Consider the following 70,283-nt stretch of genomic DNA (forward strand, 5'->3'; position numbering starts at 1 on the left):
CATCTTCAAATGGGGCTGAATTTTCTTAAATACCCATCAAACCTCAAACAAATGATTTAATCTCAAGGCTCCATCTTGTGGCAAAGTAAAGCAAAGTCACTGATTGAGACATTAAGATTTGTTCTTTCTTAAGATTTGTTTTTTTCATTAATATTTGTTCTTCCTTAATTTCCCTTGCTTCTTCTTTAATAACCTCGTGGATGTGTTTGCTCATGTACAGGGAAAGTTAAATTTAATACCCTTGAAAACCTAGGGCAGTACTCAGAGCTGTGGTAATTCTGAAATATTCTGAGATTCCCAAATTTCTGATGTCCATGTCCAATATGATCATGCTTGGGTGTATTTGTATTTAAAAATTCTTGTAAAGCTGTAGGATCTGGCATTAATTTTTGGCTGGAATCTCTCATGGAGCTTCTTTAACTCCTTAATTTTGAATTGTACCAAGAGTGCAAAGCAGAGAAAAAGCTTTATGATTACCAAGAAGAATTTTTCATCAGTTAGAAATTCTGATTAAAAAGATAGTTTACAAGGGGCAAGGGGTTATCTGGTGTTTGATCAGGTAATTAAAAATCATAGAATCATTGAGGTCAGAAAAGACCTCCAAGATCATCAAGTCCAACCTTCAATCAAATCCCACCACTAAACCCATCACCAAGGGCCACATCTGCTTGATTTTCAAACACTTCCAGGGTGGAGACTCCACCACCTCCCTGGGCAGCCCTTCCAGTGCCTGACCACTCTTCCAGGGATGAAATTCTTCCTGATGACCAGCTTGAACCTTCTCTGGTGCAACTTGAGGCCATTCTCTCTCCTCCTGTCCCTGTTCCCTGGGAGCAGAGCCTCCCTCGGGCTTTCCCCTCCTGTCAGGAGCTGTGCAGAGCCACAAGGTCCCCCTTGAGTCTCCTTTTCTCCAGGCTGAGCTCCTTTCCAGCTCCCTCAGCCTCTCCTAGTGCTCCAGCCCCTTCCCCAGCTCCATTCCCTTCTCTGAACGCGCTCCAGCCCCTGAAATCCTGTCCCCAAAGCCGTGTCCCTGGCCCTGGAGGGACGGGCAGCGTGGCCTGGCCAGATAAAGCCCAGGGGGGCCGGGCAGGAAGGGGAGCAGCTGCTCCTTATCTGCCTTCCTGCAGCTCCCCCAGCACGGCGGCTTTTCTGCCTCTTCTTTTTTTTTTTTCTTTTCCTAATAATAAAGCTGGTTTTTAGCAAGCTGGAGCTGTCAGGCTTTCAGGAGGGCGTCCTTGGCAGCAGAGATAGCACCCATGGGTGCTGCCTGCCTGCTCCTCCGCCTCCAGACACGGATCTCCAGGAGCTCCGGGCACAGGGAGCAGCTCCTGGGCTGGGCTGTTCCAGCTGCTACTTTTATCCTGGTACTTTTATCCTGGTACTTTTCTCCTGGTACTTTTCCCCTGCTCTTTTTCACAAGGGCAAGGAATGACAGGTCAGGGGGGATGGCTTCACACTGACAAGGTTCAGGGTTAGATGGGATATTGGGAAGGAATCCTTCCCTGTGAGGGTGAGGAGGCCCTGGCACAGGGTGCCCAGAGAAGCTGTGGCTGCTCCTGGAAGTGTCCAAGGCCAGGTTGGACAGGGCTTGGAGCAACCTGGGACAGTGGAAAGTGTGGAATGAGATGATCTTTGAGGTCCCTTCTAACCCAAACCCTCCTATAACTCCATGACTCTATGAAAATGATTCTTTCTCCTTAGTGTCACCATGAGCAAGGCATCATCTCCCAAGTAATTTCCTGGGTCCCCATGTTGGATGTCTCACTGATAAGAGCTCCCAAGCTGCTTATCAGCAGAGCACCACCAATCCTGCCTTCTGTGCCCACCTGAACTGGTGTCTGTGAGAACTTTTGCCTTTGCTAAACACATGGAGAACAGTTGCCATTTGAGGGGGGATAACTGGAGTGATCCAGAAGCATTTAACAATTGGAATATCACTCTGCTCCGTGGCTTTTTATTTTTTCCTGTTCCAGCTACATTGTCATTCACTAATGAATGCAGCATGGGCTGGGATTAGGTTTAAAGAAGTATTTTCCTGTTGCTGTTCCCTACATGTTGGTCGCACCCTTAATGATCTTCCTAGGAAATATTTACTTTGAGGAGTTTGCTTCTAAGTCCTCAAGTGATCAAAACCAGGCAAAGCCTGGCTTGCTCTCTGATGACTTCAGTTTTTCCTGGAAAGAAATGGGAACAAAGAAAAATTCCTACTTCCAAAATTAATGCAAATCAGCTTGAAAATCATCTTGTCCCAATAAATGGACACTCTGCTCTTTCTCAGACAGGCTAATATTGGCTTTTAAGGGAAGAGAAACTCTGGGAAGAATCAGCACTCATGGCAGGATGGGCCTTCTGTGAGTGGCCCCTGTGAGAAATCCCAGCCAGGATCACTCTGGAGCTGAAGTTTGGGAAGCAGTTTGGGCAAATCAGCATCCCAGTGGCTGCTGACCAGGAGACTGCCATGTCCACTCCTTCCTTGGACACCTCCACCTTTCCCTGGGCAGCCCCTTGCAGTGCCTGGCCATCCTTTCCGTGGAGAAACTCCTGCTGATGTTCCAGAGGATGCTGCACTGAGCCTTCCAAGAGAGCCCTCTGCTCTTTGCAATACATTTGCAGTTTAATTTTGTCCGATTGTCTGATTGTCGATAAACACACAGGACATAATTACACCCCAAAATTCCCCAGACTTGAAAGCCTGACCGTCCCTCCCTTGTTCTCCACGAGCTGTAACTCAATGCAAACCCCTCTGTCTCTCTCCATTTTCCAGTTCTTTCATTCATTCCTGCTGAGTAATTAAAAATGGCTTCTAAATAAACAGCGGGGATGATTTCCAAAATGTTCTGTATTTCCTTGCAGGGCTGGGACTTCTGTCATTGGCCCACTTAAGTGGTTTTGAAAGATTGTATACAGGTTCCTTTTACAATGTATTTGAAGTTTGTAATCCTGCTTAAACACACAAAAATAGGAAGGATTAACAAACTGCCACGCTGAGGCCAAAAGAAGACAGAGCTAAAAGCAATCAAGGAGCAGCCTATCAGATCCATGAAATAAATTGGGGGAAAAGTGGAAAACTGTCAACAAAAATAATGTTATGGATCCTCAAGCCTTTGTGTTTATGCTAGAGGAAGCCTAAAATAATCTGTGGTTTCTGATGCTTGATTTAGTTTTCCACAAGCCTAATTAACACCAGATTAAGTTTGCTGCCACTATAGGTTATTGCTTAGACTGACAAATCCTGGCTGTTTATTTGTTTCCTAAAAAAATGACTGGAGGCAATAACAGCATGACACAGTCAATAAGGGTGAAAACAATGCTGTAATATTCATTTTTAGAAACTTCATCTTTAGGAGAAACCTCCTTGACTTTCTGTATTAAATTCTGGCCCCAGAGTCTTTACAAAGGGAAAAACCCCATTGATTGATTGTCCCATTGATTTAAGACGCAGCCCTGTGAATTTAAGCTAAAAAATATGGATTTGCTGCAGTAGATTGGTTTTCCCAGATGTTTCAAGCAACCCATGGGCTCAGGGGCTTGGCCAGGTGTGGGCCAGGGGCTCATGGAATGGAGCTGAACAGGGCAGAGGCTTACAGGGAGAAATTCCCTCATGTTGGCATTGACCCCTAGTGTGGGTTATTTATAGGGAAAACACCCCAGAGTGGCATCAGCCGTTCTGTGACTCTGTCAGCACAAATGTCACCACATCAGGACTGAGCCTGATGCCCAGAAACAGTGAAAGGATGCAGGGAATGGCTTCCCACTGCCAGAGGGCAGGGTGAGATGGGATCCTGGGGAGGATTTCCTCCCTGGGAGGGCGGGCAGGCCCTGGCACGGGGTGCCCAGAGAAGCTGTGGCTGCCCCAGCCCTGGAAGTGTCCAAGGCCAGGCTGGAGAACTTGGAGCAGCTTGGTCTGGTGGCCCTCTGGTGCTTTTGGGGGCTGCACTGGGCTCCTGGCAGACCATCAGTCCCCAAAGAAATCATCCAGGCAGAGGGAACAGATTCTCCTGGAATGACTGAAATGTGGGCATAGACATGGATGAACAAATCAAATACGGATTTTCCTGCAAGGCAGAGCCAACACAGTCACTGAGTTTTCGTCCTTGAATCTTCATCTCCCTCTGAAGAAAAGCCCCAAATCCTTGTCTTGGTGCTGACCTGAATCCAGATTATTTCTGGGAAGGCTGAACAGAGGATGTGCCTGCTCGATGGCACAGGTGGGAGAGAAACAGAAATTCCAAAGCCAGCCCAAGTGTCTGATGATAAGGGACAAACATCAGCATTTAGTGACTTCCTGCTCTTTTCTGCTCTGTCCTAATTCCCTGACAGCAGCAGCTTATGGAGTGTGACTCTGGCTGAGAGGAGCCCAGCCATGGGACAGCTCCCACCTTTCCTGCTGGCCAGGAGATGTGGAGGTGGCACCTTGGATCATCCAAGGATTGTCAGGGACTCATGGTCCTGCCTGATGCCTGCTGAGAGTATCTCAGAGTTAGTGCTGTGTCTGAATTCACCTTTTAGAGGATTTTTTTTGCAGCAGACCCCCTCTATATTTCTCTGCCAAACTGATTTGTGCCCAGGGCAGCCCCAGTCTCACTCTGGTGCCACCATCCTGCCCCAGCCACCTCAGCAGAGAAGGACAGGACTTACAGGAATTCCACCAAATGGAAGAAAAATGGTGAAAAACATCTCTTTTCTTCTAACATTTATCTAAAAACCTCCCTGAAAAAGCTCTTGCTGTGTTTAAGGTGCACTTGGGGAGCAGTTTTCCAGGGCTGCAGTTCATCATACCCCGAAATATTGTTAATGTTGGTGTTTAGTGAGTCCAGCAGGGCCGGGGCTGTGGAGCATTTGGATTCAATCACTCGCTTCCATCGCTCCTTAGCCCGGATTCCTCAACCAACTGCGCCAGGATTTATCGTTTGCGAGCTGTAAGGGAATTACTCCGGGTAACCCAATCCCGGGAGATGCGGGCAGGAATGATCCAGAGCTGGGACTGGGGCTGGGGCTGTGTCCACAGGTGCCTCCCTTTTCTGGAGTGTTAAATCACGCTCAATGCAACTCGCGTTAAAAGAGCAGGTCGATTATTTAGGAATGGCTTTCCGAGGGAAATGCCCGATGTCCTAAGCAGATGCTGCGGAGCTTTTCCCTCAAAGATATATCCTTGGAAGCTGCGTTTTCCTGCTCTTTGCCCTCCCCCTTGGCTGCCAAGCCGCTCTCCGTGGCCTCGTCACATCAATTCCCCTCCTCTCCAGCTGCTGCATCCCGGCCGGAGCGGGAGCGCGCGGCTCCTCCTGCTTCCCGTGCCAGGAGATGTGAGGCTGGGGCAGCGCTGACACGGCTCGGGGGACACGGCAGGATCCAAATCCCACGAAAATGTGTGTTTTGGAAAGCCCGGCTCCTCCGGCTGCCTCTGCTTGAACATGGAATATTTTGGTTCAGCTGAGCCACGGAGCCGAGTCAGAGGGGGTTCCCTGGATGCAGCCGTGCCTTGTAAATCCCATCCCATCTGCCACGGAGGACGGGGCTGCTCGGGGCAGAGGCAGTCCCCATTTCCCCATTTTCCCATTTTCTTTCATCTTTCCCCACTTCCTTTCCTTTTTCCTCATTTCCCTTTCCCCGTTTTGCTTTTCCCACTTCCTTTCTTTCCCCTTCACTTCCATCTTCATTTTTTTTCTTTCCCCACCCTTCCCTTTCCTCATTTCCTTTCTTTTCCTCTGCTTCCCTTTTCCCCACTTCCTTTTTCCCTGCATCCCTTTCCTCATTTCTTTTTTCCCTGCTTCCCTTTCCTCATTTCCCTTCTTCTCCCGTTGCTTCCCTTTCCCTGATTTCTTCCTTTCTCCCCATTTCCCTTTCCCCAGTTTCTTCTTCTCCACTTTCCTCTGCTCACTTTGTTCTTTTTCCCCTTTTCCCTGTCCCATTCCCTTTCTTTCCCCCTCTGTTTCCTTTTCCTCACTTCCCTTCCTTTTCCCCCACTTCCCTCTCAGGGAGGGAGCAGTGAGGTTGGCTCAGCTGATCCCAGGGGTGTCCCTTCCATGTGGCCGAGGTCGGGATGTGCCCCCGGGCTCGTCCCATCCCCTTGGAGCTCCCCCCTTGTGCCAGGGCTTTGCCACGAGGTGGCTTTAAGGTAAAGGGGATTTGGGGGATATTCGGCTAAATCCTAAATCCAGGTCAAAGTTCCTTCTTCTGCTAATCCCTCTCAGTCTTATCCCCAGATCACGGCGCCTCAGAGCGGGATTCAGGTGCTCGTGAGCATCGGGAGGTCAGCGATGCCTCAGGTAAAAACTGTTCCAGGGTGGAGGATTTTATGGGAAAACATTCCACAGAGACCATTCCTACAGCTCGCCCAACCCAGTGTCACTTGTTCCCTGCCACCCTTCCCACAGAACGATCCTTGTGCTCAGCCTTCCTCCGTTAATTGCCATGGAAATTCGATAATTTCATCCTAAAGCGGAGCTGAGGAAAACGCAGGAAGAGCTCCGATTACTGAAAACTGGAAAAAATTAATCTTGATTAAAGCACTTCCCCCAGGAAAATCGGGACCTCCTGAACTCGGCCGAGGGCTGATTGCCCTCCAAGCTGGGATGTGCCCAGTTTGTCCCAAACACCTTGGAGAAAGGAGGAAAATTTCCCTCCAGAGGTGGAATTTAGTGGGCTCTTGGCTTCATCCCACTCAGGGAAAGTGCCAAAAGAGGGATATTTCCCTCCCAAAGTGTTATTTACCACGGGATGGTCCTGTCAGCACCCACCAGCCCCACATGGGGGTAAAATCGGGATGGGGCAGTGCCAACAGAAGGAGCACAGAGGAAATGGACCCTGTTTGTTTGGCATTGTTGAGACAAGGAGGGAAAAGTCCTTTTCCAAACCCAGCACAGGGGGGATTTGGTGTGTTCTGGCAGGTTGATCATGGTGAGGGAAAGGAGGACTGGGATAGGAAGGACTAAACCTGGAATTAGGATTGAAAATCAAACTGCTTCTTTTCTTTAATTTTCTTCTTATTTTCTCTTATTTCTATCTCTTCTAATTTAATCAAATTTTCATTTTTATTTCAATTCTATTTATTTTCATTTTTATTTCATTTGTTGGCTAATTACTTTTTCTTTGAATTTCTTTTCATTTGATTTTTTTATTCAATCCATTTTGATTTTTAATTTATTCAGTAACCTCTCTGTGTGAATTTTACTACTCCACACCATGTCCTGAACGGGTTTAAAAGAGCAGATAAAGCCCAGCTGCTGCCTATCCCAGGCAGTTCCTGTTTTCCAGCTCACCCAGCACCTCTCCAGCTTGGATCCCTCTGGCTGCTTTTCTCAGGATGATTTGTGGTGGAGCCAGGAGGGATTTAAGGCCGTGCAGAGGTGTCACTTGTAAGTGTGGATTAGTGGTGGCCTTGGCAGTGCTGGGGGACAGCTGGTGACACCACCACTGCCCTGGGAGCCTGTGCCAGGGCAGGACAATCCTTTGAGAGGAGAAATTTTCCCTCATATCCAGCTAAACCTCCCCTGGGGCAACTTGAGACCTGTCTTTAAGGTTACCTGGGAGAAGAGGCCAACACCCAGCTGGATCCCGGAATCCCAGAACCACTGAGGCTGGAAAAGACCTCCAAGACTGAGTCCAACCCCCAACCAGCCCAGAGCCCTGAATGCCACATCCAGAAGATAAAATCCATCCCCTCTTCACGTCCATGACGTGGCTGATGCTCCACACTTGGCCCTCGAGCTGTCCCATCCCTCTGGCACCTTCCCACCCTCATCCCACCGCTCCCAGTCACCCCAAAGCGCTCCAGGGGGGCCACGGCCGCTCCCCTGGACCTCATTATCCCATTGACAGCAGTCCATATCTCCCTGGCCAGGAATGTATTTACTCCTGGGCACATAAGAAATTCATTTCCCAAATTGAATTATCTGCCTCGGGAGATCGGGGGTTTTGATTGTGTCGCTGCACTTCGGAAAGCGACTGAAAATTGATAAAAGCCAGATGGGAAGCGGAAACAGTCATTTCATGACTCCTTAAACGTTTCACTTGGTTAACCCTTGGATTGCACCGGGCTTGGATTCAGGCTGGAGTGTGGAAGCAATTTGTTGGGGAGTTCTCGGGATGTAGAGTGGGCTGGGAGTGCTCACCAGGGAAAGGAGTCCTGCAAGGGAGAGAAAAAGACTTAGGACAGAGATGTTTCCCCATGGGAGTTGTTCAGCCCCAAGGCTTCCAAGAGAACGGGGCAATATCCCAGCTGCAGGGTGTTTGGGTGCAGGGAATGTTCCTGAAGGTGTGGGATGAGCAGTAAATCCCTCAGGCATCTCTGGATGTGGGGAAGGCAAAGCTCAGAGTGAAAATGCCCAGCAGAGGCCAGGAACGGGAGTTTCTTTTCTTTGGGTGTGTTTCAATCAGCAGAAAATCGGGGAAGAGGGGAAACACATGAGGGAGGAATGGTTTTCCAGGCTGCTGGTCCTGGGGAACACAAGTCTGGCACTGTGGATTATGCTGAGAAGGCTCCCCAGCACCTGTGAATGGAGCAAATGCAGAGACTCACTTTATTCCTCTGTTCTGTCCTTTAAATTAACCTTTTATAGGATTTCTATAGGATTATTTTCCACTGGGGTGTATTCCCTGTGCTCCCATGGACCACACATGGCACAAATTCCCAGCTCGGCCCAGCAGGACTCGGCCCTAAACCCAAACCTTTCCAAAATATCTGCCAGGGCAATTAAAACCCTCAAATTCCCTAATAATGAGGGAAGAACACGACACAAGCAGCTCATCTTTGGGATCTGCAGCTGGAGCAGGGAGTGGATTCCGGGGCACATCTGCATCGAATCCCGGCTCCGGCTCTGGGAGCAATAACCTCGCAGGTGCCGGGGCTGGGATGTCTCCCTGCATCCCAAATCCTCGCCAGATCCCTTCCCTCCGTGAGAAGCCTCCGAAATTAAATTGCCTTTAATTGGTTTAGGGTTCTGCTTCTGCCACAGTCGCATCTTGGAAGCTGCAAAAGGCTCCAGCCCGGAATTCTTTACGATCTCGGTTTCCATTTCGTTAATATTTTCCAAGCTGGTTTCCTGTTTTCCTGTTGCCAAAAACACATTTCGGCAAAGAGAAAAATTATTTCACATTCCAAGTGTTGGAAACCTTTGTTTCAGCCCAGAAATTTGGGAAAAGCTGATACTTCTTTGTCGGCAGACCCTGCGGTGATCCTTGTTTTCCCAATTCCCAATTTCATCCCCAATTATTGGCACAAGGAGGGAGAACAATGCTCCTGTTCCTCCCTGGATTTTGGGTCCAGAACTCCAATATCCAGTATTTTTTAGATCCCACAAAAGCGAAGTTTCTATTCTTATCAGCTCCAAAATAATTGGTCATAGAGCAAAACAGGGAAGCTGGAAAAAGGGCTGGGAAAGGGCTCTGGGGTTGGAAAATCTCGCTCTGTCTGGAGCTGCTCCTTCCAGGGCTCAGTTCAGGAGAGAAAAAAAATCAGTGGTGCTGGGAAAAGCCATGAAAGGAAAAACCTTTTTACTGGGGCAGGAAGCCAAGGGAACTCCTCCAGCTCCACATCTCCCATCCTGACCATTTTCCATGTTTTTGTGCTGTTATCCTGCCCGTGCCTGGACCATCCCTGCTCCACAGTCCCAGGGATGAAAATGTGGGAATAAAGAGCTTGAAGTTCCCAAAAGCTGCTGCCTCAAACTCAGAGGGATAGTCTGAGTTGGAATATTGGAATATTGGGATAGTTCCATTTTGGGATTATTTTCCCTGGGGAGATGCTGGTGGAGCATCCCTGACCAGCAGCTCATGGATGTCAGATCCCTGGAAAATAAAAAATAAAAAATGGATTTCCAAATTCCTCCAGGTCAGGCTGGGTCAAATCAGAGATTGGATAAAACCAATATTTTATTTTAGTTGTTTTTTGTTTTTTTTTTTTTTAAATATAGGAATAAAGGGAAATCACTTCAATTTCCTCAGGAGCAGCCAAAAACTATCATTGGAAGGAAAAGCTGGGAAAGAGAAAGGGGGATTTTACAGGAATATTTAACATGGGAATATTTTACAGGAATATTTTACACGGGAATATTCAGCTGGGGCTGTTTGGGAGAGGGCAGAGGGAGATCCCCTTCTCCTGCCCTTTGGAGCAGGGATTTGGATCCATGAGAAAAACAAAAAGGAGGAAATCAGAGATTTCCAAAGCTCCCTTGAATTTCCTGGCTCCGTGCAGCTCCAGGAGGTTAGGAAGTGGCAATTTCTGCCAGGGCAGGGGAGAATCGGCTGCAGAGTAAGGGAAATTAAAATAACATAAAATAACATAAAATAAAATAAAATAAAATAAAATAAAATAAAATAAAATAAAATAAAATAAAATAAAATAAAATAAAATAAAATAAAATAAAATAAAATAAAATAAAATAAAATATAAATATAAAATATAAAATATATATAAAATAAAATAATAAAGTAAAAGGGATAAACAATAAAGTCAAATAAAATACAAGAAAATAAAACAAAACAAAATAAAATAAAATACACAAATGGAAACAAAAGAGAAAACACAAGAAAATACAAGAATGAAAATAAAAGAGTAAAATAATAAATTAAGTGGATTAGACTAGACTAAAATAACATAAAATAAAATAAATGTAATTTATTATTAAATCAAGGAGCAAGAAATAGGTTTTGCTGGTCAGACAGATCCTAAAAATGTAATATTAAGACTTAGGGTTGATTTAGGCCAGGTCTAACCCAAAACTGATGCTCCTTCCCCTCCTCCAGCCTATTGCAATGATCAGCTTCAATTCCAATCAGCAAAACAATAAAATTATCAGAAAAATAGTCAATAAAATAGTCAGAATAATAATAATCAAAATTTAAAGGAAATTTAACGGAGAGGACAGAGGAATCCCAGAGTGTTTCCAGGGTAATTTTTGTCTGAGTGATTATATTTAATGGAGTTAATTCAGATTCACACTGGGAAGCCCAGAGTCAGGAAGAAAAAGACATAAAATAAGGATGGGGACAGGGGGAAAAGTGTAATAAATTTAATTTAAAAGACAAGAATTATCCAAAAAACTCCTATAATGTCAATGCATTTTTAGGAAAAATCCAGGAAGTAACAATGACCATTTTTATCCCAGGATAAAATGGTAATTACATTTTTTAATGTAATTTTTTAATTTTTAAAATGGTAATTACATTTTTATCCCAGGATAAAAATGGTAATTACTGCTAATGGAACTGGATGAAAAAGTCTTTTTATGCAAATATTGTAGCTTAACATAAATCCAATGAAAATTAATGTTAAAAAATTTCCCGTGTGATTTAAAAATAATAATTTTACTGAATTTTGATTGAGAACTGAGCTCTCCCAGCCCCATCCGAGCTCCCTTGGCTGCTGTGGCTTCACTCATCCCCCGGGATCATCATTCCCTCATGCAGCCACACCCCTGTGACTGCAAAACTGCTCAACCACTCACTTGGGAATTAAATCAGAATATTTCCCTTCCCTTTGATTTTCTATTACACGGCTTCAAATATGTAATTAACGAGCGGGATAATATTATTGATGATTTTCTAAAATGTGAATTAAATAATAACCGGAGTTAAATAAACCCTGGGAGTCAGCAGCTCTTCGAGGTGAACTTTTCTCCTTCATTCTCCAGGAAAATTAATTAATTTTCTACATTTTCCAATAAAACACAGCACAGAAACTGGGAAGGAGCCCGAGGTTTGTCCCTGCTTTTTGTCACCGTGAGAGGAGTCAGCAGCTCTGGTCCCATCCCAATCCCACTGCAGCAATGCCATTGGCACTGCTGGGAATAATTTTGTTTAAGATTAGAATTTACAGGTCTATTTTCTATAAAATATTTTCTTTATAGGAAAAGAGAGAGAAAATCTATGCCCTTCACCCTGCTGGAGTTTCAGAGGAAATTCCACGTTCGCACTCGAGAGCATCCACAAGAGAAAACAGGGAGGGAGAAATCCTTGTTTTCGATCATAAAAATAATCCCAAAGTGGTGTTGCCTCCCCTCGGCTGAGCGGGATGGGATGGGATGGGATGGGATGGGATGGGATGGGATGGGCTGCACATGTTCCCTTTGGGATTCACTGGAAAATTGTATTTACTCGAAAACAGTAAACCAGAGGATTTTACATTTCCATCGAGCATCCCGAGAAACCGAGAACGGACCGAGCGCCAGATCCAGGGAAATGTGTGGGATGCTGCAGGGAGTTAAATCGGCTTCTGGCAGGATCGGGAGGCTGAGGAAAAGCGGGAACTCGCCCGCAGATGGCAGAAGGGAGGCTTGGATCAGCTGCGGGCTCCCAAGACGTGCGCGGGGCTGGTACCACCCGGCAGCCTGGGGTCAGCACCCCCAAATCCCAGTGTTAATATCACCCAAATCCCAGGGTTAAAATCCCCCAAATCCCAGGGTTAAAATCCCCCAAATCCCAGGGTTAATGTCCCCCAAATCCCAGGGTTAATGTCCCCCAAATCCCGATGTTAATATCACCCGAATCCCAGTGTTAATATCCCTCAAATCCCAGAGTCAGCACCTCCAAGTTCCAGTGTTAAAACCCCCCAAAACGCAGTGTTAAAATTCCCCAAATTCCAGTGTAATTATCCTCCAAGCCCGTGTTACCACCCCCAAATCCCAGTGTCAGCATCCCCAAATCCCTGTGCTATCACCCTCAAACCCCTGAATCACCATGCCCCAGCCCCCAGTGTTAGCACCTCAAGATCCCAGTGTTAGCACCACAAAGTTCCTGTGTTACCATCCCCAAATCCCAACACCCACAGCTTGGAAAAGCCCCCTGAGATCCCCAGAGTCCAACCACTGCCAGGGCCACCACTGACCCATTCCCCAAGTGCCACATCCACACGGATTTTAAATCCCTCCAGAGATGGGGACTCCACAGCTCTTTTCCTTAAGAAATCTCTTTTAATATCCATTCTAAAGCTCTGTCCCCTTCCAGGGAACCAGGACCTGGATGCTGATGTTGAATATCAAGCTGTGACAGGAAGAGGTTTTTGGAAGTGAATTAATTCACAGGGGGTGAGGGGAAGCCCTTTATTAACCCTTAAAAGCCTCTTTCACCCAGCCCCTGATGCCAAATGAAGGAGGTGAAGCTGCTTTTTGTGGGGTGGCTCATGCAGGAACCTGAACTTGAATTTAAACTGGCAAAGATTGGGTTTAGATGGTATATTGGGATATTGGGATATATTTAGATGAGATATTGAAATATTGGGAAGAATTCCTGCCTGTGAGGGTGGGGAGGCCCTGGCACAAGGTGCCCAGAGAAGCTGTGGCTGCCCCTGGATCCCTGGAATTGTGTAAGGCCGGGTTGGATGGGGCTTGGAGCACTCTGGGATAGTGGAAGCTGTCCAGAATTTGGAACTGGATGGGATTTACAGTAATCCCCAGCCCAAACCATCCTGGGATTCTATCTGGGAGCAGGTTCGGGTGCCCAGGAAAAACTGAGTCACATTTGCACAACCATTTGCCAAGGAAGCAAATTGCACATGACAAGGATTTGGTTCCAGTTTATAACTGAGGGCGGGGGGGAAAAGACAAAATAAAAACCTCCTGCACGGGAAGGGTTCACTTCAAATCTGGGAAACTCCAAACTGAGCACCCTGATGAGCGCTGGCTTCCCAGTGTCCAAAATCCCAAAGCTGAACCCTCCAGGAGTGGATTTGGGCATGAAGGATGGAGGAGTCGCTGGTCCCCACTCATCCCACATCCTCTCCCATTTGAAGGCCCAGCCTGGGAGTGTTGTCTCATTTGTTATTAATAACATCCATGGTGTGCACTGGGGCTGAGCCTCATTCCATGTGTCCGGTGTTTGGGCATCGTGTGCCACGGCCCATCTGGGCCTCGTTTGAAGCCCCTCGCAGTCGCAGGGGTCCATGTGCAACTGATAAAGGCCAATTTGGGGTGGCTGCGAGGGGGGGGCACCTCTCTCCAGGCCAATCCAAGAAGGACGCCCTATATGTTTTGGAAGTGCTAAACCCCAGGGAAATTACTTCATCCAAAGCCGCTCCAGACCCCAGTAATGAAGGCTGTGATGTAGCCAGTGTTCACCCATGTTGACTTTACAGTACTGGAATTAATCCATGTGCATTGCAGCTCGGTGAAATCACTTCCAGCCCGTAGCAGCTCCGGGGCTGACTTCATCCTTGCAGCCCCAGATGCAGATCCTCGGAGCCGGGGAAATCAGGGAGAGGATGGAAGAGCTGCTCCCCGTGCACGCCGACGGCTCCGTGGGGATGGCAGATTGTCCTGGGGACCATCCAGATCTCCCAGCTCCACGGGGCTTCTCGGTGCTCTGCTCATCTGCTCCCGTGGCTCTGCTTCCTGCAGGGCTGGAGACAGGGATTTGCTGCTCCCTCTATGAGATTATTCCATTTTAACCCCTAGAAAAATCCCAGTAATCTCACTGTGACCGTGGCTTGTCCAGGGTGCAAATTCCAGCCGATGCTATGGGCCGTGCCCAGAGCTGCCTTGGGAAGGGGCTGTGCAAGCACGGGGCTTTCCTCACTGCCATAACCCCACTGCCCTCACCCTGGCAATCTTTGTGTCCTTTAAAGTTGGACACTCTGGGTATTTTTGTGCTGTTTCAACCACAGAAATTCAACTGTGGGGTGTCCTGGCTGCAAGCGCCCTCCTGGGAGCTCAGCCCAGCTCCAGGGAGTGGGCTTGGAGGAGCTAAGGCAAACATGGATCCCTCCAGGTCTGCAGGTGCAATCCACTGCCCAGCCCTGCTCCCCTTCCTTCTCCTTCATCCCTAGTTTCCAGTGCCATTTTCTCAGGAAAAATGCAGCTGCCTTTTCCTGGGCAGAGCTCACTCCTTTATCTAAGCGAGAGTAAAGAGCTCCTGCAACGTGAGCACCACCCCAAACCCTCAGTTTGGTGCTGTTCCACCCATCCCATAAAGCTGAAATCCCATGGGGATGGATCCTGCCTGTCCAGGCTCTCCTTTGCTCCGTGCCTGCTGCTGGAGGCTGGAGGGGGATGCTCTGGGGACCCCCAGCAGCTCCCCACATCAGGCAGATCTGATGCTCTGCTCAAGTCTCTGCAGCACGGAGAAATTAACGGGAATTCATGGATACTCAGCTTTCCGAGGAACTTCCTGGGCTGTTTAAAATCTCTGGGGCAGCAGGATTTTCAAACATCTCTGAGGGCAATTCCTCAGGTAAGGGAGAGGGCTCTGGACACGGCTGTGGGCATTCCAGGATGCCCCTTGGAATACTACAGGGTGTAGGGAAAGTGCAAAACATGAGTATCCAAAAGGATTTATCAATCCTTGTATTTTTGCCGGGCTGTTTGCTGTCTTACCTAACCCCTGTCATGTAATTTAATTACGTTTGTTTAATTTCTTTCTTTAAAAAAAAATGCATCTGGGACTGGTAAACTTAATTAAAAAGAAACATTGTTAAGCAGCCTGATACAGCTATAATTTGATTTAAAGTACTGGATGATACCAACATTATAAATGTAAAGTGATACGGCTTTTTTTGAGAAAAAAAAGGGACCTAAATGAACTTAAAATCCTTCTTCATTTGAGCCAGGGTTAATTGTGAAGTCTTTCTTCCTCCTGTTTTGTGGCTGTAGGGCTTTTCTGAGTGGGGGAAGAAATATTCCCTCCTCAAACAAAGGATTGCTGGATCATTTGTGCTCTGCAGCCAAGCCAGGTTTCAGTACTTTTGTTCATGGAATGCAAAATCCTGAGTGCCCCAAAATCAGTGCCAGAGCTCCCATGGATTTCAAAGGTACCAGAACATTGGGGGTCATTTAGATTTGTTTGTGGAAAAATTTCCTGGATTTCAGGGAATCTTCCACCCAGCACGAGTCAGAGGGGTAGAAGTTGCCATCAGAAGCTGTTTATTGTAAATATTTACGTGCCATCCAGAGGGATATAACACAATATTCCATAGGATTGGTGCTTTTCCTGACTGAAATCCAAGCAAGTCCATCTCCTCCGTCCAGCAGGGGCCGGCGCTGGATCCGGGGATGCCTCGCTCGCTCTGGATCCCGCTCCTAAAGCCGGGATATCCCGTGCTGCCCCTACCAAATCCTTCCCAAACCTCCCTGCCGGAGTCGAGCCGGGCTCTGCCCGGGGATTCTCGCCCTGAGAGAGAGAAAATCCTGAGGGAGGCTGGAAACTGTCCCAGCTCCACGGCAGCGCTGCGGGCTCGGGGCTGGGATGCTCCGCTGGCCCCGCGAGGATGGAGCTGGGATTGGGGCTGGAGCTGGGATTGGGATTAGGGCTGGGATTGGGGCTGGGATTGGGGCTGGAGCTGGGATTGGGATTAGGGCTGGAGCTGGGATTGGGATTAGGGCTGGGATTGAGGCTGGAGATGGGTTTGGGATTAGGGCTGGGATTGGGGCTGGGATTGGGGCTGGGATTGGGGCTGGGTTTGGGATTAGGGCTGAGATTGGGACTGGAATTTGGATTGGTGCTGGGATTGGGGCTGGGGCTGGGGCTGGATGGCACCGACCTCCCTCCTACCAGTGCTGTAAAACCATTTCCTAATCCAACACAAAATTAAAAGGTTTTTTCCAGTAGCAAAATGATTTTGTAGGAGCTGCTGGGTTTAAGTGTTCCCAGAATTATTTGCAGGAATATCCCAGACAGGCCAGGAAGTGGCTGGAGGGGCGAACCCCAAATTTCCATCCCTGAGCTCGGGGAATCCCCTCCCACAGTGGTGCAAAATCCCTGGGATGGGTTTTGCCAGCCAGAGTTGAACAAATCCCTGGGTGCTGGGCTTGTGTGTGCAAACTTGGCACAAATCAAAGCCAGAACTGAACCAAAAAAAGACAAATAATCAACAAATTATGAACAATGGGATCTTCACTAAATATATTTTGTAGTTTGGTTTCTTAAACTGTGTGTGGAATTGTTCTGATGACATGAGGAAGTGGGCTCTTGGACAGACTTAATTCCACTTATTTTAGATTTCAAATTAATACATATAAAAATCTTCATTGAAAAACCTTAACTGAAATTCTTGATAATTGAAATCTAAATTTAAAAAATCTGAATTTCACTTTTGCATTACACTTTCCCCTTGATTGTTTTCCCTCGGTTCTTTTGCCTTTAATAAGAATCAACCATCCTGTTTTCCCCTCCTCCAGGGAAGGAGGACCCAGCTGACAGATGAAAAGCTGAGATACACGAAAAGGAAAACACTAAAAATTTTTTAAAAAATCATTTTTCCTTCAACTCCACTCGATTACAGTGATCTGAGCTCCTACTGGAGGCACAGACCCCAAGCTGGAAAGTGTAACAGGTTTGAATTTAACTTTCTCTCTTTAAACTTTAAATTTTATGGAACTTTATGACTTAGAAAGTGCCCGAGAACTCTTGGAGCAGCTCCGGCACAGGCAGGATCCCAGCAGGAGCTTTGCAGGTGTCCCGGTAGGAGAAGGGATTCCATGTTATTTTTTGAGTGGAAACCTTGATAAATTAAAGCTTTTCTTTTTTGTCTTGTAAATTATTCTCAATGTGTTCTTGATTTGGGGAAAGGTAAACAAACTGAGGGAGTTTTCAAACTCGGGGTTGTTCGCACATACAACAACTCCAGGGATCTGGGAGAGGGTTTGTGGGAGCTCGGGAAGGAAAACCCACAGATCCAGGGAACCCCTTTTTCTGTCACCACTATTTGCCACCCGTGGATACAGGAGTTTTTTAATTACTAATTTTTTACTAATTCTCTTGGTTGCATTTTAATCCTGTTATATATTACGGAGAGAAAAAAAAATCCAGGACTGTGTTTTGTGTATTTATTCCCTATTATTTAGAGGAGAGCAGATCCATTCCTTATCTCCCAGAATCCTGGGATCATTAAGGTTGGAAAAGAGCTCTAAAATCAACAAGTCCAACTGTCAACCCAGCACCACCACCCTGCTCGAAGCTGAATTGTAACAATTTGAGGAAAACCCGTTTTTCAGTGCTCTTACCTCCACTCTGAGCTGCCCAGACACGGGAACATAAAACACCTCAGGCCAGGGAGTGCCGTGGCAGGGAGGGGTGCTCCTTCAGGTGGAGAAAGGATCACCCTGAGCCAGCTGGGATCCATCAGCCACTGCCCACTGAGCCCTGCTGGGAGCTGCTCCTTGTTGGGTTTCTGCAGCAGGCAAAGAGCTGTGGCAGCAGCTCCTGAGCCATCTCTGGGTGGGAAGCTGCAGCTCTGAGCAGCGCTGATCCCCGAGATGCCGGAGAACAGCCCTGGTCCTGCTGCTTCCCGACCTCTCCCCACCGTGTGGCCCTGCTCTGCCCCAGCACGGGGTGTGAGCCATGCCAACAAAATCCCTCAGGAGAGCACACCCAGGAAAAGCCTGGAGCTCTTCCCTGCCCTCCAGCAGCAAGGCAGAGCTGCAGCTGGAGCTTTCAGGACTCCTCAGTGATTCCCTGAGTTTGCTGTTGCTGGGATTGGGAATTGGAGGATGTGCGGAGCAGGAACCTTTGGCATCCTCGGGGCTGAGTTTTGTTTTGCAGTGAACTGGAGGATCTGTTCAGTATGGAAGTGCTTTAAGTTTGTGGAACGTGGGACAATAACTCTGAGCAGATGCACAAATGCAGGCAGAAATCCAGGGAAAAGTAGAGCTCCTCTCACTACAGTTTATGGGAACTCCCCTTGCCCTGCTTGGGCTCTGGGCTCTGCTGTCCCAGGAGAAAGGGGAAGGAGAGGGAAGAGTGAAGTCCAAGTGGGATTTTTTAAATCCAGACAACTTCTGGCATCATTGGAGTCATCCAGCTCCTGCCTTTGGTGGCACTGCTGGGGGAGAAGCCAAACCTGCCCTGGTGCTTGGTTTAATGCTGAGCTCATCCTAAACTTTCACCCACAGGAACACAAATGAATTACTAATTCTATTCCAAACTATGTCCACCGGGTTTCCATAGGGAAGGGAGAATTTACCCAGGAACTGAAGGGGCACAGCCAGACTTGAGACATCCCCCTGAATGCAACCAGATGTGCAAGGAATACACGACTTTCCATGGGTAAAACCTGCTGCAGAGCCCAAATTAGACTCAGCTGCTACTTCCAGGTCTTGAAGGTTAGGAAAAAGCAATTTTTTTGTGGGTGAGCTATAACCATGGCTCAGCCTTCCAGCCATGGCTGGCAGGACAGGGTATTTATTGGCGAGGGCAGATGCTCCCGACTGGAGATATTAAATCCATATTCCTGATCTTTAATTGCAGCTTAGCTAAAAACCCACACAAGGCAAGGAACTAAGATCAGTGTATTCCACACAGCAAGGAAAATGATTTTGTCCTCTTTGAGCCTTCCCACTGTGCAGCGTGGGCTCCAACCAAGGGTGGGAAAACCCTGCATTTCCCAGTGGAGGATTTCACGTTTCACACAGGAGGATCTCTCCTGGAACACCCACACACTGTGGTCCTGGAGACCCTGGATGGGAAACCACAGCTGGCAGCACTGCTCCATGTCCACAGTGGCTCTGTGACCCCCAAAACAGCACACAGAGTCGTGGAGCTGGGACAGAGCATCCTGATGGATGGAGAAACACTGAGGGAACAGAGCCGGGTGAGCTGGTGGATCCCAGGGAAGGGCCCAGGGAGCTCAGCCATGGATGGGACACCAGGAGTCAAAGAGGAGATGCTGCTGCAGAGCCCCTTTCCCTGCTGAAAGCCAAGGGATGCTTGCCTGGAGCTGGCTCCCTCCTGCAACCAAGGCCTTCCCAGCTCACCTTGTTTTTCCATTACTCGAGGACTCAGCTCGTTTCTCTGAGCAAATCCCCTGCTAAGGTTGCTGGGATTTGAATTTATGGCCACGGGAGGTGTTGAGCCACCAGGCCAGATGGTTATGTGCTAATTTCCATGGGTTGGAGTGGTCTGGGGATCTCAGCACAACTGTCCACATTCCCAAACTAGAGAAAGCCGTAGCTTGAGCTGTTTCCTACATTAAATCATTGCATGGTTTTCTTCTCCCCATATCACAGAAAAGGGTTTGATTTGGGCTGTATAATTTACACTCCATAGCCTGTGACCCAGGGCAGCCAGAAGGAAACTTTGGAAGGGGAGATAATACCATGGAGGCAGATTTCCCTCTTCCCTGAGCTGAAATTCCACATGAAGCTGAATTTTGTTGACCAGTTCAGCTAATTCTGATTTTCTTCTGCCCCAGCAACACCAGCCACTGACAGACTTAATTGACAGACTTTATCCTTATTTTGCACAACTCAGTGCTATTGGGTGGCAAGTCAATCACATTTATTTATGAATTTAAAATTAAAACCAGAAAATAATACTCATCCTCCCTAAGGGGGAGGCTGAAAAAGCAGAGTCTCACCCAGCTTTGCGCAGGGAGTTCATGCGGCTTTAATTTCCAACACAAAGAATATCTCGCTGGGCTGGGGGGTGACATCACCCTGCTCCCAAAACTTCATGTGGTTCTCTTCCTTGCTTTTAAAGCTATTATTTTACATCTCTGCCGACAGATATTTGTGTTGGCACATCTCATGGAATATTAAGATTGTATCTTTTCTGTTTCATTTCAAAAGGCGCTTCCTAACCCGAGTGCAAGCTCACAACTCCAAACCATGAAGATGAGTGAAAGCTTCCTTGCAAACCTCTTAATTTATTGTCCTCCTCCCCAGTGCCTCAGCCCTTCCAAGCTTTCATTCTCATCCCTCTGTATTTGCATTTAGGGCCATAATTAGCTGCATTAACTGAGGATAGAGTAGCAAAACAAAGAGGAGCTTTCTGTCGGTCTCACCCAGGTGTTGGTTTAAGGACAGAGTTTATCTCTGCACACAGGGAAAGATGGAAAAGCCTTCAGCACATCCTGGGGCCAGAAGAGATCTGGTGGGGTAGAGACAGCAGCAATGGAGAGAAATGAGTGGAAACAAAGCCCTTGGAAAAGCACTTTTCACTGGAACTAGTGGGACTGGGATAAATCACCATGTTTGGACTCAAACCCCAGGGAAGGGGGAGCAAAGCTTCGTGCAGGCATGGGGATTTGGTGTGGTGGAAGAACAAGCCCCAGAAACCTGCAATTCCAGCAGGAGTAAACCTGCCCATCCCTGGCTTTTTCTGCACTCAAAGAGTGGTTAAGCTTTGGAAGAGGGACCCCAGGGAAGTGGAGGTGTTCAAAAACCACGTGAACGTGGCAATTTATGATGTGGTGTAGTGGGCATGGGAGTGATCAGTCGAAACTTGGACTTGATGATCTTGGAGATCTTCTCCCGCCTTGATGATTCTGTGATTTTTTAAGCCAAACTCCAAAACAGGCTCTAGTCCACCCTGTGGAAGTCACCAACCAAGACCACAGGACACCCCAGTGCCCCTGTCCTGCCGCACCTCCTGGCCGTGGAGCTGCCTCCTCTGGCTCTTCTCTTCCTGCTGGAGTGAGGACACAGCCCCACAGGGGGTTTGGCAGCTGGAACCTGGGCACCAGGGCTGGAATGGCTGCGATGTTGCCATCGCAGGGCTGGTGAGGGAGAGACCCCAGGAGAAGGACCTGCAGCACGGACCCCAGCGCTGGTGACCATTTGTCCAGGTGGGCTTGGCAAGCTGGCTCTGTCTGGGACATTTGGGATGGGTGTTGGTGCTGTGAATCCTCATCCTCCTCACCCCAAATCTTGGTGATCATGAGAGAATTGACCCATTTTTTTCCTCTCTGAGCAGATGATGCCACTTAGGCCATCGAATCACCAAGGGGGTGTCTCGAGGTATCCAGTAACTGTTTAAAGATCCCAGGCTGCATTTGGTAAAAATAACATCCCTCCTCTCTAAAAAGGCTTTTTGCCCTCAGATTTCTTCCTCCAAGAGGGCTCCTGAGGCTCAGGTCCCAGTTGGGGTTTCCAGACTTTGGGATGCTGAGCAAGGAGCACGGGAAGGTGGCTCCATGGGAAGGTGGCCCCAGCTGTGCCCAGCTCTTGCCCAGGAATATGGAATAACTCAGTATCAGCTTCCCCGTAAGTATTTTAATTTCCCTTCTCCTGTGTGCTTTTCCTGGCAGCTAAACTGAGAACTTCAGCTTTTTCTTCCCCATATTCCAGCAGTGAGGAGAGCAGGGGTGGCTCTGGGGACAGGGGGGCCTGGGGCTCACGTGGGGTCACCCCATCTCCCTCCCTGGAGCCCTTCCCTGAGGTAAAGGCAGACAGGATTTGTTTTGGTGCAATTCTAAAGGTTTTCTTCCTCATCCATGTGCTGAGTTTTGCCCTCTCTAAATCCCCCCTTATTATACATTCTTTAAGTATTTTCTTTAAGTGTTATGAGGAAAGTTCAACACATCAGGAATTTTCCCTGTTACTTACAGGGGGAAGGGGGCAGGTCTTGAGTTTATCTCTCAGCTCCGGAGAAGCCGTGATGAAGGAAAAGTGGTGGGAGAGCAGCTTGGAGGGATGGAAGGCTGGTGGCTGGAGAGGAGATGGAGCAGCTTCTCATTCTCCCACACAAACACGAGCCAAAAACCAGGAGCTGGGCTGGGAAAAGCCACATTAAAAACGTTCCTCACAGCACAGAGATGAGAAATTCTGCTTTTCCAGAAAATATTCAGAGGTTGCAGTGAGATCTCTCACAGAAGGTCCCGTTACATCACGCTGGAGGTCCTGGAGAAACTCAGCAGGGCACCAGCCACAGCTGGAGGAAGGTTCTTGTGGGGACAGGTCCTGTTGCAGTCTCATCCTTAGCCCACCCCACAAGGGCATTATTGACCCTTCCCTGACTTCCCTGCAGGTGGGGGTGAACACCGCCCACCCCTCTCTCCTCCTGAAGAGATCCGAGTGCCCTAATTTGATTTAACTCTCCCCAAATGCTGTCTGTATTGTTTTTACTTCACTGAATCATTTCCTTAAGGTTTAATCCTATTCCCTGTGCACTCTCTGGGGGGGTTATGTATAAAATAACATAACAGAGATTTATTTTAATTTATCTTTAACTAATGCAGCGCACACGGAGGTGAAGGACCTCTTTAGGAGGTCAACCAAGAAACTTCAGCACTGGTTGGCCACCACCATAAACTGCTCATTTCTTGCTCAGATCTGTCATTTTTGCCATGGAATAAATCCAGGATTGCCCTGTGGAGAAGGATACCTTGCCATCACCTCCTGGTTTGGATGGAGTCAGCCCAGAGTGCCACAGCCCAGCAGGGATGGAGAGAAGAGACAGTCACAGAAGAGGAGAGGTTCTTCAAAGTTCATGAGGGGTAAAATAATCATGGAATGAAATGAAAGCTGTGCTGGGGAACGGGATATTTGAGAATGTCAGGGAAAACAATCTCCTGAGCACTGTTTTACACTACCACAGGTGTTTTCTGCCAAGAATCCTTCAGTCTTCAGCAGTTTCTGTTTGAAAGCTTTTTAGGAAAAAGAAATATTTGTTAATCTGTTAATGACTAATTAGTTAATGACTCCTGCGAAATGGCGTTCGTTTACAAAAATTCAAGTTGAATATTGGCACTTGCAGCTCCTGTAGAGCCCAACCCAGTGTTATTCCAGTCCCCAGAAGGGTCATTCCTCACATCCTCTCCATTGCAGCCTCTCCAGGGCCTTTAAAAACTGTTTCATTCCAGCTCTTACATCCTCCCATTCCTTTCCCTGGGTGGGTCATGGCAGTTCTTTGTGGCACAGTCTCATCCATAAGTTTATTTTTTTTCCTCCAAGGAAAGGCTATTATTTGCACAATGGAACACTGGGTATTCACTTGCATTTCTCAGCGCAGGTGTGCCCCTGGCAGATGTGAGGCAGCACGTTCAATTCTATTTATTACATATTTATACGTTAGATTTTGGTTGCCCAGAGCAGCTGTGACTGCCCCTGGATCCTTGGAAGTGTCCAAGGCCAGGTTGGATGGGACTTGGAGCACCCTGGGCTAGTGGAAGGTGTCCCTGCCCATGGCAGGGGGTGGCACCGGATGGGCTTTAAAGTCCCTTCCAAACTGTTTTGGGATTCTTCGATTTACAAACAAATAGATTTGGATCTAAAAATCCCATGTTTATTTACTGGTAGCAGTACGGTTGGGAATCCAGGAAAAAGAGGAAACTTCAAGGTGAGCCCTGGAGTGACAAGTTAGCAGCATGTGCAAAAAGGGTTAAATCAATCCTAAAATAATGTTTTACAGCAGAGGAAAGAGCTTTAGAGGGTGGATGGAGTTGGTGCCACCAAGGCTGGGGTGGGAAGAGCACTCAGGGACATGGGATCAGCCCAGGATTCTCTGCTTTGCTCCCTGCAAGAGAAGAGGAGCTACACCACCCAAAATATTGCTCAGAGTGTGTCCCACCTCACATACACCCAGCGGGAAGGGAGATGCACGCACACCCAGTTGTAAACTTGAGTACTCATCATTTAATTAACACTGGAGAAGCAATGGCTGAGGCTCTCCTGGGAGCCAGGGTTTGAGTGATGGTGCTGCACCTCTCTGATCAGAGACTGCAGGGCTGGAAACCAGGATTTCCCCAAATATTAAATGGATAAATATTATCTTGCTAATGATTTGTGGAGCAGAGAATGAACGACCCTTGAGTTTAGCCCGAACAATCCTTGAATTTATCCATTAGAACCAAATATATGCAATACCAAATTTATAATTGCAGCTCTATATGAATCCATGATGGAGTGGAAATATAAAAGAGGTAAGTATTAGATGCATAATTGAGTTCAGGTGATATTAAAATATTACCCCCCCCCAAGCCAAAAGGCAGGTTTGGTTTGCTTTGTTTTTGGTGTGGGTTTTTTTGTTTTGTTTTGTTTTGTTTTCCCTTCTTTTGTTTTGGTGAATGCAAAGCAAATCTTGGCAAAATCAAGCTTGAAAAGAACTCCATCTCCTAAAATCTACCCCAAAAGTGGCTGGGCAAGGCTGTGGCTGGAGGTTACCTGAGTGCTTTCACACATAAAGGGACAGTATTAAAAGATCATTTCCAAGTTAAGCAAATATTTCTGGCATATTGTGCAACACTTGCTTTAAAATTAACTTAGTTATTCTGAACTTTATGCCAACTGATTATTTGCTAGACTCTCTGATGATGGTAATTCAGGACATTCCATCCCATAATTCCATAAAGACAATAAGATTACGCAGCCCAAGCAGGCTCTGAGTCAGCCTTTGACAGATTAAAGCTCCCAAAGTCCCCTGAAAACCCTTCTCTGACACATTAATTTGACCTAAACTCTCAAAATGTTCCTGATTATATCATCTCAATCGGGCTTGATTTTTGTTTTATTTTTCAGTGTAGGAAATTAAAAAGGCTCAGTTGATCCCCAGCCAAGTTCTTGAAATGTGTTGCAATGCTGAGGAAATCAAAGATTACTCGAAATACTTTTTAATAATATGTCATGTCAGCAGAGATAAAGGTTCACACTCCATGCCCTCAGCTGGCTTCCATCAGCTCTGGCCAGGACCCGCCGGTCACCTTAAAATCATGAGCTTATCCTTTTCTAATTATGAACATGTTCATAAAATTTGATTAATTTCTCTTTGTAAGAAGAATTAAATCTGCATAGGTGGGGCTGATCCTGCCCAGGAGCAAGAGGTAACCCCAAATTTCTTTCCCCTGCCCAGTTCTCCATCCATTTCTTGCCACAAGGGATCATAGAATGCTTTGGGTTCGAAGGGACCTGACAGAACATCTAATTCCAGCCCTCCTGCCATGGACAGTGAACCATTATCCTGTGGAATGACATTCCAGAGGATGGGCAGCAGGCTGGACATTGTCCCACAGAGGCATCAGGCAGGAGCACCTGGACATTCTGTAGGAAACAAAACCACATCAGAGGCCACTGCTGATGGAGATCCATGGCAGGATGGAGTGACACAAGGCCAAATCCACCTGTAATTCAGATGACAGCTATCAGACTTTGGGAAATTGGGATACCAATTTCCCACTCCCCAGTCAGGCTGCAGGTATTGCCTCCACCAGAGCTGGCACTGGAGTCAGGCCAGCAGCTGGAGAAGGAGGCGGCTTCCAACCAGGTGTCCAGGCTGGATGTTGAGCTTGGGCTTTTGGCAGCTGTATCTGCACCCCTTCACTTCCTCTGAGATCTTTTCCCTGCTCAAATCCCTGTCCTAGTGAGATATGCCAGGAATCTGGTGCATAAATGTGTGCTAAGAAAGGGATAAATAGATATAAATGTGTATTAACATCAGTGGGCAATGCCCACCCTGAGCTGAGTAAGGAGCGTCCTTCGGATGGGGATTTGAGGACAAGAATGTGAGTCTGGGACAATTTAAATACACATTTGGGAACAAATACACAGAAAAGCTGTGGCTGCCCCTGGATCCCTGGAAGTGTCCAAGGCCAGGTTGGATGGGGCTTGGAGCAGTTTGGAACAGGGGAAGGTGTCCGTGCCCATGGCATGGGGTGGGTTGAGATGAGATTTAAAGTCCCTTCCCACCCAAACCATTCCATGTTCTTCACAAAGACGACCTGCTGCCAGCCCAAACCTTGGGAATGCGTGCACCAGGACAGTGACTCTAACAAATAGAGCAAGAAATCCTGAGAAGTGAAACATTTGGAACATACCAGGGCTTCCCTGCCACTCTGGGAGCACCTGGAAGCAGAGCATGGAATGCTGCACCCCATCCCCTGCCTGTCCCAAAGCCACAGGGCCCTGTGGCAGCTCCCCTCTCCTCAACCTGCTTTCTCAGCTGGCCTGTGAATTTTATCCCTTTCCACATTTTTTTCCCGTTAAGGCTCATTTATCCCTGCTGACCTCCCCAGTGCAGGCAAAGGCTGCGGGGCCAGGGGGGTTGGACACCCCCCTGCTCAGCGGGGACACCACTCTCCCCTCCCCAAAACCCACCTGAACCCCAGAATCCCCTTTGCCGCCGGCTCTGGGGACGGTTCCCGGATGGAAAATAAATCAGCGCGGGGCTTCCAGCCTGGGCAGGGCGGGGAGGTGCCCGGAGCGGGGGTGAAAATGCCGCGCAGATCCCGCGGAGCGCTTTCCCTGCGCACCTGAGGGTCCCGGCCGGAGGCCCCCGGCTTCGACCTTGCCCTGCCCGGCCGCGCAGGAGTTTCCCGGGACTCTCCGCGTGGAAAACGGGGATTTCTGCCCCTAATTCAGCGCAGCTGCCGCGGGCGGCGGGGCCGCGCTTTGAAGCGGAGCTGGAGAGGTGGGGGGGTGGCGGAGCGGGCGGGGCTGCCTTAAAAAACACCCCAAAAACAAGCAAACAAACAAAAAGCAAAGGCAAAACGGGAAACAAAGCCGGAATCTCTGCCCGGCGCTGTCACAGCCCAGGGGTGGCACCGGGTTTGTCGTGCCGGGGACACCGGAGGGGCCACGCGTGACCGGCCCGCGGGGGCAGCTCGGCGGGGCCAGAGGAGGGGCACGGCTCCCTTCTCTTGTATCCTTTCCCCTCTTTTACTTTTCCCCCCTTTTATTGATATTTTCCTGCCTTTTTCTTTCTTTTTCTACCCTTTTCTCTTTTTCCTCCTTTTCTCCTTCTTTTCTGATAATCTTTCTCCTTTCTCCTTTTCCCCCTTTCTTTTCCTTTTTTTTCTTTTTCCCTTTTGCGCTGGTTCTGGTTAAACGTTATTTGCACTTTTGTTGGAAAAGTGGCCCCTAGTGTGCAATTATGTCAAATTTCTTTGAGTTTTACAATTTAATGGAGAACAGTAACTCTTTTATTGATCCTAGACGGGGCCGGCTCCTCTTCCCCCTCTCCCCCCCCACCCCTGTGGCTCTCCCCTCCCTCCCCCTCCAACCCCCCCCGTTACTCCCATGAAATGTCACTCAATGTTTCTTATGCTCCCACCAGTTTCCAAAACAAACAGAGGAGGCTGCAGCCGTCTATTGACTCAGTTGGATGCAAGAGGATCTCGCCGTGGCCGCTGCCCCCCGACGGGAGCCGTGCGGCGGCCGGGCGAGGGGCGCCGGGTGCCGGCCGGGATGGAGCCGCCGCCGCCCGCCTGAGCCCCGCTGCCGCCCGGGGGGACCCCTGGCAGCCCGGGGGGGATGGCGCTCAGCTCCCGGGCTCACGCCTTCTCGGTGGAAGCCCTGGTGGGACGCTCGGCCAAGAGGAAGGTGCCGGAGGGCCGCGATGAGGAGCCCGGCCCCGGCTGCCGGCCGGGTCGCAGAGCCCCGGAGGCGGGTGGGTACCGGAGGGAGCCCGACGCGGCGGGGAGCGAGGGCTGCCCCCGGCCCCGGCACCTCCCGAGCCGCCCCCTGCCCTTTGTGTTCCCCGCAGAGAAGCGGCCCAAGGCCGGTGCCGAGAGCCGGGCGGGCGGGGTGCAGGTGGAGCTGCAGGGCTCCGAGCTCTGGAGGAGGTTCCACGACATCGGCACCGAGATGATCATCACCAAGGCCGGCAGGTACCGGCCGGCCCCCGTCGCCTCGCACGGGCTTTGCTTTCCGTTTGGGTTTTCTCTTTTTTTTTTTTTTTAATTTTTTTTCTTTCTCTTTTTTTTTTTTTTTTTTTTTTTTGTGGGGGACGGTGTTGTTTCTTGGGCTTTTTGTTTTGTTTTGTTTCGTTGTCTCGGGTTTCTCTAGTCTGTTGAGCTATTTCACTTAGTTCGCCCCTTTTCCCGCTATTTTCGTTGAGTTCGATTTTCCTTGCTCCCGACGCCGGTTCCCAGTTTCGCAGCCCCTTTTGGCCCCGTGAGCGGCAGCTCTCGCTCAGCCGCTGTCCCTGTGCCCGCAGGAGGATGTTCCCGTCGGTCCGGGTGAAGGTGAAGGGGCTGGAGCCGCTGCAGCAATATTACATCGCCATCGACGTCGTGCCCGTGGACTCCAAACGATACAGGTACGGGGGGACGGGCGGGGACCCCCACACCCCCGCGGGACCCGTCCTGCGCTGATGGCCGCGATCTGCGACCCGAGCGGGACACGGGGGGTCACACAGGGGTGCTGGGGGTCCGCACGCACCTATGGAATCTATAGGTGTCCGTGGGTGTGGGAGGCAGGTGGGGATGGGCTCCCGGCGGCTGACGCGGCCCGGCCCGGGCCAGGTACGTCTATCACAGCTCGCAGTGGATGGTGGCGGGGAACACGGACCACTCCTGCATCACCCCGCGCCTCTACATCCACCCCGACTCCCCCTGCTCGGGCGAGACCTGGATGAGGCAAATCATCAGCTTCGACCGCGTGAAGCTCACCAACAACGAGATGGACGACAAGGGGCACGTAGGTGTGGGGCAGCCCCGCCGGGGGGGCCGGGGAGGGGCAGAGCATCGCCCCGGGGTGCGGAGCACCATCCGGGGGGCAGCGCCGGGAAGGCGGGGGCCGGTCCCTCCTGCCCCGGGGCTCAGGGCTGGGTCCTTCCTGAGCCTCGCCTGGGGTGTTCTTCCTGCCCTTCTCCCTCCGGGGGGCTCAGCCGCCTGTCCCCCCGCACAGATCATCCTGCAGTCCATGCACAAGTACAAGCCCCGCGTCCACGTTATCGCCCAGGATTCTCGCTTCGACCTAGCGCAGATCCAGTCGCTGCCGGCCGAGGGGGTGCAGACCTTCTCCTTCCAGGAGACCGAGTTCACCACCGTCACGGCCTACCAGAACCAGCAGGTACCGGGAGCCGGGGGGATGGAGAGCCCCGATGGCCGCGGCCGCCGCTCCCAGCCCGCCCCGCTCCCCAACGACCCCTTGATTTCACCCTGCAGATCACGAAGCTGAAGATCGACAGGAATCCCTTCGCCAAAGGTTTTCGGGACCCCGGCAGGAACAGGTAAGGGCCGGGGCCGCCCCGCCGCCGCCCCCGCGCCCGCCGGCCCCGCGGCTGCGTTCAACGCGCTCTCGCCCCGCAGGGGGGTCCTGGACGGGCTCCTGGAGACCTACCCGTGGAGACCCCCCCTCGCCCTGGACTTCAAGGCTTTCGGCGCAGACAGCCAGGGTAAGTGATTCCCGCTCGCTGCCACTCCCGGCCGCACGCCCGGAGCTCCCCGCGGGGCTCCTCGGGCGGCTCGAACCATCAAAGATAACGAGGTGCGCCCAGAAAACGAATCCCTGCTTTTTGAGGGAGTTAATTCCGCGTTGGTTTGGATAAAAATCCTGTGAAAATGGATGCGAGAAGATGGGAACGACAGGATGAGGGCGCGGGCTGCTCCAGCCCCCGGCTGAAATCAGAGTTAGATGGGCAGAAAAAAATATCTGAGTGTGCAGGAGGCTAATTTGGAGTCGGGCTGTTCTGGCTTTGATCCTGTTACACTAATTGCTTCCAACCGGGTTGGGAATATCAACTACAAACGTGTAGTGGTGACCGCCCGTGCTTTCTGCAGCAGCAGCTTCTGCGCCGACAAATGCGTTATGCAACAGGAAAAAAAAAAAATCTGCATTTCGCACAGAAATGCAGAGAAGAGGAGGAAAATTTTCGGGGAAAATGCTCTCCTTCATCCTGACACAAGCAACCGGTCCTTTACATCCCTTTCCCAGAAAAACAGCTTCAGAAAGTGGTATTTGAAATCAGATTATCCATAGCGCCGAAGGGAAAAAACCAACAGGTCGTTTGCACATTGGAGCCCTCCAAGTTGGGTTTGAAGTCGCGAGTTAAATTCTCTTTTATGTCAGGAACTCTTCAAAGTTTTGGGACACACCAAGTCACCCCTGTGTCTGCCGGGAAATGCTGCAAAAATCACAGCAAACACTCATGTTCTGCAGGCGTAGAAATGAGGGCACAAAGAAATCAGATTCGGGAGAAATTTAGAGGTTTATCAGCTGTAAAGAGAACTAAAATTATTATCATTAATTGGTGGTAGTAGTAGCAGCTTTATTTGTATTATTAATAGGTTTTTTATTAATTTTATTTTTAGAAAATATCTTATGTAAAAAGCTCCTTTTGAACCCGTTTTTCGGGGGAGAGGAGGTGGTGAATGAGCTGCATGAGGAATGAAACAACCGCAACTGCAATGTTAAAGACACTAAAGTATTACTGTACATATAATATTAGAGCTGCCTGGGATTTTTGGATTTTTTTTCTTGTTTAATGTATTTGGTATTTTTCTTCAGGGTAGAAATCCTAGACTGATATAAATATAACAAAATCTGCAGTTCTACTACGAATATAATATATTTATGAAGAAAAGCCATACAACTGAAATCCCAAAGCTCTAAAACCAGGAGGAAAATTAAAAGAAATTATGATCAACATGCCGAAGAAAAAAAATTGCTGTAGGATTTTTATTTTTAAGCCTAAGAGGACGGTTGGAAAACACCTGCTCATTGATCTGCTCCATCTGCAATCCCCATTCCTAAACTTGCTGTAGAATTTGGGTGAGATTATTGCTCGGGATACCGTGCAGCAGATACTGACCCTGCTTTGCTGTGCTGTATCCAGCCACATAGAGGTTCACTCACTGCCTCACACACAAATATCAGCTCAATCCCTATTTTACATGACCCAAAGTTCCTGAGCCCTGGAGGACATCAGGATATGTCCATGGAGAGAGGACTGGATCCTGCCCTGCTGATGTCAGGAATGAAGCAGCCACTGACATCAAGCAGGGAAGGGTGAGATCTTCACACCACAAAACCTTCCCGGATTATTGTGATCAAAGGCTGACCTGTGAGAGGTTCTGCTTGTTGGGAGTTTGGAAATTAATTTGCATCACATTCAAAATCTTTGTGTTTCTAAGGTTTTTTTTTTTTTAAGATTTGCTATACCAGCAGCTGTGGTTCAGTTTTACAGTTGATTTCGGGTCGCTGGTTGTGTGTCAAGTCGGATCAGATCCCAGCCAGGCATTGTATTGGTAGGAATTGAATGTAAATTGTAGCACAAATGGATCCACATTCCCTTACATCCTTTCCCAGTGATTTTGTTAAGAAATTAAAATAAGGGCGGGGGGAGGGGGAAACCCTCTGGAAGAATTTGGTAGTAAGTGTGCAGCAGACATTTGGCTCTCCACAGGCGGGAGATGAAACCAGCATCTGTGTAGCACTAGGGCCGGCTGCTCCTGAGCACCATTTCCACCTCGGAGCAGCCATCCCATCCCTGCTAAATTTTTACTTCTTGGAGTTGCTTTTCTCCCGAATTCTGAAAGTGTTCATTCATCCCTTCTAGAAAGGAGGACGTTCACAGGACTTGTGAGTTTGAATTTCTGGAGACACCGATAGCATTCAGGGGAATGTTTCAAATTGCTTGGGAAGCCAAGTGAAATGAGTCAATTCCTGTGAGCAGGAAGGTACAAAAAAAATTCTCCATCAGGCTGAATATGCTTTTTTGTTCTTATATCCAAGGGGAAAAAGCTGTCTGGAATTTGCATGAAAAAAAGGGAACCTGAAATGGCAATGGTGTGGGTGTAGCAGGGGAGGGTCGTGCAGCCAGGTATGGATCCAGGTGTGTGTGGAGCTGCATTTACCATGATTGCAGTCCAAGGAATGGGATTAGACACGTGTAAATATTGTTCTTAGACAAATAGCAGCTAGCAATAACCATTTATGGATAGATCTTCCCATTTTCCCGGAGCTGGTCTTTGGAGCGGGTTCATGCTCAGATGGACACCAGCAGCAGGGAGACCTGGAGCGGGAGCAGGAGTCCTCCGATTGCTTGGCTGTGGGCACTAGTTAACCCAGCCTGAATGATTTCTGTTTTCCTTTCCAGGTGGGAGCTCCAGCTCTTCTCCAGTGGCCTCCAGCAGTGGGACCCCCTCTCCTCTGAATTCCCTGCTCTCTCCATCGTGCTCCCCTCCCACGCTTCACTTGCCCGCGAGCAACCTGGGCATGTCGTGCCCCGAGAGCTTCCTGCACCCCCTCAACGTTCCCCTCTACTACAAGATCTGCCCTACGAGCTTCTTGAGACAACAGGCACTCCTCCTTCCAAGCCATGAAAAACTGGGAGCCACCAACCCACACCTTTTACCCCATTTCATGGTGGATGTGCCCAAACTGTCTTCCCTGAAAAACGCCAAAGCCGAAGACTTAAACGCTCAGTGCCTACAAGCCCCCGGTTCTGCTGGTCAAATGCTGTATGGATTACATGCATCTGGAAACATTTTCCCATCAAGTCCCATTGCTCGGGAAGCACTTAATTGTTCTTTACATCCTCCATATGGCTTGTATGGTTACAACTTCTCTGTGCCATCCAGACTGATGAATGCAGCAGGGCATTTCAAAGTGAGTGACAGCATTCCGGCTGCTTTGAGGGACGGCAGATGCAATCACTCCAACTGGCACCCCACAATTAACCACTGCCTTTAGTGGGATCAGAGAATATTTCTGAGCTGTGTAAAACAAGTCCTTCCTTCCTTCATAGCCAGGGGCTCTTTAGTTATTGACTCTGAAACACTGCATGGTACAGGAGCAGGATGGGCAGGCATGTAATCCTTTTATTTTGTGGACAGAAATGTTGTGTTGTTGGGAGGGTGGAGGATCTGGGAGGGTCCGAGATGACCCTGAGGTGATACCTTTTGGCCGCATTTATGTCACAGTTGTAGGTTAAGAGCAAACTGTCAGTCACCTTTTTACTATTTGCACTCTCAAGTAGGGACATTGATGTCTGTATTTCTACAACTCTGTTTTCTCTCTCTTGCTTGCCTTTAGTTAGCTCAGAGCCCTGGGGAGCTGCTGCTCACCCACTCAACCTTGACCCCTAATTTCAAAGGGACCATCCAGGACCTGGACTTGGCAAAGGAGCCACTTCTGGCCAAGCACTCGAGCTTGTTCTTAAGTTCTCTGGGTTCTAATGGGTCCTAATTAATGACATAAAAGTCCCTCATTCTCCAAGACCCAGATACATCAGTTATCAGGGTGGGACATAAATCCAAATACCTTAAATCCAAGTATCTGCTGCCAGGGTAAAGAAAAGCAGGATGAAAGATGGATGGGGTGAGAAGCTGGAGGGGTGGCCCAGAGCCCTCTTTTCCATGCCCCACCTTCCAGTAGCACCAGCATTGATGGTGTGGTGAGAAGGACAGGACGAGGTCACACATCTCTCCTGTGGTGAGATGGATCCATGCTCAGGACATGGAGAACACATCTTGGAGAGCTGTGTGGGATAAAACATCCCCAGGAGCCCTGCAGGACAATCCTTTGACCCAGAGCTCTCAGCCCCAAGGGACACAGAAGATCCACGTGGAATCTCATCCAGCCTTGCCCGAGGGAAAGGGCAGGGATGTTCCTGGCTCCGTCCCACAGAGAACACGGATCCTTTATGGAGAATTACAACTCTACAAGCCCTGGAACATGGGATTTCCAATTCCTTCCAAAATTCCTGTTTGTTTTCTTGTAACATGTGGATATTCTTGTTATCCCTGTAAATAATCTCCAGCTCCCAAGGGTGCCATGTAACTCACAATAAATCAGGACACAGGTTTTATTCTTTATTTGATTGATGTTCAGTCTCTACCTAAAGTCAAATTTATCACTTGGTAGATGGCAGAGATTGGAAAATAAGGCTTGGTTGGGACCAGCCCTATTTTGGGATTAATCCTATATTTTCAAGCACAACACACAATATAGAGGGATTAGACACAGGCTTAAGAATCAAAACCAGAGTTTTGATTTTATTTTCATTCTTAACAGATAACAAAGTCAGACCAGAACAAGCAATAGCAAAAACCGCTAAATTAACAAAAATTACACTTTTCGTTTCATGAGACTGATAAAATTCAGACAACATTGGTTTCCTTAATTTTCCTGATGTTGGGGTTCACAGAGCCCCCAGTGATGCCAGTATGAAATGGGGGATTGTGATAAATGGTCTGTACAACTGTAAAAATGAACAAACCTGCTTTCTTGGGCTGTTTCTTAGCAGTTTATCTCATTATTTTTATTAAAAAAGAAAAAGCTTTTTTTTTTCCTTGGGCGTCCTTATTTCCAGCATTGGTGGTGACTGAATTCCCACGGCAAGTCCACTGCTGGCCCTGGCCAGGCTCTGTCCAGCTGAGTGACCACGACCCAGCCCCCACATGTGGTTGTACTCCTGGGGAGCTGGAAGGCTCTTCCTGATCAGTCACGGATTTGTGCAACGGGGAACTTCCAATTTTCCAAATATTTGCGGTTGCATAAGATATTCCAGAGTTGCTGGCCATGAGCTGTAATCCAGTAAATCAGTGTCTGGTTAAAAATGTGACTGATAATGACTGGGAGAGATATTTTTGGTGCAGTGATTTGCTCTACCAGGAATGATGCTCGGCACATTCCAATGGAGTTGAGCTGGATCTCAAAGCGCCTCCGTGGGTCCCGTAGGATCCCAGGTTTCTCCACCCTTCCTCATCGCAGCCACACGGAAAACACGCCCAGAGCCTGGTCCCTGCAAGGTCTGAGCGTGTCCCAGGGGTGCCACACTTTGGGAGGGTGCTCATCAGGCAGATCCAGAAATAGCAATTTTTCTGTATGAGAGGTCGGCACGGTGTGAGAGGAGCAGCTTTATCTGCGTTATCTGAGGGTTATTTCCATTTTCTTTGCCTTTACCTCCTGCTTTTATCCTTTCAAAAATCAGTCTAAGAAATAAAAAGGATTTGGGTGGTGTTTTCAAGCAGTCATAGCTCTCTGTCACGTGCCACCAAGGCCACCTCAGAGCAGCCTGAGCTCCCTGGCCCTTCTGGCATAGGAATATTTTCCATATCAACATTGGTGACTCAAGCTGATTCACTCACACTATAAAATAGATGGGTTTGCCTAGATATTAAAATAAATGTGCCCCAAAAAGTAGCTAACCTGCACTCTACACTCTCAGGGTCCTTTGTAAAACAGCTGCTAGCAGGAGGTGAGTGGCAGAACTCAAGAGAATAAATCAGATTAATCAGTATGATTTATTACATGTAAAACTGGGCAAACTGAGGTCGATATTTCAAGCAAGCCCATGTGACTCTCAATACAATTCCATCACGTACTGCTTTGTATTTCTTGCCACAAATATTATAGGAAAACTCATGGCCATTTCAAAGTTCACAATTCTTTGGACTTAGTGGGCAAATACAAACAGCACCTCAGTATTACGGTGCTATTTTTAACTGGGAACAGGGAGAAAAACAAAGGGTTTTTTTAGAAGACGAAACTTGCTGAACAATCTCAGCTATTAGTCATTTGACCTTTCACAAGAGGAGTTTGAAGTTATTTGGGAATATCTGAGCCTGTTTATAGCGCTCATCATGTAAAATTCGCCACTCCAGAGGTGCCGCGTCCGTACCCAGCGCCGGGACGTGGGTGGATTTAAAATCCAAGGAGACAAAATATCCGGCAATAATATTTTTAATCAAAGTGCAGTTTACTCTCTGGTTTCACCCAAATTTAATCCATCTATTGGAGAAGCCAAAGGCATAGAGGGAGCATCGGATGTCGCTTTTTGCGATGGAAGTGCCTCAGTTTACATTTGATCTGCTGAGGTTGGGGCTGTAATTAGATGATAATTTGTATCACAATTATGCAAAGCAAACGAGGATTGGATAGCAAGATAGAGCAGAACAAATAAGCACCCAGACCATTTGAAATGCATCCAGTATGGAAACCATGTCCATGTGTGGCTGGGGCCAGGGACATGTTGTTCCAATAAAGCTGCAGAAAGGGAAAAGGCCGGGATCGGTTCCTCCAAAAGTTTCAAATGCTCATGTTTACAAATTTGTATTGCACATTAATATGTAAACACAGCCTATTGGAAACAGATGAGGACTCAATATTTCTGTGCCCTTTCCTCTTAGTTTTGGGTGTCTGGTTGTCCCCCAGAACACACAACATCTGTGGTGACTCATAAAACTCAGCTCAGGAAGCTAAAGGAGAGGTTCAGATAATTATAAAATTGCTGGTGCCATGGTGAGTCTCCCATCCCAGATGGATTTTGGGTTCCGGGTGCAGGGGGATGCATTTGCAACTCCGGTGGGGTTGTGCTACGAGCACTCGGTGACTGGAGCTGCACTTTGCAGTGTCACAAGCGAAGCCTCGTTCTTTGGCATTTTCTGGATGAAATTTATAATTTTCTTTACTGCTGTGTCACTTGGAGCTATGACAGGAACCATGGCATTGCTTGGAACATGCAGGAACTCCATCCATGCCTGCTCCGTGCTCCACCAGCGCTGCACCCACTGGGAAAAGCAGCTTTTAAAACATCAATAATGATTTTTTATAAATTAATTTCCAAAAAGAAAAGGAAAAGCACCTTCCTTACAATGTAAATAAAAGCTTTGACTTGTTAATCACCTTTTCTTTCACTGGTTTATTTGCATTTTGGGATGCAAAATCCAGGCATCCCTTTCCATGGCATCCCAGACCGCCTGCCCCGGGGAGTGAATGCTGGTGGATGCAGCAGCCGAGGCTGTTGGGAATTACAGGGGCTGAGAGGATTTTTGCAGATGTTGGGAAATGCCCTGCAAGCTGTTTGTGCTTAATAGAGCTCTGGTCTCCCCAGGCTCGTGGACTTTCTGAATTTTGCAGTTATTTATAAAGCCATTTCTCTGCTGTGTCCTTTTGGTGACATTCCCAAGAAGGACCTATCGTCTACTTCCATCCATCAAACCATTTCCTCCCAGACTGCTGCTCCTAAAGCACCAACTTTTCAGTTTATTGTAGCAATTAAGTACAAGAAGGAGCCCAGGTTTTGGAAGGACCCCTTGAGCTTATAAATCAAACAACACGAAACAGCAAGTAAAAGTCAAGACCTTTCTGGAGAAGGAAACACCAGCAATAGGGAGAAAACTTTGGAAAAATAATTTTTGCTGCCTAAGGAAGCAGATCCTGAACAAAACCAGAGATGGGGGAAGGAGCTGAGGATGGCTTCTGGCCCTCTGAAGTCTGAAGATATATTGGATACATTTTGCAGATATTTTCAGCTATTTTCTCTTATTTCAAAAGCCTTGCTTTTTCAGGTTTTCAGAGAATGGTGTTTTGGAGAAATTCACTTTTTCCTTCTTGGCGCTGGCTCCAGATCTCACCTCGGAGCCGGGTCCCAGCTCCAACAATATCCTCGGGGCCCTGCCCAGCAGCTGGGAACACTTAGCAGCTCATCCGCCTGCTCTGCTCACCTGCCTGAGGAGCCCTGACAGGTCCATCTGCTTCCAGTCAGGCCTCAAATAAAACCTCCGGCTCCAAGGGGAAGGAACGAGTCAGGGACTTGTGTGGTGACTTGGAGTTACTGCTGAAATTACTCGGCTGATGCTCCAGGGGTGGATTCTGCCCTCAGCTCCTGGTCCATCAGAGTGAGCTGCTGCATCCCTTCCCCCTGGATCTGCAGCCTGAAACCAGCAGAAATTTCCTTTTTTTTAGGCAGGTCTGGGTGGATATTAAACACTGAACCACAATCCTGCTGTGCCCACGTCACCTCAAGAACTCGGTGGTTTAAACCATCACACATTGCTTTAACCACCCTGTAGGTTTAAGACAGTTTGATACATTTTGGGGCTGGGGCTGCATTTCATGTGAGTTTTCAATCCCAGGACAAAATGGCGTGATCCAGGAGGCTGGACTGGTTTTTTCTCAATAGCACCACAATACCCTCTGTGCTGAGTGCGTTTTAAACTTAGAAAAGAGCATAAATCCAGATACAAAGCAATGTTTCAAGTGCTAAGTGGTTCATACCCATATAATAGTGAATTATTATTATTATTATTATTATTATTATTATTATTATTATTATTATTATTATTATTATTATATGAGGCAATGAAATGCAAGGAGTGGAGGCTCCTGTGCCCTCCAAAGCTGTGGGGACAATTAAAGGCACCTTCAAGCGAGTCCAATAAGGTCCCATCTTCTCAAAGGACTGGAGATTTGGGGCTGGAATTAGGGATTTTTCTTCCTGCAATGGAAGCATTTCACATGTCTATCCCTAGAAATATTCAACTAGGGTTTTAGCACCACTGCCTGTGCAAAATAAACAAGTTTAATTTTACACCAATATCTTCATTTCTTGCAGCAAACCATTATGTCCAGAAGTGTTAATAAACTTAAAGATGAGAATTCAGTCTTAAAAAAATTTGATTATCAACAGTGTTTCTTCCATGGAGGTCAATCCATGTTGAATATCCAGCTGCCCCACTCAGGACATGCAGGTACCACATGTCTCCCTTCACCAGCAACACTTTTAGCTTCAGCCCTTTGCTGAATTCTTCCTTTATGTTCGTTAAAGGTCGTACTGTAAAATTAATCAAAGTCGATATGCTATTTCCTGTATCGTATTTCTTCTAACGTTATCAATATTGCTAATAAAAATAGAGATTGGAACAGTATGTTGTAATGTCCAGGATATAAGCCAGATCCTGCTGCAGCTCAAATAAATATGAATTTGGCCTTTGGCTTTCATAAAAGCAGGATAATGTCTCTATCTGGGCTCTTCTAACGGATAACATCAGCCCCCTTTGCTTCACTTCTCAGAATTCCCAGAATTTGAGAATTTAGGCTGGTAGAAGAAATAAAACTCTGTGTCCTGGAGATTTTCAAGATTAAACCAAACCAAAGTAAAGCAGAGCCCCAAACTTCATTCCCAGCTGAAACAAAATCTGACATTTTCAAAGACTTTGTGCTTTGAAAGTGATGACACTTCCCACCTTGGCCCTTGGAATTGCAAATGAGGAGCTCTTGAGGGAAAGAATGGGAAGGAGAGAACAGGGAAGAGCTCATATGGATCTGGTCAGGTCCAGGTACTTCATCCCTGCTGCTGTTTCTCCTTCCCAAGACAATATCCCCTCTTTCTGAGGAGCTTTTCAGTCAAATTTTTGGTCAAGGAATTAGGAAAGAATTCTTCCCTGTGAGGGTGGGGAGGCCCTGGCACAGAGCACCCAGGGAAGCTGTGGCTGCACCATCCCTGGAGGTGTCCAGGGCCAGGTTAGACAGGGCTTGGAGCAACCTGGGCTAGTGGAAGGTGTCCCTGCCCATGGCAGGGGTGGGTCTGCATGGGCTTTAAGGTCCCTCCACCTTAAACCATTCCACGATTCCATGAAATGGGTTTGGGTGGTGTTTGAGCTGTGTGTGCCAGTGAGGATTTTTCCCCTATGTCCAGCTCCTCTCGCCACCTTGAGGATCCCATGGAGAGTCAGGATTTCCTCAATCACACATGCATGAAGGATCCATCTGGGAGTGCATGCTCTCAGCTGCTGACCCTGGGAGTCTGTCTCCAGGTTCTGCTGGCGAGACAGCCAGAGCATCCCGCTCCAAACCAGAGCCTCCCAAATGACCAAATATCACTTATTTTTTAACTGGTTTTGAATATCGCTCATGCATCTGGAGCCATGAGCCTTAATGAGCCATAAAAAGGAGGAATTTTGCTGGGTAGGTCTCCTGGACACAGAACAGAGCAGAGGATGGAAATGAGATCCAGCTCTGCCCAAGCCAAAACTTTCTGGAGGCAATGGCGAGTGTCTCTCTTGGCCATCCTGCATTGGGCTCGTGGGGCAGGGATGCTCCTGCATCCACTGACTTCTTCCATGACCCCGCATCAGATCCAGACCATGCTCAGGCTCCTGGGAAAACTCTCTCAAAAATTTGGAAGCTTCAGTGTCTCCTTGGGGTTGCATCCCTTACCAGAGCCATGGCTTGGGGATTGGTCCACGCTCTCCCTGTGCATTTGCTCCTCAGCAGGTGAAAACAGGGATTTGCTCCTCAGCTTAAAAAACAAAACAAAACAAAACAAAACAAAACAAAACAAAACAAAAAAAAAAAAACAAAAAAAAAAAAAAAAAAAAAAAGAAAACATCTCTGGGGTGGAGAAAAGTGTTTTATTTGCAGAAATTGGGCTTGGTCAGTTTGGATCCTGGCATTCCTGCCCCAGCAGCCACGTGGCCCCAGCGCCAGCCCCCACATTTTAATTCTTCCCCTTTTTTTCCTTAAAATAGGACACACCTGTAAGGAAGGCAAATTTCTTCAAGACATTCCTGATCTGGAGCATATTAAACTGATATTTTTGTTTTGTATTTTGGATGATTTGCTCCAGTGATAACATAATAGCATGATATTTAGCCTGGGACTGATTAAAACATTTCTTTTGATCAGCGCAGCAGATTGGAACAGTTGTTTATTACTGGACAAAGCTTGGAGAAAAGGAATTAAGAAAAAAGGGCTGAAAAAAGAAACGGCTCTGGGTGGCTGTGGGGTTTGGTTTGCGCTGGGATATTTCCTTTGCTTTGGGAAAATTCTCTGTTCCAGCCGGGGTTTGGGAAGTGAGAGAAGGGAAGGATGATCCATCACACTGATGGACAACGGCTGAAAAGCTGGGCGCTGGCTGTTAAAACCACACGTGTGGGGAATAAAAGTCATTTCTCCCTCTCAGGACACACCAGTGGCCCAGATCATCACCGATTAATTCCTACATCCAAATTTAGCGTTTCCTAGTAGGAAACTTCTCAGTTACCTCAATCACTGCACACTTCAAATCTGCCTATGTTTTAAAATATAAGATTTAACTTTAAAAGCCATTTATTTTGCTTTCTTGACCAACTGCAGAGTTGTTTTGTTACAAACCTACAACATCTGAATGTAAACACGTTACTCTGGTTTAGCTCCAGTTCCTCTAAAGGCTTTTACGGCTATAGATTTTAATTACATTAATATTTTTAATAAAATCCTCTTTTTAACCGCTGGCAAGACTGTAAGGGGAAAAACAATAATATTTGGCTCTGTCTCTCTGACAGAATAATTCTTCAAGTTGCATTTGCCACATCCTCGCAGCTGCGACCAATAATCCTCTGTCTTTATGATTCTCCTCCGATATGAAATTAAAATGAACTGGAAATGTTTATGCTGCAAATGGTGTGCAACACATTAAACAGATAATGCCAGTGAAGGGTTTGCTTCAAACAGGGGCTCCTCCTCCAGCAGAGCCCCTCTGTAACTTAATCCCCCCTTTTCCCAGGCAGCAGAAATTGCTGCTCCGCAGAAAGCCTCGGACACATCGCCATATCTTCATTAAAGAGGAATTACTTCCATCTCACCATCCCCAGGTGCCACTGAAAGCAGGGCTTTGTTTCATGTGGCCCATTGCAATTCCAGTGTTTATAGCAGTGGATTCCTTGGCTTCATGGGACATTTGGAGATAAATCTATTTTGAGTCCTGTTTGCTTCCCCTGGCCTTTTCCCTGCAGCATGTTTATAGCTGCATATTAATTCCTCGGTCATGCCTTTGGAATTTTTCACTGCTTACAATAAAAAAAAAAAGAGGCCTCATGCTATTTAATCATCTCAGCCCAATATGTTTTTTGCCTGCTTGCACCAATCGATACATTGGGCTAAATCAAATTCTTTCAGGTTGTTAATGCTGAGGGGCTCCATTCCCAAGGCCTGCACCTGCCCCATGTTTTCCTTGCAAGGGGACACCTCTCCCCAGCTCCCAGGGTGACTCCCTGACGTGTGTGCAAAGGGATCCTGGGGATGTGGAGAGCCTGGGGCTGGGGAGGTGAGAGCTGTGCTCTGGTCATTTGTGTCCCTCAGTGTCCCACAGCCAGACACTGTGTCAGTGACCCGGGAGGAGAAGGAGCTTGTCCTTAATTGGGGAATTTTCCCAGCACAACCAACGGGATGCTGCTGCTTCTTGGACTCCACCACCACCGGATGGTTTGGGTTAAACCATAAAGCCCATCCAGTTCCATCCCCTGCCACGGGCAGGGACAGCTTCCACTATCCCAGGGTGCTCCAAGCCCTGTCCAGTCTGGGCTTGGACACTTCCAGGGATCCAGTGGTAGCCATAGCTTCTCTGGGCCAGGGCCTCCCCACCCTCACCTCTGCTCAGAAACATGGTTTCTGCTACATGGCTCTGACTTGAAGACTGGGAAGTCCCATCAACTTTGCTTTAATATTTCAAAGTGTTGGGAATCATCGCTATTTGTTCCTCCAGAGAAACCCAACCCCTCTAGACAGCACTGGCAGAACAAAAAAAATTAGATTTATAGGAGCACATTGTCATTTTGGGTTGGGCAGAGTTTATCCCACACTCTCTGTACAGCAGCATAAATCTGGCCGGGGAGGGAAGGAAAGGAATGGCAGCACGAGCTGTCAGCAACTCCCTGGGATCTGACAGAGTCCAGCAAACACTCCCCCCATGCTGACCCTGCCTGTCAATCAGCTTTTGGGGAGAAGCCCCTTCCCACCCTCCCCTCGGCCCTTCGGCGAGGAGCAGCAGCCAGCTCCAATTTGGAATAGCTGTCATTTATCATTATTTCAGGGGGGAAGGGGCCAAGAAGGTTCTCCTCACCCCGAAGGTGCAGGCAGAGCAGAATTTGAGATGATGGGTGGGGATTTCCACTGGCACAAATGGGAATAAGACTCGGAGCTTTCCAGGCTGCACCAAAAATAGCGGCCCAATTTCAATCTCAATTAGAGCTCGGTAACCCCGGAGTATAATTCAGGAGTCAGCTTCTAATATTTCAATTCAGGATGAAGAATAATATTCCACTTCCCCCTCTGCAGCCCGAGCGATTTTCATTTCATAGGGGCTAATCTTGACTCGAACATGTGTTTCAGTGAGATGCTCAAGGATATGAGTGTGCTAAAGAAAATATGGGAAAAAGTTGTGCAGAAATGGCTGTGTAAAGGTCTATGGAGGAGTCAGCTCCTTGGAATCATGGAATCATGCAACGGTTTGGGTTGGAAGGGATGGTAAAGCCCATCTCATTCCACTAGCCCAGGTTGCTCCAAGCCCTGTCCAACCTGGCCTTGGACAATTCCAGGGATCCAGGGGCAACCACAGCTTCTCTGGGCACCCTGGTGCCACGGCCTGGCCACCCTCACAGGAAGGAATTTACTCTCAAAATCTCATCTAACACTCCCCTTTTTCAGTTTAAAGCCTTTCATTTATTTTTCACATGTCCCTATTACTATAGAGCCCCACCAACAAGCCTGATGGAAAAGAAAAATATGCAAAAAACCTCCCAGATTTATTCTTTATTTTGGAAAACATTCTTTTTCCAAGGCTTCCAATCAGTATTATTCTAATAATAAATTTGTCTAAGAATTAACATTTTAAAACTACTGCCTGAAGAATATCTTGCATTTTAGAATGCGAGTCACAATCTGATTTCATTCTGATGACAAAGGAAATTATCTTTAATATTCAAATTAAGATTATTATTTAGGAAACATAATATTTTTCACTTACATGCTTCACCCATGAGCACTTTTTTAGGATTTAAAAGTAAAGAGTTATATGAAGGGATTGATCCCTTGGGTAGGAAGAGGGAGGAAAAACATACGTATTTTTGCAACAGCCCTTTTTATTTTCAGCCCTTTTGCATTCTGTCACTGGAAACTGCTGGGGTAGAAAAGCTCCTTCAGAGTTTTTGCTCCCCTGTGGACTTTGCTGCAGCTTTGGCTCATCCCTCCAAACGACAAGGCCGACACGTTGGCGAGTGCCCCTTCCCTGTGCCGCCGGCGTTCACCCTTTGCCGTAGGAATTATTTCTTTGTTACTTAATCATCTGTAATTATCTCCTGGAGTAAATTCTGTTGGTGCATCAATTTTCAAACACAACAGTCATTTTTATCAGTCATGTTTATTTAATTTTAGCTGATTAGCACAGAACCTAACAAGTGGCTTAGACTAACAGTGTGTCACTGCCCAAGTATTTTGTAGGTAACAAGAAGACATGGAATAGTGCACATGTTGCTTTGTCTGCATTAATCTATTTACATTGTAATTCTTCAACTGTTTTTAATGGCTGGTTCAGCTGGAAGCAATTAGTTGTCTAAATTAAAGCCACATTTCTCACTTAGTGCACTGGGAAGGCTTTTTGCCGTTGTCTTTTCTTTGCTTTTTGTTTTCCAAATCAAGACAGATACCGTTTGAAAATGCATGAAATCTTATTGAGGGGATTGATCTGGGTGTTTGGAGCTGTGTTCCCGTGTGTTTGTCTGGAAGCCAAAGTTTTGGATGGGCCAGGGAATGGTGTGTTTGGAGGTGCGCCCTGGAGCAGGGCTGTCAGCACAGCAGCAGCAGCCGGGCCTTGGAGCCAGACCTCGGGGCAGCTCCGAGAGCAGGAGTGGAGCAAAGCCACGAGAAGAGAAAGCACTGGATACTCTGGGCTGTCCTGCAGGGGCAGGAGCCCGTGGTTTATATATTAATTAAATTTAAAAATGGGCTTGTGTTAAGTAGAATGTAATTTATGCAGCGCTTCAGAGCACGGTGTCAGTGCGTGTTGGATCCCACCCTCTTTTTTATTTTACAGGTTAAAATGTCACATTTTTAAAGCAGGCATGGAACGCTTGGTGTTAGGCTGGTGTTGGTCCACCCCATCTCTGCTCATCTCATTCTATAACTCAATGATATTACAACCTAATGTCTCCCATGAGGTTTGGACTTTCTGTGCAAGGTGAGAATTTTTCCTTAAAAAGTACTATTTTATGCTGTTTGTTTAAAAATAAAACAAAACAAAAAATAAAATAAAATAAAATAAAATAAAATAAAATAAAATAAAATAAAATAAAATAAAATAAAATAAAATATTCTCCATGCATTGACTCTTAAAATCAATGTGTAAAGTCAATGACTTATGAAGGCAAGGAAAGAAAGCCCCACTGTGCCTTCCCTGGACTTCAGAACACCCTATAAAGTGGTACCCAGTGCAGCAGCCTGGGAAGGAGGATACCCCCACAGAAAAGAAGGATTTAAGTCGTTGTGTCCCAATGCACCTCCAGGGCCCATTGGACAGGTTTCAGTTTGAGCATCATTGAAATTGACACATTTTATTTTCATTTTGGTAAAAAAATTAATTTTAAAAAATTAATAAAATTCACATGTGGCCTAGTCCAGACTGAATCTTCGCTTAAGTCGATATTCCAGTAAATTAGGTTTGGTCCAGATTTCCTCCTGAGGAAGGTTTAGCTGGTGATCCAGCAAAACAGTGAAGGGAGGGAAGGCTATCAACCTGTTTGCTGCTCTTCTCCTCACCTCCAAACCCTAAAGCCCCAGTGAAGAGTCCTCTGTCTTCTCTTCAGTGCAAAGCCAGGAACCCCTCAGGTGTGTGTGTGTGTGTGTGTGTGTGTGTGTGTGTGCTCCTTCTCCCTCAGACATTGTGTGTGCTCCTTCTCCCTCAGACATGGCATGTGTGTGCTCCTTCTCCCTCAGACATGTTGTGTGTGCCCCTTCTCCCTCAGACATGGTGTGTGCTCATTGTCCCCTCAGACATGATGCACGTGCTCCTTTTTCCCCTCAGACACTGTGTGTGTGCTCCTTCTCCCTCAAACATGGTGTGTGTGAGCTCCTTCTCCCTCAGACATGGTGTGTGTGAGCTCCTCCTCCCCTCAGACATGGTGTGTGTGAGCTCCTCCTCCCCTCAGACATGGTGTGCGTGTGCCCCTTCTCCCTCAGACATGGCATGTGTGTGCTCCTTCTCCCTCAGACACTGTGTGTGTGCTCCTTCTCCCCTCAGACATGGCGTGTGCTCCCTTCTCCCTCAGACATGTGTGTGCCCCCTTTCCCAGCCCATCCCAGCTGTCCCTCATTACATGCTCCGCCTGAGCCCCACGCAGGGTCGGGTTGCGCCGAGGCAAAGGTCAGAGGAACCTCCAGCCTGCATTTTGCCATCACTTGATTATTCAGATAACAAACAACCCAAAGACTGATGGGGCTTCTCTGTGACCACAGACAGGGCCCGATCACTGTAGCAAAAGAAAAAGGCCATTTCTAATTCCTCCTGGCTTCCTTCTATCCTGAATCTCCCAAAAATAATTCAGCAAGCAGATGGTGTTTGTGGAGCTGGTGCTTGGCTGCAGACTCCTTGCTCTGCCACGTCCTGCTTTTAATATACTGCCCAGCATTAATCAAGCAGTTTAGAAGCATCCTGTATCAGTTGTGCAAAACAGGGCTTAAATGATTTACTGTCGGATTCTTTCAGCTCCTGTTAGGCTCCTGTTTTTCTTTCATGTGGGGAGCAGGGGTCAGTGGCGGCAGGAGATCCGTGCTTTCACTTGGCCAACATTTGCTGCTGTCATTCCGAGCCCGCTCCGGTCCCCGCCGAGCGACGGATGTGTTCATGCTCCCAGCCCTGGATGCTAATTGATTTTAGGGAGCCCATTCATCAGTTAAATTTAGTAGATCACCCACCAGGTTTGCTGTTCACTGTCAAAGGTAATTCAATTAAAACTCCACAAGTGTGACTAACCAGTGGATGGTAAATATGTTCACCAGCTGTGTTTGCTGGGCCTTCTCCACCCTATTGTGTCTGTGCCTGGTGGAGGATGTGCCCGAGCCCTATACCTTGGCTGATTAATATATACAACAAATCTGCAGCACTGCCAAAAAATTAAGTGCAAATGCCATCTTTGGGATGTGAATGTCTGGACCTAAGAGCTTCAGAGAAGATAAATCCTCAGGTGTGTTCAAGGCAGCAGTGCTACAGTGGTTGAATTAACTCAGGTCTTGGGGTTTTTAAAATACCTTCCAAGGAATCCAATTATTTTGGTTTTGAAAATAATTTCCAAAGAATCCAATTTGTCTCTTAAAATCCATTGACAGTTTGGTTTCTCCTCATTCACTCCCACTTTGCCCTCAGCCAAAGTTGATGTGAAACCATCCAGTGTGGTTATTTCCATCACCAGAGCCATGTATAAATCAGGGATGCATCACAGGAGCTCACGGAAAGATATTTCTATCAAACCCTGAGGTGGGGGAAGCTTGCTGGACCCTCCTGCCTGACCAACTGAGCTTTGAATCTCCTGCCTGCTGCCATCGGGCGCTCACATGTGGTTTGGTAGTAATTAAGTGCATCGTTAACGATCCCATTGCACGCCACAGGACAAAATGGTGTGTCTGCTTAATAGATTAAAGGAAAACATTCTCTGAAAAGCACAGGTAAACAAGATACTCATCCCTCAACCTTTCACCCTGGAAGACCAAGGTTCACATCCCACTGGAGCACAAATAAATAGGGACTGGACTCCCCTGGCTCGCTGCTGGGGGGTTTATAGTCATGGTGAGACTATTTTGGAGCACGGCAGAGTTGGTGGGGATGGGAGAGGATGAATGGGATGTGGGCTTGGAGCAGAGAAATTCCTTAAATCCCTGCCCATCCAGAAAGTAACATGGATTTCCTTACAGTCAATACAGTACTTAGAGTGGATGCCTAAAATTCTTCTTAAAAATTAATTAGGCAGCAACGTGGAGTTTCCAGGAGCTTCCACGGCACAGATCCCATTCCAGCAGCCCCTTCTGCAAGAGCAGAAGCCCACACAACACTGAGATTTCCTGATTTCCCTGTGGCTGTAGGAAATAAATGAGCTGGAACGACTCTGCAAACCACCGGCCTTCCTGCACATCTCTGTAGTGCAGGAGGAGGAAAACCTGTGTGGTAAAGAGTATCCTGAGAAAACAGCCAGATTTCCCAAACATCCCCATAAACCTTAATGAAGAGCTTGGGAATATCTGGTTTATTTATTACTCCAACCACAGGCTAAAAAAAAACTTCAGCAAAAGCATTAAATTTGGAAGAGAACCTGGGATATTCTATATTTGCTGCTTTAAACTCACTACACACCAGGCAGCTTGGGGTTTGGTGAGTATTAATCTTTGTATTTCTAAAAAAATTTGAATGAAAAAACAGTACTATTGTTAAATGTAATAATTACCACTAATAAATTATTACTTCTACTCTCTACACATAGAACTACTCTGCAAAAAAAAAGTTGTAATTTTACATGAAAATATGAAGATTTTAAGCAGTGGTCAAATACTTACAGAGAGGTAACTGGATAAGGAATGGCTTTGATATAGAGCTGCTGTCAGGAATTCTCTTTTGGTTGGTGCTGTTGACTCTCTCCCTTCTTCTGGCATTATTAAATAAAGGCACCTGCTCTACAAATCAGCAGAAATCTGGAAAATCATTATCACTCCAACACGGAAACGATGCCCATCACGACAGAACAAATGGGGAATGGAGCCTACACAGGACTTTAAAAAAGGGCTCTATTTGTCAAATTACCAGAGGAAAAGTTGATCTTACTGTTATGGACTTTATCCACTTCCAGGTCACATCAATTAGTCACAGCAGGCTCGTGGAGACTGGAACTAATTTACAACACTCTGAACAGGCCTGCCAGCTTCTCCGATGGATTTCCAGGCAAATATTGGGACTTCAGATGGAGCCTAGAACTGAAAAACCACCAGCAACAAAGATCCAGCTTAATGGTTCCAGTAATGACCCATTCTGCAGCACAAGAAACAAAGCCCTGGTTGTGATAAGAATAAAGGGAAATATCGCCTGTAGAGAGTCCAGGGTTATGTTTATCTAATCTTTGAAAAAAGAAAGGAGTCATAAAAGGTTTAATAAAAAATACTGAGTGTCTTTAAAGGAAGCTTTCAAATGCTTTCCTATCTCTGACAGCTGATTTTGACAGAAATTGATTGTGATAAAGAATTATGAATCAGATAGCAGGGAAATTAAATTAAGCTGATTATTATCTTGTCAGATACACACATTATGTCATGTTCGTTGCTTTAGACTTTTGCAAAACAATTGTTTCCTTCAGGTTTAATACACTTAGAATATCCTAAGCAATACACACAGGCATGATTGTAGAACATCTTTGTTTTTAGACATTTAGATTTTATTTATTTTGATATTTTATTTATTTATATTTTGGTTTATTAGTCTATATAATTAGCATATGTATATCATTCTCTGGATTGTTTGGATTATTAAATATGCATATTTAGATTAGGAATATGAAATATTTTATTCTCTGAAATCCTCCTTATTTAGGTAAGGGCTTTGAGCAGCCTCTGTGCTGAGTCTGGATCTGGCAGCTCCTCATGGTGACTGGCACCATTGGAAGACCCTGGAAAGCTTTCCCAAAGCCTGGATCCTGCAGCCCCTTTGATTTTCCCTTTTGAACCATTTCGTGCAGGTGATCCAGGCTGAGTTCCCTAACAAAGAGCAGCAAAGGGAAGCAGGAGCCTGGGAGAGTCTCTCAGTGCATCTTCTCCCAGTGAAAGCGGCTCCAGTGGCACGTGAAATTAGTTACAGATTGTTCACGTCGGGCCTTTCCCTCATGGAATGGTAATGAAGGGAGCTGCTTCCGAAACAAGCAAGGCCACTGACCCTGCTCGGGGTTCCACTGCAAAAATACTGTTTCAAACAAGAAAGTTGGGAGCCAAGTGCTGTCGTGAGCTCAAAGCAGCCTGAGCAAGTGGTGAAAGCAGAACTGCAGAGAGAATCCTGAAATTAAAGTCAATCCGTCATCAAAGTAAAGCTCATCAAAGCTCTGATAAAAAAATAAAATTTAGCACTAAAATCCATTTCCATCAGTGCATATTGAGTGTTTCCTTATGTACAAACCATAAGAATTATCACTGGTCAAGAGTAGAATGACAACAGCTAAAAACCTCTAAGATTTAACTAAAAATGAAATTTCAACCCAAGTTTTAAGCACAAAGTTACTCACTATCCTCCTAACAGATCTCAGAGACCTAAATTACCCCCAAAGGCAGCAAAGGACCGTGTAAGAGTGTTTAGTGCAGACTGACTCCATTCAGCTGATGGCCCGTGGATGTGCTGCCGAGCTGGATTTTGGGATCAAAGCCCCGGCACAGGCGCGTCCTACAGCGAGTGGATACTGCCCAAACAAAGGTTCCACGGGAGACACTGCTCCCTGAACCAACCATCCTTTAACCACTCCAACCAGTCATTTCTGTAGGATCCGTCAAAGCAAAGCCTCAGGTGCCCTCTGCTGGCTCTTGAACGACTGAACAGAAATGTTAAAATTGAAGATTTTTAGGGCTGGGAAAGTCAAACTGAATCCCAAACTCAAACCCACATCACCTCCTTGCCAGTTTTCCAGTGGCCCCTTGTTCTGTGTGTAAGGGCAGAAAACCCTCAGAGATGTTTAAGCACGGGGCTCTCTCCATATCAAACTAAACATTTTTAAACACCCCATAAAATTAAGAGTTGATGTTGTTACACTTAATATTAATTACTCCCCAAATTTGTCCCAAATCTCTCTCAGTAGTACTCTCTTTATTTTCTTCTTGTTTTCTCCCCATAAAGATTGAATTTTCTGGATGCCTTCCCACAGGAAAGAAATCCCATCTTCTTGTCCATCCATGTACAGAGACCTGTAGCAGCCACACAGCCTGGACACACACCCAGAATGAGTTGTCTGTACAATTTTATTTTCCACCTGCAGTTACATTTACAAACTGTCCCATACAAGTAAAGCAGTTTTCAAAGTGAACTCAACCAGAGCTACAAAAATTATTCTCTTCTCTATACACGGCACCAGTTTCAGAATTTATGTCTATACACAACTGCTGATTATGTTCAACAAAATTCACTATTTTTTGGCTCCAAGGATCTCCACAAAGGCAACTGTATAAGTTTTATCCCGTTGCAATCATGACATTAAAGTTCTTGTTTTTGTTTTGCTTCCCTCTCCTTTCATCTGAAGCTTTGCATGGCTTTGTTTTGGATTCTAATGAAGACAAAGCTACCAGAAACCAGCAGTTTTAAAAATAAAGGATAAAAATGCTGAGCAAAACCATCCAGCAACATATCAAGCAATGTTTCACTTTAGATGTGCCTGCTCATCAGCAGAAATATTGACATTTTAACTGGCAATAAGGTTCCAGAAAAGCACAAACAAGTGATTTAACATGAAATGAACTTTACAAACAGTCAACTTACAGAGACAAAACAAGGTCGGAGTGAGGAGCCAGAGCTGCTCAGGGAAGAGAAATGTTTTGAGGAGCCTGAAGGGAGGAAGGATGAAACTCAAATATTGCTTTAAGAGTAACTTTCAGCTTTAAGCATTTCCAAATGCCGTAAGAAGAATGTATGTATTTAAGATATAACGTCAACCTTTCTGGATGCAGCTCGCAGCCAGGAGTGAAAGCATTTCCCCAGGAGAGGGCAGGAGTTCTGTACACAGGAGCTGCCAGCCCCAAACCCTGGCACGGCTGGAATACACAGCAACTCCGGGAGTGGAGTCAACAGGGCAAAAATTCCCTGTCTCAAACACCTATTTCTGCCTAAGCCTCTTTGCACCACAGTCCCACAGACATAACTTTAATTATGTCAGTCAAACCTTTGTATTTGTTAATTCTTTTCAAGAAACAACAGTGGAAATCTGCACTGGTTCTGGAGTTCACCAGCCTGGGATAAGATCAAAACTCCACAACAATCAATAAAATAATGAAGCTTATTTAACCTTTCTGTTGTAGCAACCTCAGCCCCAGTCTATTTTTAAATCCCTCCAAGGCTCACAGCAAGGCAACAGACTGGGAAAATCAACCATGTGGGAGCTCAGAATTGCTGTCTGACCCTCAACTAATTCCAGAATGGCCCAAATCAGTCTAACAGCAGCATCATTTTTAACATTAGAAAAGCCAGACACAGTAGCTGGAGCTGTCTGCTTTCAGACACTGAATCCTCAGTAGTTCATGGACAGCTCTGAGTAAACTCCGGTGTGGAGCGATTCCACAGCAGGAAGCTTCCAGCACTCCCATGATATGAAGTAACTGAATATTAAAAAGCTGAAGGAAGTCCAGCAAGGCAAAGGCACACACACAGTCACCCCAGCTGGGCAACTGGGTTGCATAGATACACCATGACCTTGGTTACAATGTTCAGAGCAGCCAGGGAAGAAAATGCAGGGAAAAGTTCCTTTCTAGGATGTTTTATTAATCATTTGAAGGAATCATAGCCAAACTACAGCTGTCAGTATGTGGTTTCTAAACACCTTCCAACTTCTCCTGTTTACAGGAGGAATACTCAAGGTATTTACATTTATTTTAAACACCACTTTCTTTCTAACAAGTGAAAAGATCCCATTTTAAACTCAGTTCAGCTGAGTTTAGTTCAGCTGGATTTAGTTCAGCTGCCAGTATGAGAGAATCCCACAACATTTCAGGTTGTTTTGTCTATCTTATTTTCCTTATTTTTGCAGTAACCTTGATTACTTCAGTACATAACATCCTGCTCAACCCTCCCAGTGAGATGGTAAGACATTCAAAATAATGTCTGAAACTGCTCTGAAATGTTTCATCATTTTTGCACATTTTCACTGAAAAAATCCCGCTTGAATAAAAAACTGAGTTTTTACTTTTTCCTTGAACAATTCCCTAACACTGGAAAACCCAAGTGGCCCTGAACACCAGGCATGTAAAACCAATTCCAAGCCTGGTGTGCCACACCTTCCCTCACCCCTACAAAGACAAAAAATAAAAATGAGTAAAAAAAAAATCAGGAAGAGAATTTGAACATCACTGTTTATCACAACATATGACAAATGGTCTCAGGTACAACTTTCTACCACCATTTCTTATTTTACAACTGCAACAAGAGTTTGAAGCTACTGAGAGCAGCCACTCTCTTACTATGCAGAAATATAAAGGGATTGATAGAATTAGCTCCTCCATACAACTAGAATATTAAAAACAATGTGATGTTATCTGCAGAGAGCAACAGATATGGCAAAGAGTCCAAAAATACACTTTATTCCTCCTGTGCTGAAGTGATGCCACCATACAAGTCCCCAGTAATATGAAATCAGCTTTTGGTAACTCATTTTTGAACTAAACTGTTAATTTCAGCACATTTATCCTAAATTTTAAAGACTAAAAATCTCAAAGTCCACTTATTTTTTTCAACAAGTGCATTTCCCAGGAGGTCCATGCTGTCCATCCCTGCATGTTCCAGGAGTTTGGCTCTGTAGGAAAATTATCTACAACAATCATCTGAACTGATCCATCAGTTCTCCAACCAGAAACAGTTCTCATAATTTAAAAAAATCACTTCATAATTTAAAATATATCTGACACTTTGCTTTGCCTGGAACTAGAATGTACCACCATTAGTAGCTGACTTAGAACATCAACTTGAATTTGTGAAAAAAGCTTGCAAAAAAATAGATCAACTTCCAAATGTACAGAAAAGGACATTAGAGCTGATATTTTTGGGTCACTTAATGTATTTCAGAAAGAGTAGCAAGCTGGGAGTGAAGTACTCTATATTACAAATATTCAAACACCTAAGCTGGACTGTTTTACACCTTGAGTGTAGTGCAGGGTTAGTTCCAGACAGGGAATTTGGAAGCAGGTCCAAAGAACTGCAGCTCTGTTCAGTTAGACTTGATCACGTAGGCGGGCCAGTCTCTGTGACAGCTCATCCTGCACAGTTGGAAAACAAAAAGGGAAAATCAACCAGCAACAGGAAAAGCAACTTTTGCCATCTCATGTCCAGCTGATGAGAAATTCTCTCATGGCTTAACAAGATTTGCTTAAGACCTCAAGCATGGCTCTGAGGAAAGAGTTTCAGAACACAAAATTAAGCAGGGAAAGATTTTTTTTTTTTAAAGAATGTGGAATATTTGATAGGACAAAGGGGCTGAAATCCTCCCCTGGGAGGGTGGGGAGGCCCTGGCACAGGGTGCCCAGAGAAGCTGGGGCTGCCCCATCCCTAGGAGTGTCCAAAGCCAGGCTGGATGGGGCTTGGAGCCACCTGGGATAGGGGAGGGTGTCCCTGCCCATGGCAGGGGTGGCACTGGATGAGTTTTAGGGTCCTTTCCCTTTAACGTTCAGTAAGTGTATTGTTAAAATTACTTTGATAGCAAGATTTTAACCACACAGTTTCCTTGGAACAGCTGAAATAGAATTTAGCATATTGTTTTGACTGAGTGAAGCATTAATTCTCACATCCCATTTCTCCAGAAAGCATCGACCTCACTGAAATCCAACATTTACCTGTTCTGCTGAGGCCACGCTTGTACCAACAGAACCTGTCTGTCCTTGAGGTAGTTCCATGTTCAGATCAAGGCTAACAGGAGAAAACAGAGCAAACACCAAGTCAGGCATGGGTGGATCAAGGGAGAAGCAGAATAACTGACAGCAGAGGAATAATGAGACAGCACCCCCTGAACACTCCAGAGTTACACATGCTGGTGAGTAATTTTGACTCACGACCAGGACAAGTCAGGTATGTCCAGAGGTAAAAGGAAAATTGAGTTTTTTCTCTGCTTCCAAGAGATAGCTTATAAAACAAGGGTATTTGACCTTAGATATAATCAGCAAGGGTTGTGGGAACCAAAATTTATTCTAAAGAAATAGAAATTTCACCTACCCTGCTTCATCTGCCATTTCCTGCAGAAGCATGTCCACTTGGTTCTAAAGGAAAACAAAATAGATTGTTGCATTTGGAGTTTCTGACAAACCTCGTTAGATTTTCAGAGGACAGGAATTATTTTAACAAAACTGATTTAAAAGTAAATACCTTTGGCAGAATAGTTTTGGGCTTAACCACTAGAAGGTATGAACTCAAAAATAAGGAGCAGAGGTGCTCAGCAGTTAAAATTACATTAATTGAACTCTGCCTTGTAAATAATGCTTCTACAGAATTCAACTTATTTGTAAAAAACCCCAAACATATACCTGAGTGTTTCAAGTGCTGTTAATGAATAGTTTAGACACATAATTTAAGATCACCTTGCTAAAATATATTTTATCATCCTTACCTGTGGCGTTGTTAATGTTGTAGTGTTGCTCATTGTGTCTTCCATCTGCTGTGTCTGAACATCCAGTGTCTCAAACTGATGCTCAAATTTGTCCATTAGTGCAGATATCTATGAAAAATATGAATCAAATCACTTATCTTCAGATAACAGTAAAAATACATCTCAACTGGAAAACTTTTGAGTGAATTTCCCTTTGTAAAACTTGTGCCTTTGGCTTTTGATGTCAGCTCCAAGAAAATTAAGTCTGTTCACCTTTTCCAAGTTCATGCTCTTCAAGGTAGCATCCATAGACTTCACCACCCCCGCCATCGACTTTGTAACCTGAAACAAGGGGAAGGACATTATTACAAGGAAAAAAAAAAGAGCAGTTTAGGAACAAATTCTTCCCTGTGAGGGTGGTGAGGCCCTGGCACAGGGTGCCCAAAGAAGCTGTGGCTGCCCCTGGGTCCCTGGAAGCGTCCAAGGCCAGGCTGGACGGGGCTTGGAGCAACCTGGGACAGTGGAAGGTATCCCTGCCCAAGGCAAGGGGCAGCACTGGATGGGCTTTAAGGTCCCTTCCAAGCCAAATTATTCTGGCATTCTGCCATTTCCTACTCAGCTCTCTTATCTCTGTCCACAGAGGTTTGAGAGTACCAAACAGGAGGGAACATCCTATTGCCGTCTGGAATGTCGTATTTTAAATAGCTCCTACCATTCCCAGCTCTAGAAATTAACTCAGCCACTGAAATACACATTCTGAGGCACAAGTCACTAAAAATGAACTTTCTATGGCATTCATTTCTGTAGATTTGAGACCTGTCTCTGTTAAGGGATCCATTTGATCCACAGATCACAATGAACTTTCAAGGTGAAGAACAGTAAATTAGTTTATCTTAAACAACTATCTATTGGAATCACAACTTCTGCCTCATGACTTTATTTTGATTGAAGGGGAGAAGTATCTTTGTGAAATAATCCAAAGAGCAGCTGCCAGAGGAATTCCAGCAGCCGATTTACTCTTGGCTACCTCTAAAACCGAAAGTGAAAGTTCCCAGCTCGTTGCAGCCGGGATGAAGCCACTCCAGAGAGGATGAGAGGTCTCCTCCTCGCCCCTGCAGGATGGGGAGGGCCTCACCTTGCCCATGGTGACAGCAGTCTGGACTCTGGCTGCCACGGCGTCCACGCGGGCGCTCATGCGCAGGAAGTTGATGGCCTGGTTCTTCTGGCGGATGGCGTTCTCCGCGTGGATCCGCGCCACCTCCATGTTCCCCTTCTGGATGGCCTTGGCAAAGAGGGAGACACAAAAGGAAAAGCCTTTTACCCTCCCCAGCTCTTGTACACAGGATTTCTGTGTAGTCTGTTTTGGCTTTGAAAGAAACATTAATTAGTCACTATATATTTTTCTATTAAAGAAGTCAACAAATCCCTCTTGCCACAATAGATCCCAAGCATTTCCAAGATGAGAACTCCCAACTTCTTTCCAAGGAAGGCATTGGAAAGAATGCACTTCAAATAGGCAGTTTTGGAGAGCTGCAGAAACACAATTTCTGTTCCTGAGAACAGTTCCAGTCTCAAGACACAAACACAGGCACAGGTGGTACAGCTGTATCCCATGGGCAAAACCACAGCAAATCAATTCAGTCTCTTTCTTCACTACTTCAAGGACTCAAAAGCTGTTTTGAAGTTCCTCTCCACAAGCACATTTAATACAAGCTGATAAACATGAAGTGGTTTTAACTCTGAGAACAACAGCCTCTACCAAAGCACATACAAGACAATGCTCTAGGGAAGCAAATGCCACGAGCTGTCCATGAGGATGCACAAGGATTTATCCTCATGTTTATTAATAAACACAGGAACATTTATAGTCACATATTTTAAATCACAAACATTGACCACAAGATTATTAGCATGCACACCAGGGAAATGACAAAACACCAGATGTCTTCCTGCCCTAGCAGGCAAGCAACAGATCTAAAAACTTGGTTCAGACTTACCTTCTTAATTTTAGCTTTCTCAGCCTTTTCTTCTTTGTCGCATTTTTTGGAGTTCCTGTTGAGCTCCTTTGCAGCAAACTTCAAATTAAACAGGTGTTCTGCAGTGCAAGTTAAGGGACCAAACCTATTTCAGAGTGATAAATCCAACCAGCAAACACCCCCAAGAGGAACTGAGGGTGGTTCTCTGCCGGTTACTTTCACTCCCATACCCGAAGCCTGCGACTCCCAGTGAAATGATGTGGTTTCCTGACCTGGCTGGAACCCCCCCATCCAAAAAAACCCCAAAGCCACTGAAGAACACAACAAATGAACTGTGTAACACAAACTGGCTCAGCTGGCCACAGCCAGCTACAACCCAGTAAGATCCTGCATTTAAATTGTTCATCCAGCTCCTTCCCAGCCCTGGGTCATGTGAGTGGTCCCAGGCTCCCCAACAACTCTGTCATCTGACTTTTGGGCAGAGAGTACTTCAGTCATAAAGAGAAACTTTAAAAACAAAAGTTCAACTGCTTAAACAGAGAGCTCCAAGGAAACAGTAATACAACCCTTCAGAGTGATTTGGAATGACTGCACTAAACTATTACTGACAGAGAATCTGTGTGCTGTAAAAATAACAATCAAAAACATTATCTTAAAATACTGTTGATGAAAGCTTCCAAATAATATCAGTCTTTCTCAAACAACATGTAAGTAAAAAGCCTTGTAGGTTTATTTCCTGCCACCTGTGATATCCCAAGAGGAAGATGCAGCAGGTACTAAGATGATTAACAATTAAGTGGAAGCACAAAGCTAAACATTACGAGTACTTAAGATTTCTTCAATATTTCAAGCACATAAATTATTCCAGAGCTGTTTTCTGCTTTAAAGTCCAGCCATTCCTCTTACTCTGACAGCAACCTGGAAACATGAGGAATGTCTTTTGTTATCCTATAAACATCACAAGCAGGCTACAAACAGGTAACAAACATGACTTTGCATTTAGGATATCTATTAATGTAGGTACCAGAACAAGAGCAGTTTATTTTGAAATAACTTCCTCAGTTACTCAGCTAGGGAATTTACCTGACATTTAACCAGCTCACCTGCCACCTCCTCAGCTCACCCATCCCTGCGGAGCACATTCCTGCTCCTCCCTGCAAGTGTCTTTCTCAACATGCCACAAACGGAGTAGAACCCAACTTCCACCTCAGTTTGTGACTCACAGTCAGCTGCTCCAGCAATCCTGTCAGTCCCAGGACAGCCGGCACTGCCTGCACATTCCAACCACACTGAGACCACTGGAATCCATGCTGAGACCTCTGGGCTCTGAAAGAGTTTTCTGCCCCTGTGTGTGAAGATGGTTTTATACAGCAGGAAAGTTTCAGTCAGCCTATACAGGGCTCTGCGTGTAAATTCTTTCCAAGAGCAGGAAGCACAGCTGACGTGGTGGCTGTCTGGGGGACAGCCCAGCTGACATCACTCCAGTTTACACACATGTATGCTGTCCCTGCTGCCCCATGTATACTATTTTTAGTATAAATCGTGTTTTCTGCCTCAGGAACTGGGCTGTCCCTCCATCCACCACAGCCCTGCCTCCTCCTCCTCACTCCCAGCCCAGGCTGCCTCCTCACACCTTGGGAAGAGACACCGAACTTCCCACTCACTTCCTTGTCCCTCCAGGGTGGTGAAACCACAGAATGATGGAATAACTGAGGTTACAAGGGACTCCTGGAGATCACCCAGTCCAACCCCCCCGTTATGGACACAGGAACGTGTCCAGGTGGGTTTGGGATTTCCCCAAACAGAGACTCCACACTCTCATGGCAGCTGCTCCAGTGCTCTGCCCCCTCCACGGAAAGAAGTTCCTCCTCGTGCTGAGGTGAACTCTTGGTTTTCAGTTTATGACCCCTGCTTCTCATCCTGGTGCCGGGCACCATCCTCTGACACCCCCTAGAGATACTGGTGTGGAATATGAGATCCCTTCTCGGTTTTCTCGTCTTTAGAAGAGAATTCCGATCTTGAGAGCGCTCAGCCCCTGCCCGTGTCACACCCAGCCCTCTGGTGCTGCCCCTCGGGCCCCGCGACCACCGCCGTGAGGGGGATTCGCCTCCTCGTTCCCCCGCGCCCCGGGGGCTCCTCCCGGCGGGGAGGCCTCGCTCGCCACCGCCACCGACACCTCCCCCGGCCCGGCCCGGCGGCTCCCGGCCCGTCCCGCCCGCGGTCCCGCCCGAGGATACTCTCCATGTTGGACATTCTGGCGGCCCCAGGGGGAGCGGCGCGGCTCCGGACCGGGCTGGGGCAGCGCTGGGCCCGGGGCGGCGGCGGCTCCGGCGGCTCCGGGTTCCGGCCCCGTGATGAGCCGGGGCGGGGCCGCGCCTGCGGCTTTGGGCTGGGAGAGACCGAGAACCTCATCCCGGCCCTCCCCTGCTGAGGGCAGGAGCACATCCATAGGTTGGGGTGCTGGAAATCCCAGCCAGCCTGGGTTTGGACATTTTCAGGGATGGGGGACCCACAACTTCTCTACGAAATCTATTCCAGGGCCTCACCACCCTCACAGGGAAGAACTTCCTCCTAATATTCAGTCTAAATCACAGAATATCCTGAGTTGGAAGGGATCCACAAAGATCATCAGTCCCTCTCTTGGCCCTGCACAGACACCCCAACAATGCCACCCTGAGCATCCCTGGGAGCGTTGTCCAAACGCTCCTGGAGCTCTGGGAGCCTTGGGGCCATGCCCTGGGACCCTGGGCAATGCCCGACACCCTCTGGGGGAAAAACCTTTCCCTGATCTCCAGCCTGAGCCTGGCACAGCTCCAGCCATTCCCTGGCTCCTGTCCCTGTCACCACAGAGATCAGCGCCTGCCCCTCCACTTTCCCTCATGACGGAGTTGTAATTTCGCTGTGTCCCCTCAGTCTCCTCCAGCTGAACAAACCAAGTGCCCTCAGCTGCTCCTCAAGGCACTTCACCATCTTCATGTCCCCTCCTTTGGACATCTCTCCTTCAGTCTGAATCCATCCCCCAGTTGCCCTGTCTCTCCAGGCCCTTGTAAATAAATAAATAGTGTCTCTTTGTCTTTCTCGTCAGCTCCTTTAGGTACTGGGAGGCCAAAATTACGTCACCCCAAAGCTTCTCCATGGTGGACACCCCTAGATCTCCCAGCTTTTCTCCAGAGCAGAGCTGTCCCATCCCCTCTAATCATTTGTGGCCTCTGGACTGGCTCCAGCAGCTCCGCGTCCTTCTGGATCCCAGGGCTGGAGGCAGCTCTGCAGGGCAGAATTCCCCCTTCCTGCTGCCCATACTGGGATGAGCCCAGGACTTGGGGGCTGTGGGCTGGGCCATGTCCAGCCTCCCACCCACCAGGATCTATATTTAACAATATTTTCTGCTGAAGCATCTCAGACAAAACTTGCCAGAGGAGTGATGCATCGGAGCTGGCAGTTCTTCCCAGGTGAAATGCCTGTAAGAGTTGTGGATACGGTAATAACACAGGAGTGCTTGTGGCAAATGAACTGCAAAGAGTGTGACAGAAGACACTTGAGCAAAGCCAGTAACTAATTATTCTTGCTGGTGTCTCAGCAGTCTGAATTTATAGTGATAAAGATCACTGAGTCCTGGCTGTGAAAGCTTTGAAACCAAACTGGTGACACCACAGCAGTGACAGACTCCATGTGTGTAATAGGAGAGGTCTGCAGGAAGGACCTTTTTATCCAGGAGATGGGAAAAGATGAGATTTTCTGGATCTCATAATTCTCAGTATCACCAGTTCACAGAAGTGTTATTTTCTATGGTGTTAAACCACATCTTGGGAGGGCTGCAGGAGAGATTTAACATATTTAATAGTTCTCTGTTTAAAAGAATCCATTCCTGTTTGGACAACCATCCTGTGTTCAGCCTCCTGGAAGCTTGCACAGTAATTCTCATGAGTAATAGTTCTTCAAATGAATAAGGTTTTCCAGGGTCAGAAGCAGACATTAGATCATTGACTATCCACCTCTTTTTTCTCTATTATTCCTGGAACTCTCTCATTAGGACACAATTTGGAGGTGGCGGTGATATTAGATAGGAAATATTAGAGTGATCATCTACTCTGAAAAAAATGATTCATTTCAGGGCTGTCAAAGAGAAGCAAACCTGGCCTAATTACTCACGACAGTGTTAGAGAACAAAGCAGCAAAACCTGCTTGGAAACAGGAGCATGCAGTGTTCTACCTCAATTAAACCTGGAGAAGCATCAATCAGTGTCACACAGGTGTCACAGGAGGAAACACACTGGGCTGCAGCTTCCTCAGAGCTGCTCAGGACATTAGCTCACAAATTCCAACTGAAATCTCCCTTTCCTTTTGACTGCTGAGGAAACATCCTGATGGTATACCTTTAAAAGCTACCTGAGTTTAAAAAGAAATGCATTTTATTGGTTTGGGTTTTTTTTCCTGACAATCATCACTGAATTTTCATTATTTAAAAAACTCCAAATTTGGAAGAAACACATTACCAAGCAATTATCTTCAGCAACCTGAATTAAATATGTTACCCACTGTGGGTGCAGGTGTAGAGACACACCAAGATGTCGGCACAGATTGCAATGAAACCTATGTAATTTAATAATTTAGAAATATTTTCGTTATAATAACAGCTGGAAGTGTAGGAGGGTCCCTCCTGAGCTGTGCTTTGGGTGCAGAGTGAGGCTTTGCTCACAGGAGCTCAGTGCCCAGACCCTCCAGCCTCTCTCACACAGGAGAAAAAGAACAACTTTGACATTGGAGTCCCTGGGTTTTGACATCTGAGTCACCAATGGTTAGGAGGGAATAAAGCTGTTAATTAATCTCTGAACTCTTGGTATAGACCTTCTTCCTCTAAAATGAGGAGTTTGCTGTATCCCAGGTTTTGAAAGGTGAAGGTGCTGTTGGTGGCTTTTTCCCAGCCAATAAAATTGTAAATAAATTGGTTTACCTTCAAACAATCATGGGTGCCCAGTACTGCTCATTAGACTGAAATCACCTTGCACAGACACGATTTCTGAACAGTTCCCTCCTGCATTTTTCATTTCAATTCTTGATAAATCCATTTTAGAGCCCCAGACATTTTGCACTGAGGTACCAATTCTCAATTTTCAAATCTCTTCCAAAAGCAGCAATTTCAAGTCTACCTCCTGCATCCTCCCCTCCTACACATCCTCCGTCTCATCTTGGATGCAGCAAATATTTATTTTTCCTTAAATTTTATTGAGTTGTGAATTATATGTTGCTCCCTCCGTAGCACTTTGGAGAAATAAAACTGACAAACTGAGCTGCACAAAAAGATGAGCTAGGGAAGAAGCAAACTGAAAATATGAAAAAAAAATCAGAATTATTAAATAAAATGCTGAAAATTCAGCAGAATTCGGTTTCCAGGCATGATGGAGGTGTATGGAATTGCCAGTTTAATGAGTGCACTTACAGGTGGTGATGTTGTTTAGGGCAGGAAGGAGGTGATGAGGTGGAAAACATTCATTCCATAAAACTTTCCTTCTCTGCCTGTGGTGTCTCAGCTCAGTCTTTCTCCTTCTTTTACTCTACATCCATCCTGTTCTTTTGCATCTATTTTTTTTCCCTTTCCTGTGTGTTTTCACATGCAGGAATTGACCAGCCCAGGATTTGTTAAATGTAATGAGCTTTTCAGTGCAGTGTGTTAAAACATTTGGCATTTCCTTCACGCCTTTCAACCAAGCCCACAGGAATACCCTTCATGTTTTGCAAGAGAGAACAAAGGTACATTTTCTTTTCATGCTACCTGAGATCTCATATTGCATAAACCTCCCAAGCAGTGGCTCTTACTATAAAATGTCATTTTTGAAATGCATCCAAACCTAAATATGACTTTGCCATTAGGCATAAAGGCCACAAGCACAGCTTGATTCTTATTCTTGTGATGATCAAATCCTTTAACTTTGACGTAGTGATGATTTTACTCTGCTCAGTGAGGTTCTCACCACGTGCAATGGTTAGAGACCCAGGCCAAATGAGCTCACGAGCGCTGGCTTGTGAACTGTGACACCAAGAGCGATGAGGATCAATTTTAATCACAGTAATTGATCTGTTCCCTTAGTCACTCCCGGTGTCAGTCACGCATGAGGCACAAGAGGCAGCAAATGTTAAATAGGAATCCAGGGGGTAGAACATCAGAACGAGCAAATCCACGTGTGACACAGCACTGCTGGGACTCTGACCCTGCGAGAACACTGGTCGTTAAAATGCAGGTTTTAGGGTATGCAAATAAATGCAATACAAGGATTGGACTCGTATTTCAATTCTACATACAGCAAAAAGAAATTAAGGTGATAAAGACATTGGGGGATGTGGGATCTTGGCTGCATCTCTGAGGCAGAAGCAGTTGGCCATGGGAGGAGGGATGATGTTATCCCTCGGGATGAGCCAGGCAGCTTGGATGGAGCAGCACTGGCACCAGGACGTGCATGCGTTGCCCACTGGCTGCTTTGCTTTTCTACTTGCAGCAGATTCACCACAGAAGGAGGACTCTGCAGCTCACAATTACTGATGGTCCAAAATGCTGGTGACTCACCAGATTTCCACTGCAGGTGGTTGGCAACTGCACGAGTCCAGTTCAAAGAGGGAACGACAAATCAGTCCTGGCTCTGCAGGAGAGAGATGATGGCAAAATACAGCTCTGCACACTGTCTGGACCTGGATAAACTGGGATGTTCTGGTGGGTGTAAAAGGCCTGCTGATCCTGACAATGTTTGTGCCACACATTGCATGGCTACATCCCCAAATGAGCATTTCCATGTCTCGATAAATTCACTACAAAACTTAAACTTACACTACAAGTATAAAAAACTTACACTACAAGTATAAGGTAACCATAAAACCATGGAGTGGTTTGGGTTGGACCTTAAACCCCTTCCCCACCCCATTCCCTGGTGCAGGGAACGTGCAAGGACAGGTTGCTCCAAGTCCTGCCCAAGCTGGCCTCGGCCACCTCCAGGGATGGGGCAGCCACAGCTTCTCTGAGCAACTGAATGTTGTTTTGTTCAGCACTGAACTGCTGGTTGTTCTTTCACTGAGACACTCCTGTAACAGTTCCTCCTAAAAGACACAACTGAAAGTGGACAAAACTGAGTTTCTGTTCCACAGAAAATTCATTGTTCTCATTTAGAGTGCACACCAGAAATGATATGATTCTCCAGGAACGCAGAGTCCAATAATTAATGTTTTAGGAAAAAACTGATTTTCTGATCTTATTTTTAAATTTTAGTTGCTTTTTTTTTTTTTTTTTTTTTTTTTTAATTCACGCTCCTCTTAGTCATATTCCATGTTCTTTAAACATCATTGCCTTTGAGACCTTCTGGCTGTCCTTTGAAATGTTGCCATCTCCTTCAAAGTTTCATGGCAAGAAAACTTCTTCCACCATGGGCATTATTTATCTGAAGCAGCAGAGGGATTTGTCCTGTCTCTTTGTGGAACAATGAAGACAAACAGGACTTTAAAGCCCAGGATGAAGTGTTTAGGAATTCAGAACAAACCTGCCAGGATCTGAAAGGCAGCAACCAGAGGGCATGAAAGAATCAGTTCAATAAAACCATTTAATTCTCCAATAGCAGCATTAATGATCTGATTCTCCACCTCTGAGGTCCCCCAGATTGTGTCGCTTTCAGAAAAATTGGTGTAAATCTAAGTTAGGTCTTTTTGAAAGCCAGTAGGACAGGGAAAACCAAAGGGCTCTACATCACCAGGCTAATTTATTTTTGCTACTAAGTTTTTTTCCCTGTTCTATTACCATGAATTTTCTGAATAAGCTTCATTTCCAGCTTATCTCTGCCAGGAGCACTGGCACAACCTTCTACTGAGCTGTTGCTGGTTGTGTTCTGCAATGGTTTGTGGATGTTCAATTTAAAATAGGGACGTGGGATTTCACTCAAAATAGATTGAGGAAAACAAACTGCTAGTTCTGAAAAATATTTGAATGTTTATTTTTTTCCCCAAAAAATGCTTTCTGTCTGTTCTTAACTAGATTAATATTTAGCCTTTGAAAATACTCTGTTAACCACTGAGCAAATGAGAAGCCTGGGACAGATTTAAGGAGAAAATTAAACTTAGTTAATGTAACAGGGAAGTGATTTTTCTTCTGGAAAAAGACTAGTGGAAAGAAGCAGTTAAAAGAACCAGCATGAAGATAAAAAAAAAAAAAATCAAAATTTTTTTTTAATTAACCTCCTTTCAGTAATAAATCAATACAGCAGCCAGGAATGGCTCTGCCACTACTTGGAGCTGTATAGCTGTGGTTAAACTCAGCCCAGCCTTGGAGGAAGACAAGGACCTCCAAAGGCTCAGAGACTTGAAAAGCTTTTAGGTGGGATAGCAATTTTTTTTCAAGGTAAAACGGTATTTTTATGTCCTTGCTTTACCTTTTGTTGCATTTTAATTTGGGGCATTTAAGAAATAATCCTCCACAGTACTTTCAGGGCTTTCCCCCTTTTTTCCCCAGCTGAAATCATGTGACAGGGAACCTCCAGGAGCCTACGTGACTGCTCTGTGCTCCAGGGATTCAGATTTCTGCTGCCAGGGCTGTCTGTGCTGTGCCGAGTGTTTCAAACATGTTTTCTCAATGATGATCAAAACAAATCCTTCCTCTCAGTGCAGCATTTATCAGAGCTGCTGATTCTCTGAAGGAATCGCTCAGCATTTGTCATTCTTTGGGATTGCTGCAATATTGCACAACTCAGTAAATAATAATACCGGCTCCGCTGCAGCTCTTTTCACACAAAGCCCATGAAACTGTTCCTTGTAGCACATGAATCCCACTGCAGAGCCTGGCGCTGCTTCTCCCGTAACGATCCCATCCAGTCTGCTCGAAGCCTTTCCCACTTTGCAAATGTGCAAACGACTCCTGTTGTTGTGCTGCCCGGTGACTCAGCGCTGCTGCCGTCACGCTGAGGTCAGTCCCAGCTGCAGGTCTGGCCTCGGGCTCCGGCACGGAACAGTCACTGGGACACCGGTGCCACCAGCGGCCTCTGCCCCCGCTGGGCCACGGGCTGCTCCAGCCTCTGCCCCGCTGGACGGGAAGGGCCGTCCCGGCTCTTTTCCCTGCGGGTCCGAATCGATGGGAAGTTGGGTCTGAGTCAGCGGTGCCCTGACAGCCAGGGGGGACACAAGGCAAGGGAGGGGATTGTCCCGCTCTGCTCTGCCCTGCGGCAGCCTCACCTCCAGTCCTGGGGGAAGTTTTGGGCACCACAAATAAGAAAGACATTAAACTATTACAGAGCGTCCAAAGGGAGCAAAAGATGCTGGAGGGTCTTGAGGAGTGGAGGTCTCTTGGTCTGTACAGCTGGACAAGAGGAGCCTGAGGGGAGACTCATCCCAGTTACAACTTCCTCGCCAGGGGGAGAGGGGGATAATGGGGATTTTCAGGCAGTTAATGCTGTTACAGCACCAGTGAGTGCAACAAACCTACAGGAAGGTGTGTGGCCAGGTGTGACCCCACTGGGGACATTGCTGCTTCCAGTGCCAACATGCCAGTGGTGCAGTCCTGGCTGTGGGGACAGCCCCAAAGGAGGGACATGGTCCTGCTGTGCTCCCTGTGCTCCCCTCAACAACTTGGGATGGCTGGAAAAGCCCTGGAGCAGGAGATCACAGAATCACAGGATCATTGAGGTAGGAAAAGACATCCAAGATCATCGAGTCCAGCCTGTGCCAAATCCCCACCCTGTCACCAGCCCAGAGCACTGAGTGCCATCTCCAGTCATTCCTGGAGCACTTCCAGGGATGGGGACTCTGCCACCTCCCTGGGCGACCCCATTCCAATGCCTGACAAAACATCTATGGAATGTTTCATGGATCTGTGTGTCCTCACCTGGGTCTGAGGGTGAGCAGCAGCAGTCTCATGACGTACTCGGAGCACTGATGCAGGAAGGCATTTCAGCAGTTTCTCTGCTCATCTGCAGTATTTCATTCTCATCCCTCAGGTGCTCCAGAGTGCCCTACACAATACAATCAAATTATTGAAGCTCTACTAGGAGAGAAGATTGGATTAGCAGCTAAACAAACCAGATCAGGTTATAGATTTCTGTGCAGTTTTATTTTCTTCCTACCACCACAGGGATATGTGTAAACAGGCACATATACAAAGCCACCAGCATTTGCCATCCAGGGACATCGTGTTGTAACAGCCACACATTTCTGAAGTGTAAACATTTTTTATTTGGGATCTGATACAGGAGTCAGAGGTGAAGGGCACACACAGAGCTTTTCTTTCCTTCTGACTGGACAGGCAGGAAACAGCATTTTCTGAGCTTCCCAGCTGTCCATTGATGACGAATTCCTGCTTGTTCCCATTTAGCCCAGCTTCAGCTGGCCTGAATATATTCTATTTAAAAGTGCCCTGGGATTAGTTCAGGTTGCTCCAGACTTCAGCGTGCTGACGTTGGAGGAGGTAAACAGAAGTAATTTGCTGATTCACCATTACAATTTTCATAAAATATGAGTCAGGGTTTTCTTCTTTCATGTAACACGGAAATTAGGTTACCATGCCTTGCTGAACACTGTGCTGCACTGTGTGTGTTCCCAGTAGCATCTCATGTTCCTGCAGTGTATTTTTGGAAGTATAACCAGATTTATGAGGCCACATCTCCTGGTTCCCTTGGCTTTCCAACACACTGGAACTCACCACTCTTTGCCTTGAGTTAGAGGCCTCTTCTTCACTCCATTATCGAGTCATGATCCTGAGAGGATTTTCTGCAGCCTCTCACCTGCTGGACTGTTAAACCTCTGTTTCAATTCAGCACTTCCACGAGCTTCTCCAAACCTGGACATCTGGAGCAAGTCTAGCAGAGTGCTCATGGCAGAGGGGTTGGAACAAGGAAATCTTCAAGGCTCCTCCCAACCCAAATCATTCTGTGCTTCATGTCCCAGGATCCACCTCAGATTTCAGAGTAGAAAGACACCTCTTTCTTCAGATTTTGTCTTCATCTTGGAGCAGGGTCTTCCTGGCAGCCCTTGCATGTGCATTCCCCCTTGGATGTTTCTTCCATGTTCCTGCTGCTGCCTGGCCAAACCTTGCCCTCCTTCTGACTCTGACGGTGCCTTTCTGGTTTAACACAGAGTAAAACTGAAGTGGTGACTGGAGAAAATGACATCAGCATTTAAATAGATTTCCTGAGGAAATTTTTAATGGTCATTTTTATAGCTTATTTTGTGCTTTTTAACTTTTTTCTCCCTGGTCAAAGGTCAAGGAATTATTTCATACAGACCAGTACAGGAAAAGAGCTAATTCTGACTAATCTCAGGGGGTTGATTGTTTTGATTAATTTTAATTCTGAGCATTGATGGCCTTCAGAGAGTTTCTTTGGATGAATCAAAATATTCTCCACTTCTGGGTTTAGGCAATACAAAACTTAACAAGTCGCTTCACATTTAAGAGTAAAACTCCATAAAAGGGAGCAGGAGCAATAAAACCCCTGACCTCAATGGACTTCTCGGACTTTCTTGAGAGAAATTTGCACAGCAAGGAGCTCTCAGTACTTCCACTCAGTGGCTACTAAATTGAATATAAGTTCCTTCTGAATCCTGGCCAAGTGCTCAATCCAAGGTGCTTGGGGATGAGAGGAAAGAGTTTACCATGCTCTGAGAGTCCTGTGTGCAATCTGGCTTCACTCTGGCAGGCTGGAAAGAAAAATTTCTCATGGTTCTGTTCTCTTTGTGTGTGTATGTGTGTGCAGAAGTGAATGTCCAGTTCACCTGGGAAATGCACTTTTACGCACTCCCATGCTGGTTCAGCAGCCTCTGCCTAAAGTTAAGGCCATGTGGAATGTTTCTTCTGGGGTGATTTCCTTTGAGACAGAATATGCATCATTCATGATGTGAAATTCTCAAGTTTTAGAAGGAAAACATAGCCTTGTGATGGAATTTTCCAAAGGTAAAGATGATTTTCTTCCACCTTGCTGAACTGCAGAGCACCGAGCTAAATGCAGAGAGTATCTCAGATCTAAATACATGTGAGAATTGGGGGAGTGCAGAGCAGGCTCTGACCTTTACAGTTCCAATCTTCAGCGTTTTACAACTGCCTTTATTGCTCTCACAGTTTGAACTTGCTCTGCACAGCCAAATCCCTGTGAAATTTGATAAAATCTCCAGGTAGGGCTGGACCCCATCGTTGCTGTGGAGGATTTAGGCTCTGTTATTCCAGCAAAACATGACCTTGCATTAGGTTATCCGTGGCATACTATGGACCTTGAGCTCTGCATTCATAAAACCCCACGAAGGGCACAGTTCCAAGCTCTGTGAAAAACTGGCTGTGCCTCTACAATTTTATTCAGCAAGAAATCAGTGCTGTGCGTCACTGGTCAAAAGATGACTAAGCTCTGGTTATAAATGATAGAAACTGTGAGGATTTACAGCTTGATTATCCCTTTTTTACTCCTTTGGAGTAATACCTTACTTCTTCACCAAGGAATTAGAGATAAGCAAATCTTTAAATGAGGTGTTTGCTCAAGAGTTTGCCAGTGGGAAATGTATTTATGGATATATTAAGTGTTTTCTGGAATTAGGGCCAAAGCAAGAGGAGGCAGCAAGAGTCCAGGTTTGGGATTGTTTCTTGTACATCGGCACAGGAGACTGGCCTCAGGGGTGGCCTTTAAAATCCTCATTTCCAAACCCAACGAAAGGAGCTGGCTGAAATCCCAGCTTTATTGAACTCAGGAGCAGGAGTCCCAGCAACCACAGTGGCCCTGGGATGTCATCAGAGAGATGTCCTTGTCCTTCACCCAGTCTCCTGCCACTTTTCCCCTTGGAGAATGTGGTGCTGCCAGCCCTGTGGTGGCATTCCTGACCTGCCTGCCTGTGGCCAGTCCCAGCAGCATCGTGACATCACCATGGCACATTTTACATCTGCTTCCCTGAAAATGTGCAAAGAGGTAAAGGCACAATTCCAAGAGGATCCAGCTCTCCCTGCCTGACGTTAAATTGGGTTCATTGCCCATTGAACATGAACTTTTCTCAGTGTACTGAACACTGTTCCCTTGCCCAGCCCTGCCATGGTGCTGCAACTTCCTAGTGATAAAAAGTGGGAAAAAAAGAAAGATATGTATCTTTTCCTAAGTGCAGGAGGACCATTACCTAATTAATTTGCC

The 70,283-nt window shown here is 46.6% G+C and overlaps 2 protein-coding genes across 3 annotated transcripts; one reads left to right on the forward strand and one right to left on the reverse strand.

Annotated features, from left to right (window-relative positions):
- Nucleotides 1–27,769: 27,769 nt before the first annotated feature.
- Nucleotides 27,770–34,644, forward strand: TBX22 (T-box transcription factor 22). Of its 2 annotated transcripts, none has more exons than XM_053990225.1 (8): nucleotides 27,770–28,023; nucleotides 28,120–28,243; nucleotides 28,573–28,674; nucleotides 28,880–29,054; nucleotides 29,265–29,429; nucleotides 29,525–29,589; nucleotides 29,669–29,754; nucleotides 32,458–34,644. In XM_053990225.1, the coding sequence occupies exons 1-8, from the start codon at nucleotides 27,888–27,890 to the stop codon at nucleotides 33,051–33,053; spliced, it is 1,449 nt and encodes a 482-aa protein (XP_053846200.1). In that variant the 5' UTR covers nucleotides 27,770–27,887; the 3' UTR covers nucleotides 33,054–34,644. The 2 variants fall into 2 exon arrangements, with proteins under 2 accessions (XP_053846200.1, XP_053846201.1); XM_053990226.1 differs by having other exon boundaries at nucleotides 29,319–29,429.
- Nucleotides 34,645–50,852: 16,208 nt separating this feature from the next.
- On the reverse strand, nucleotides 50,853–59,523 carry CHMP1B (charged multivesicular body protein 1B). Its single transcript, XM_053990340.1, has 8 exons — nucleotides 59,400–59,523; nucleotides 57,184–57,281; nucleotides 56,322–56,468; nucleotides 55,460–55,528; nucleotides 55,208–55,315; nucleotides 54,817–54,860; nucleotides 54,441–54,513; nucleotides 50,853–53,867 (listed from the first exon to the last, which is right to left on the reverse strand). The coding sequence occupies exons 1-8, from the start codon at nucleotides 59,413–59,415 to the stop codon at nucleotides 53,823–53,825; spliced, it is 600 nt and encodes a 199-aa protein (XP_053846315.1). The 5' UTR covers nucleotides 59,416–59,523; the 3' UTR covers nucleotides 50,853–53,822.
- Nucleotides 59,524–70,283: the final 10,760 nt, after the last annotated feature.

The sequence above is a fragment of the Vidua macroura genome, chromosome 14 (assembly GCF_024509145.1).
Source record: "Vidua macroura isolate BioBank_ID:100142 chromosome 14, ASM2450914v1, whole genome shotgun sequence".
NCBI lineage: Eukaryota > Metazoa > Chordata > Aves > Passeriformes > Viduidae > Vidua > Vidua macroura.

Excerpts from the sequence above, each read along its gene's own strand:
- CHMP1B (XM_053990340.1), bottom strand. Across the intron at positions 56,469-57,183 it reads AGAAAGCTAAAATTAAGAAG|GCCATCCAGAAGGGGAACAT; the intron begins GTAAGTCTGAAC and ends CTCTTTGCCAAG. Across the intron at positions 53,868-54,440 it reads GCGTGGCCTCAGCAGAACAG|GATGAGCTGTCACAGAGACT; the intron begins GTAAATGTTGGA and ends CCAACTGTGCAG.
- TBX22 (XM_053990225.1), top strand. The coding sequence starts at position 27,888 with ATGGCGCTCAGCTCCCGGGCTCACGCCTTCTCGGTGGAAGCCCTGGTG. Across the intron at positions 28,675-28,879 it reads GTGGACTCCAAACGATACAG|GTACGTCTATCACAGCTCGC; the intron begins GTACGGGGGGAC and ends GGCCCGGGCCAG. Across the intron at positions 29,755-32,457 it reads TTTCGGCGCAGACAGCCAGG|GTGGGAGCTCCAGCTCTTCT; the intron begins GTAAGTGATTCC and ends TTTCCTTTCCAG.